The sequence below is a fragment of the Diospyros lotus genome, chromosome 11 (assembly GCF_014633365.1).
Source record: "Diospyros lotus cultivar Yz01 chromosome 11, ASM1463336v1, whole genome shotgun sequence".
NCBI lineage: Eukaryota > Viridiplantae > Streptophyta > Magnoliopsida > Ericales > Ebenaceae > Diospyros > Diospyros lotus.
Window position 1 is genome coordinate 31943882 of NC_068348.1, and position 72089 is coordinate 32015970.

Genomic DNA, 72089 nt, shown 5'->3' on the forward strand with positions numbered 1-72089 from the left:
TATATATATTGCTATTAATAATAATATAAAATATTAGTGTGATATACGTTTTTAAATAGTTTTGGGGCATTAAATGTGAATAAATGAATGAAAGCAGCATTATAGTAGAAGAATTTCAATTTGAACCGAGCATGAATCATGATCATCTCCACCTGTCCCTTTCTTTCTTTCTTTATGCATCTATAACCATGTGCCCGTATGTACGTACATTCCCATACTAAAAGGTTTATGCTTTCTGGAATTGAATATAAATTAGTGAAAACACTATTTTTTTATATTGCTGGCAGGTTTGAATTAGACATACTTATATACATATTTGATTCTTATTGATATATTAAAACTCATTATGTTTTTGTTTGATGTTGGAATTCTCAGTTTACTATCATTCTTTATATTTGCAATGGCACCCGATAAGCAGTGGATGAATCTTGTTAATGATTGACTAAGTGAAACATATCAGTTTGGCATTAAGGAATTTTTAAGATATGCTTCAAAAAAGTTGGGAGATCGTGAAATTCGATGTCCATGTGTCAAGTGTAATAACACTTATGAAAGAAGTCGTGAAGTGGTTGAAACCCATATAACAGTTTATGGCATAGTCCAAAATTATACATTTTGGTATCATTATGGAGAAAGGAAAGGTGAATTTGAATCTAAATCTGAATTCGAGGGTGAAGAAGATGAGGTATTAGAAACCATAGGAGATGAAGAGATTCATGGGATTATGAGGGACTTCTTTCCTACTTTAGATGCTTTCAACAAAAATAGAGCAGATTTTGGTGGCTCGAGCCATAATGTGCAAAAAGAGGATCCTAATGATGAAGCAAAGAAATTTTATAGGCTATTGACAGATTTGGAGCAACCATTATATGAAGGTTCTAAGAGTTCAAAATTATCTACTATAATCAAGCTATTACATATCAAGAGCCTTGGTCGCTGGAGTAATGAGTCATTTACTATGTTATTACAAATATTACAAGATGAATTACTCCCTGATGGTTCGACTTTGCCAAATTCATATTATGAGGCAAAGAAGATTATTCAAGATCTTGGACTCTCGTACAAAAAGATAGATGCATGTGTCAATAATTGTATGTTATATTGGAAGAAAGATGAGAAGTCTGACTTTTGTAGTATATGTGGAGCTTCGAGATGGAAAAATGATAACTGTAATGGAGAAATCAAAGTTGGAAGGAATGGAAAAAGAAAACCCGTAAAAATATTATGGTACTTCCCTTTAATGCCAAGGCTTCAAAGGCTATTCATGTCCAGTAAGATAGCGTCCTTTATGAGATGGCACCATGACAAAAGAGTAGATGATGGAGTAATGAGGCATCCAGCTGATTCTTTACAGTGGAAATCTTTTGATGAAATGCATGAAAATTTTGCTTCAAAGCCTCTTAATGTGAGACTTGGTCTTGCAAGTGATGGGTTCCAACCATTTGCACATTCCAAAACTTCATATAGTATTTGGCCAGTATTTCTTATTCCATACAATTTACCTCCTTGGATGTGCATGAAAGACTCTAATTTCATTCGGTCAATGATCATACTGGGTCCTGAGGGACCAGGGGATGCTATTGATGTCTATCTCCAACCTTTAATAGAAGAATTACAAGAGTTGTGGGAAGTAGGAGTTGAAACATTTGATGCATCAGTTCACCAGAATTTCAAAATGCATGCACACTACAAAAAAACTGGCATTTAGCGGCGGTTTTCAAAACCGCCGCTAAATCAGCCGTCGCGGAGCATTTAGCGATGGTTTTAAAACCGCCGCAAAATTAGTGACTTAGCGGCGGTTTTTAAAATATATAGCGATAATTTTTCAACTACCGCTAAAATTAAAAAAAATTAAAATTTTAAATTTTAGCGGCGATTTTTTTTAAAAACCACTTCTAAAATTAAAAAATTAAAACTGCCGCTAAAATTAAAACAAAATTAAAATTTTTAATTTCTCCCACCCGGTCGCGCCTGCCCATCCCGCCTGCCCGTGCCCACCCGTCTGTGCCCGCCCAGCCACGTGGCCGCATGTCCGCGCGCCACGTGGCGAGGCTGGAAATTCCCTTTCCCCAAGTTTCGAACCCACAACCTCCCTTGTGCACATGCATGCTTGTAACTGCCTGATCTGCCAACCTCCCTTGTTATATAACTGCATATATAAATTATATACCACTACTTTCCAGAATTATATTTTATATTTTTTAATATAGAAAGAAAAATATTAATTAATTTATTATTTTTTAAAAAGAGTAAAGGAATAAATTAAAAATAAATTAATTGAATTAAATTAACTAAATTAATTTATTAAAAATAAAAAAAATTATATATTTTTTAAAATTATTAAAATTTTGTTAATTTATTTTTATTTTTATTTTTTTAAATTAAATTTTTAGTTAACTAGTGGTGAACCCGTGTGATATATGGGAGAGTTTAATTTAAAAATAAAAAATAAATTTATTATTTTAAATAATTTTAACAAAATTAATAATTATAATTTTTTTAATCTTTAATCATGTTGAAAAAATTTAAGTTTACTTAATTATTCACTATTCAATATGCTAATGGAGAACATTTTTAATTCAAAAAATTTATAATTTTTTTTATTATATTATATTTATTTATAAATAAATATTATAAAATCTATAATATTTCAACCTAAAGACGTTCGTTATTTTCTATTTATTATATTATAATTATAAATATAAATTAAAACTCTTAAATATGAGTAAGAATAAGTTTTTTCAATAATAACAAAATTTTAAAAAAATAAATTTTGATTTCTTCCATAATCTTAAAAATGTGATACCTTAAATATTAATTAGCATTGAAAAACCCTAGTATTTGACAACCTTAAATAATTTTTTATGAATTTATTAAGACATCACATTTTTAAGACTATAATATAATTATTAAAGTAATTAATAATTAATTAATCACTACCTTTGATTTAATGTAAATTTTTTAGGGAAAAAATTCATCATTGATTGACACTTGACAAAATACTTTATTTGACTATCATATTTTAATATTATATAAATATACATAGAATCAAAATATAAAAATAATATTTTAAATAAATAGATAATTTTCTATGACTTAATTAATAGTTTAAGTTGTCTATTAATATTTCTCATAAAACTCATGCAAATTTAATACAAAACAATTAGCATTGAAAAACTCGTATATTTAAAATTTATTATTAATTTTACAATAATTAGTACATATTATTTCAAAACAATTGAAAGATTTAAATTATTAATGTAAATTACAAAATGTAAATTATTAATACAATAAGTATTAAATGCAAATCATTAATGCAAGTTTTGAGGAAATATTTTATTACTACTTATTATTTCAAAGCAATTGAAAGATTTAAATTATTAATGCAAATTACAAAATGCAAATTATTAATGCAATCAATATTAATTGTAAATCATTAATGCAAGTTTTGGAGAGAAATTTCTTTTTTCAAGATTATCTTACTTTTATATATATAAAAATATAAATTATAAAATGTAAATTATTAATGCAATAAGTACTAAACGCAAATCATTAATGCAAGTTTTGGGGGAAAATTTTATTACCACTTATTATTTCAAAGCAATTGAAAATTTTAAACTATTAATGCAAATTACAAAATGCAAATTATTAATGCAATAAATATTAATTGTAAATCATTAATGTAAGTTTTGGAGGGAAATTTCTTTTTTGAAGACTATCATACTTTTATATATATAAAGATGCAAATTACAAAATGTAAATTATTAATGCAATAAGTACTAAACGCAAATCATTAATTTGGCGAAAAATTTTATTACCACTTATTATTTCAAAGAAATTGAAAATTTTAAATTATTAATGCAAATTACAAAATGCAAATTATTAATGCAATAAATATTAATTGTAAATCATTAATGTAAGTTTTGGAGGGAAAATTTTTTTTTGAAGACTATCTTACTTTTATATATATAAAGATGCAAATTACAAAATATAAATTATTAATGCAATAAGTATTAAATGCAAATCATTAATGCAAGTTTTGGGGGAAAAATTTATTACTACTTATTATTTCAAAACAATTGAAAATTTTAAATTATTAATGCAATCAGTATTAATTGTAAATCATTAATGCAAGTTTTGGGGGGAAATTTCTTTTTTTTAAGACTATCCTACTTTTATATATATAAAGATGCAAATTACAAAATATAAATTATTAATGCAATAAGTATTAAATGCAAATCATTAATGTAAGTTTTGGGGGAAAATTTTATTACTACTTATTATTTCAAAGAAATTGAAAATTTTAAATTATTAATGCAAATTACAAAATACAAATTATTAATGCAATAAGTATTAATTGTAAATCATTAATGTAAGTTTTGGAGGGAAATTTTTTTTTTGAAGACTATCTTACTTTTGTATATATAAATATGCAAATTACAAAATATAAATTATTAATGCAATAAGTACTAAACGCAAATCATTAATTTGGGGGAAAAAATTATTACTACTTATTATTTCAAAGCAATTGAAAATTTTAAATTATTAATGCAAATTACAAAATGCAAATTATTAATGCAATTAGTATTAATTGTAAATCATTAATGCAAGTTTTGGGGGGAAATTTCTTTTTTCAAGACTATCCTACTTTTATATATATAAATATGCAAATTACAAAATATAAATTATTAATGCAATAAGTATTAAATATAAATCATTAATGCAAGTTTTGGGGCAAAATTTTATTACTACTTATTATTTCAAAGCAATTGAAAATTTTAAATTATTAATGTAAATTACAAGATATAAATTATTAATACAATAAGTATTAATTGCAAATTATTAATGCAAGTTTTGGGGAGCAATTTTTTTTTTCAAAACTATCCTACTTTTATATATATAAAGATTTTGTAATTAATTTAAATTAAATTTTAAATTTCTTTTAATATTTTATATTTCTTTTTGTTAATTTAATTCAATTTAATTTTAATTTTAAATTATTTTTTAATTTAGCTGTGATTTTTGAATTAAAATTTTTAATGAATTTTTTGGCGATTTTTAAAAGCCGCCGCAAATATTAATTTAATTTTAATTTTAAATTATTTAATTATTTTTTAATTTAGCGACGGTTTTTCAAAAACCGCTGCTAAATTAAATTTTTTAATGAATTTTACAGCGGTTTTTAAAAACTGTAGCAAATATTAATTTAATTTTAATTTTAAATTATTTAATTATTTTTTAATTTAGCGGCGATTTTGAAAAACCGCCGTTAAATTAAATTTTTTGATGAATTTTGCGGCGGTTTTTCAAAACTGTCGCAAATATTAATTTAATTTTAATTTTAAATTATTTAATTATTTTTTAATTTAGCGGCGGTTTTGAAAAAACTGTCGCTAAATTAAATTTTTTTAATGAATTTTGCAGCGATTTTGAAAACCACCGTAAATGTTAATTTAATTTTAATTTTAAATTATTTAATTATTTTTAATTTAGTGGCGATTTCTCAAATATCGCTGCTAAATTTAATTTAATTTTTTAATTATTTAATTATTTTCTAAATTTCTCAGCGATTTTTTGAAAATCGCCGCAAAATTAAATGTTTTAATGAATTTTGCGACGATTTTTCAAAACTGCCGCAAAATGTTAAAAAAATCGCTGCTAAAATAGTATTTTGCGACGGTTTGTAAACCGCCGCAAAATTTCATTTTTTGCGGCGGTTTTAGAAACCGTCGCAAAAAAACTACCGCTAAAAATTAATTTTTTTGTAGTGTAAACTTAACATTACACAACATTTCTCCATAACTCTTCATGTAAATAATGTCATGAACATCGTAATACCGCTCTCATTCTCATCTCTTATAAACACGGAAATGAACAACTTACTTTTCCAATTAAACTCTTTAACATAACCCCATAAATCATACCAACTCTTCTAAGAACCTAACCCATCAGGTTCGACATCATTCCCAAGGAAAGCGGAGCGATACGAGGCTCCGTTACGACCAAAATGAAAGACACCACGACATCATTGGTTAACTCATTCCATTAACAATAATCTCATCAATAAAATATAAGTCATAGGGTGGTTGCCACACAGATTATAACTATTAATGCGTGGAACCGAGTCACGGTGAGGGAGGGTTTAAAATACAAGAAACCTCGAGGACTTTCACGGAAAATAAATAACGCGAGGAGAGAGTTAGGAGCTTGTCTGAAACCAGCAGATAACACAACCGGGACTTAAATTAATTAATTTTAATCGCGTAAAATTTATAATTTAAATATATCACGCTTCTACTAATTTTTACCCACGTACCTAATCACTTTTCATGCCGAAAAATCTCAAAATTCCTTTATTTTTCCTTATTTCTTTTCTTTCTTTTTCTTTCCTTTCTTTTCATTTTCTTTTCTTTTCTTTTATTTCCTTCTTCCTCCTGTTCACTGTCTTCTCCCTGCCTCCCCTGTGCGCGCCAAGCTTCCTCTTTTCTTTTCCTTTCCTTTTTTTCTTTCTTCTTCTTCTTCTTCTTCTTCTTCTTCTTCTTCTTCTTCATCCCACGCACAGCTGCCTCGGCACACCAGCACTGCCGCTACTCTTCCTCGTCGGCCATGGCAGTGGCTGCCATGGTCGATTGGCCTTCGAGCTCTCGAGCTCTCTCTTTCTCTCTATCTCTCTCTCTCTCTCGCATCAACTCTCGGCTCACTGCTCTCTCTCTCGCAAGCTCTCCTTCTCTCTCTCTCTCTTTCTCTGTTTTTATTTCTAGCGAAATTGGCCCCCTATAGCATGCTTGGGGGCCACACACATTACATATAAGTATATATGTATATATGTATTTATATATATATATTTATATAGTAGTTTATTAATTTAAGTTAAGTTAATTTAATTTAATTTACACATTTTTATTATTATTAGCATTATCCCTATTATTGTTATTATTATTATTATTATTAATTCATTTCATTATTTTCATAAACACTCTCAATTAAACTAATTAATTACCTTAATTTTCTATTTCCTCAAAATAACATATATAAGTATTTTTTTTCAAGAATCTCCAAATACTCTAAAATATCCCCAAACACCCAAATTTAATTTATTTATTTACTTGTCTCTAAATTTTTTGGGATGCTACACTTCATTTTTGTCTCTTCAAGGCTTTAATCTTTATTTTTATCAATTCATTTAAGCCTTGTTTAAGTTTTGAGAGATATTATAACTAAGAGATTTATCTATTAGATAATTTCTTTATTATATTTCTTGTATTTCCTAGCTTGTGTAGCTAAAGGTTTTGTAATTTTCCTAGTCACGGACTAGAGGACCTACTTGGTTTAAGTAGGGGGTTTTAGTGCATTGTTTGGAAAATCCTTAGTGAAGAGCTAAGGTAGTGGATTAGGTTTGGGTTAAGCCGAACCACTATATATCTTGGTGTTCTTGTGTGCTTGTGTTCTTTAACTTCTCTTTATTGTCAAGCACCTATCCAATCCTCACTTGCATTGAATAATTATTTTCCATCAAAAGGATTTCAAGTTATATCAAGTTTTTAAAATAACCAATTCACCCCCCTCTTGGTGTGTGCCATAGCACCTCTCGTTCAACATAATACTGTCTGGATTTGACTTCCTTAATTCCCTGACATAACCTAAAGATTACGAAACTCTTCAACATAACAACCTATTACTTCCTTCAACACAACAGCCTTAGCATTCCTACAGACACTAGTATTCACTTCAACTTTCAGCTGAGTTTTACATAAAGATTTAAGGGTCCTAATTTTAGTATCAGGATCAGTCAATATTCTAGTCCTAAAATGTTGTGCAATGAAGAAAGACATCGCTAACTTGTTTCTATTATCCCCCCTACTACATTCATGGTGTGGATAATAAGTTTTCACCACAAAGCTACCATCATTCCTCTCATTCGATGCATATATGACAAATTTACAATCTTCAACACAAGTGTGCCTAACCCTAAGCTTGTCATTTTTTACACACCTAAGTTGTTTTCCTTTCAAAATTGCATATCTAGATACAACAACTTTAAACTCAGTAGAGCTAGCAAATGCCATACCAAAGTTAAATTGAGGAATTTCACTACTACCATCAAACCTTTGATGACTACTAGGACGAACCTTAAACTCATCTTCAAATCCTGAGTTACTACTTCTGTTATTGTAGCTGCCTGGGTCATCACTTGGTATGTAATGTGAGGAGTTACTCTCTCCATTTGAACTACTTTCATCACTTACCAAATCAACATGTGGCTATTCTTTTTCTACTACAAGTACATTTGGATATGGATTTGCATTTTCATTAGCAGCATCATTTGCAACTGCAAGTTCATTTACACCTACAAAACATTGGTAATGTGGAAAGAAACTAGTGAGAAATGTTCTCTAATACTCTAGAATAATTTCTACCAAACATGTTAAAAGACAATAACTATATCAAAGTAATGCATTAAGCCATGAAAATAAAATAGTAAACAACATATTTACCTCGTTCACCATTGGTTTCAATAGTTGCAACTGCATTTGCTTCTTCCTTATCCCTTTGTCTTATTTTTCTCTTAGCTTTTATAACCTTTTGCCTAGCTTATCAAAGTTCATCGTCCTCGTTGTCACTAAAATTAGTCCCCACATTATAGATTTCATCAAAAGAAATAAACTCATTTAGATTTACACCATCCAATTCCTTTTCTACTAACTCCTCATCAAATGCCTCTTCTATGTGAACATGGCCCTGCCTTCCCATATCTACGTCCTCACCCTTGTCTTGCCTTTCTTTCCCCTCCTCATTCAGTAAAGCCTTAGCCATAGATAAAGCTTCACCCACATTGCCTTCCTTTTGATGCACACTAGTTTAACCACTAGTACTTGTCCCTTCCCCAATAACTTCACTTTTTTCAATGAGCACATGGGGTTGGTGAGCATTACTTGGTGGCACACTCTATATTTTATCCCCACCAACTAAATAAATGACAAAGATATCCCCATCCTTTAACTTGTTACAAACCCCACTCATTGACTGGTCATCACAAATAGAAAAGAAAACATCATTTTCCTTGTAGAATATCCCCTGCACTCTATTAATTCATAACACATTTGCTATATACCAACACATTGCAGCAAAAGACAACGTGTCCATATCAAATCGCCCTAGTTCCCTTCACTCCCCACCAAGATACTCGGACCTTTCCAAGCTTCTCACAATACTCCCACCAAAATGAATACCAAGTTTGACAGTCGCATCATCGGCCATCCTATATCATAATTACTCCAGGTTAACATAGACAAACCTTCAAATTTGAAAGCATCTGATAAAATGGGTGAGCAAAACCCTAACTCACATTGACAGTCTGTGCAATGCTAAAATAACTCAAAATATGTGTGATTGTTAATGGGATATGTGGGTGTGCGACCTATTACCTACATCGAATGTGGATGACCATGGTCTGACTGACGATGGTCTGTGTGACCTATTACCTGCAATGAACGGTGGTTGTTGTGACGATAGTCTGAGCGACGATGACGAGTGTGACAACGGTGGTTGATTGCAGAGACGTCGGCGGCGGTGGATGTTTCAATGGTTGTTGATTGATGGGTTCCTCTGGTGAGATCGACGTGGGGTAAGGGTGGGTTAAGAGTGTGGGGACGTGTTAGTTCATTAGGGTTTGTTGTTTTCTTTTATTTTAATAAAAAATGCATTAAGATGTGGATATAATTATGAGTGATGTGGTTGTAACGGCCCACCTCCCGGAGCCCTCGCTAACATAGAGGATCCGTGAGAGGGTCATTACTAAAATGATACTGAACAATAACACAACTATACTTACACACAACCCTTATTTCGGTCATAATCTTTCTTTAATTATAACATCTCATAATCGTCTTTACAAAACCATTCATCACTTGGGCCTATCTAGGCTTACATAACATACGTCAAACTCAAAAACGTAAACATTAACCTTAACAAATGCACAGCGATACCCAGGATCTAGTTTCGGGAGAGCTCTGCACCTGCTATCCTGACTCGACGATCTGGACCCAACTCTACTGTATGTACCTGCGATTTCGGGACACTTTTACCTGGAATGATGTAAAGCAAACGTGAGTCGCGAGACTTAGCAAGCTCATGAAAGAAAGGCTAAAGGGCATAGACAAGACTCTTTCCATAACACCCCATGCAATTCATGCCAATGCAACATCATGTCATGCCATGCCCAATACTTACCTTATTTTCATATGCATAAACATATAATAAACTTCACATAAACGGTCCTTGGGGCCCACATAAAACACACACTGTCACCCAAGTCCAACATACATACCTGTTGGCAGCCTTCTATAGGCTACCATTCCATTTCCCTTACACGTCCATTTCCCTATCACTAACGTCTTATCCTGCCATTGCCGTGGGACTTTAACCCCCGGTCTTGTTGTTGCCGTGGGATCCTAACCACCGGTCCCGTTGTTGCCGTGGGACCCTAACCCCCGGTCCTGTTGTTGCCATAGGACTCTAACCTCCGGTCTTGTTGTTGCCGTGGGACCCTAACCCCCGGTCCTGTTGTTGCCATAGGACTCTAACCTCCGGTCTTGTTGTTGCCGTAGGACTCTAACCCCCGGTCTTTCCATGGACCACGCCGCCGTTGGACTCTAACCCCCGGTCTTACCGTGGCCACATCCACCACCCATACTCAACATTTAAAACTGCACATTCTCACCATGCAGTGCAACAAATAAGAAATGCAATGGCTTTTGTAGCATAAGCGTGATGACAAGGCCCCCATAAACCAAACATCAGGCCATGCTACGCCCACATAAGAATTCACACATGCGGAATGCCTCTAAATGCACCGGCTCACCTAAAGAACCAGGTTAGCTCTTAGACCAACCAAGTCATGTAGATGCTCACACATCCCATCACACACAAAGCATGTTCCCAAGTGAATGAAACCCAATCCCTATGCAGCACACACATCATGATATGCACAAGCCAATGCGGGAATCTGGCAGTACCAGCTCTTCTGGCCCGTCTAGCGCTTATTGTAACAGTCGATGACTGGCGCCCATACATCCGGCCATCCACTGCCACGACCAACGATCAACAGTTAGTGGCTTTGTACCCCATACCCTTAAGACACACATAGATAACATTAAACTTAATCACTTAAACTCCTCATTTCGCTCACTTTATCCATAACAACATAGACACCATTATGTCATTCATGTCCTCGTCTCTTCTCATACACAGAAAACCATCTCCACATTCATATCAATTTATTAACATAACCCCATTAAACCATAATCAACTCTTCTAAGAACCTAGCCCCAATGGGTTCGGCATCATTCCCAAGGGAAGCGGAGCGATACCAGGCTCCGTGACTGTCGAAATGAACGACACCAAGATATATTTGCTTAACTCATTCCATCAACAATAACCTCATTGATAAAATATAAATCATAAGGTGGTTGCCACGCGGAATATTATTATTAATGGGTGGAACCGAGTCACAGTGAGGGAGGGTTTAAAATATGAGAAATAACGAAGCCTCTTGCAGGAAATGAAGAACATGAGGAGAGGGTTAGGAGCTTACCTAAAATCGGCTGCTTTCGGTCTCTCTTATGCTCCCATTGCCAAGTAAACGTTTTTCCTAACAGTTAACACAACCGTAACTTAGATTAATTAATTTTAACTGCGTAAATTGTATAATTTAACCCTATAAAAGCTGTAATTTGAACATATAACACTAATATTAATTTTACCCACTTACCTTGAAAATTTTAGACACCAATTACTCCCAAAATTCCCTTGATTTTCCTCATTTCTTCCCTTTTCTTCATTGTCGCGCGTCTTCTTTTCCTCTTCAATTCTTCTCTCCTTTCTATCTCTCTTTTCCTCTCTGTTTAGGCTCCAAAATGGCCAAAATTGGCCTTATATACGCAGCATAATGGCTGCTTGAAATGCAAGCAAAATGGGCGCCCCACAGCCACGTAAGGCTGCCACCGCCCCAGCCCGAAACGACGTCATTTCGGGCTGGCCTTGCTGATTAAAATCAGCAATTCTCTTCCAGCGTGCATGCCCTCCCGCGGAATCAAACTCGCGTCCGCTGCCTGGCCGCCTTGCGCACGACCGCACTCACCTTCAACATATATATACCGCGCATTAAATTTAACGTAATCCCAGCCCACTTCCGTAAATTATACTTTAAACCCCCTGACTTTCAAAAATGTCACATACACCCCCAAACTCCAATTCCTCTTATTACACTTATACCCCAAATTTTCAGAAAATCCACTAATTTAATTTATTTCACTATTTTCATAATTACTCCCAATTAACTTAATTAAATACCTAAATTTCCTTATTTTCCTCAAAACCACATAAATAAATATTTCCTTTTAAATTCCCAAATATTCAAATAATGTCCTCAACCACCGGTTTGAATAATTATTATTTATTTTCAAATTTCAGGATATTACAGTGGTAGTGACGTGTCAGTGACGTGGTAGCGTGACGAGGCAAAGTTAATGCCTCAGTTAATGTCGGTTAAGCCAGGGAGTAAAAGTGTATAAAATTATTTTGTTCAGAAATAAATAATGAGCATAATTTAGTTGATATCCTTAAAGCTATTTTTTTATGAGTCTAGAGACTAAAAAATGCATTAAGCTATATATTTAATGAGAAATATATAACTCTCATGCTCTTTGACAATGCAAACAAATTACCAATAATGGAGTGAACACTACTATTGTAGTACTAAAAAAGATGATCGTTTTGGATCCCACCAAACTATGATAAAAGTTTCAAAATCAGTCTCCCAAAATTAGTTTCTGGCTCACTAGTTATTACATGCATTTGATTGACCACATTTTTTTTTATATAAAAAATGATCATTTTTCACCTAAATTTTAATTTTTGAGGTATTTAATTGGCTAAATTTTTCAAACAAATTATTTTTTCACTTTTAGTCACGTGATGTCATTTTTCCACTTTAGTTAGAAAAGATTTTCTCATGGGGGGTTAGATCAAATTTTCTAGAGAATTAGAAGGCAGTCCATGTTGAACCCGCCGAATTGTTCCTACTTTGTAGTGGCCATTGTTCGCCTTCGACAGAGCGACCGCCGCCACTGCAACATTCGTCGCGTCGCAAAGAAACTCCATCGTAGCCTCTATCACGTCGGAGGTGAATAACGATCACTACAAACCAACTCCCAGAATCACTGATGGCGGCGACTTCAAATGTGGCGCGTGTGTGTCGACGGTGAACGGCCGCAGGTGCAATGGTGGTGAATGACAGATTTGCTACCGTGGACGAAACCTAGAGACAAGAGATAGATAGAGAGAGAGAGAGAGAGAGATATGGGGGAGGCAAGGAGAAGGAGGTGGGTTTGGGGGGTAATTCCATGAAAAATAGTGGTAATCAAACACTAAAAATTTGAAAAGTACAACAATATCTTGATTGAAAATTAAGCCAATAAAATACCCTTAATTGAGAATTTTCATGCAAATGATTTTTATACAATTCAATTGTTTAGAACTTATTTTCTTTCCATTCAAGTTCCATACTTGCAATCAAATGCACTCTTACTTCTTTTATCTTTCTAAGTGCAAGAGTTTGCCAATCAAATTCCAAACTTTTTAGGATTATTATTAAATATGATTTCATCGTGTTATTTAAAACCCTAAATCTTATACGTGATACTTTAATTTCTTTTGAATAATAAAGAAAAAAAATTATAAAGCGTGTTTCCCTTTAACACAACTAGGCAACTAATTTATTCATATAAAAGAGTTCTAAAGTGTGTGCCTAAACTATTAAACCATTTAAGGGTTATTTCGTGCCTCAAAATCCATCAAAATATAAGGTTGTGTTTTTTTTGTTATTTTCAGTCTATTTCTAATTCTTAATTTTCTAAAATAATAAAAACGCGTTCTTTTTGCTATTTTTAAAAATGTATTTTTCAAAACACAAAAAATGATTACACACAAAATTTAAAATGCTATATTTTCGTTTTGGCCGTTTGCAGCCAAAACAAACCCTTACTTCCAGGACCAGAAAAACAAGAACCCACCATCGTCATCACACCTTTCTCTCTTCTTTCTTCTTTTCACTCTTCTTCTTTCTCTCTTTTTTCTCTCGATCATTACCACCACCACCACTGTCTTCCTTTTTTGCAAGATCCACCATCGACTACCCCTTACTGGGTGTGTGTGTGTGTGTGTGTGTATACATAATATTTGTATTGAAGCTTATATATATATATATATGCATAATATTTATGTTGAAATTTAGCAGTTGTGGTCGGAGATGGTTGTCGGTGATTGTGGCTGGTTGCTAGTTAGCATTTTATTTTATTGTTTTAATTTTTGAACTATGTTTATTTTTTATATTTGTATAGAAGCTTGTAATTGAATTTCACTTGATATTGAATTATTTAGTGTAATCTTATCATTCACAATTATTTATTAGTCAAGGTCTTTAATTTTTATTTTTATGCTTCTTATTTTTTTGTCAAGACAATTTATTATTCATTCATATTTTATTGGAAAAAAATGTTATAAGTTTTACTAATTTTATTTATTATTCATTCATATTTTATTGGGAAAAAATGTTATAAGTTTTACTAATTTTAAAAAATATATTTTAATAATATATTAATATTAAATAGTTTTAATTTACATAATAATCAATTTTATTGAATAAAATGCCATTAAAAATTATTCTCAAAATTTCAAAGAGAATGTAGTTTTTAAATTTCTGTTTTGAGAAACAGTTTTTTAGAATGATAAAGAGAACACGTTTTTAATTTTTTAAAATAAACTCTCAAAACAGAAAATTAAAAATGAATTCAAAACTTAAAATTAAAAATTAAAATCCAAAGAGAACGCAACCTAAGATTCTATTCTCTTTACTGTTTTCAGGTTATTTTCATTTTTTTAGTTTTCTAAAACATTTAAAACGTATTTATTTTCCCATTTACAAAAATACATTTTCCAAAATACAAAAAAAAAAAATTCTACACAAAACTCAAAATGCTGAAATGTCGTTTTAGCGATTTTCAGCTAAAACAAGCTTTTCAACTCCAAAATGCGAAAAATACTCTCCATCCTTACATCCAATTCGACTCTTCCTTCTTTTGTCTTTTCTTTGCTCTTCAAGGCTTGACCACGCCCACCACCATCATCATAGCCGTGAACTATCGTTGACTGCCATATCTCTTATTGCAGCGGTCAGCAATAAGAGGCGAGGTGGCAGTGAGAAGTAAGGCAGCTGTGAGATGCGAGGTAGTGATGTTGGAGAAAGAAAGGTGGCAAAAGGAAGAAGGTTGGAGAAGAAGAGGTGGCGGCAAGAGGCGAGACAACGATAACGACAAACGAAAAGGGGCTGGAGAAGAAAATACGACAGTGAAAGACGAGGTGACGGTGAGAGGAATGCGATGAATAGAAGAGAACTAGAGAAAGAAAGCAACGTGTGACCAAGGAATGGAAGAAAAGAAAAGAGAGATGAAGAGAACAAGTGGGTGGTTTTCTTGGGGGGAAGGAATGGGTTTTTGCAGGATCAGAGAAGAGAAAAATAGGGAAAAATTAATAATAGTATGTATAATATATAATTTAAAAAATGATATAATAATAATAGGTATGTATAAATATGTATGTATGTTAAATAATATATTTATAAAATATAGATCTAATATATTATACAAACTATATTATTAGAGGTTTGTGAGCAAGCCCGATAAGAAGTTCATGATATATCTATTGGCTATTGCAAGTTTGACAATCCGGTTGCTTTCTTGCACCAGTCATCTTCCCCTAAGACCGAGATCCTCAATTGAGATTTTCAAATTTTGAGAGAATTCTTTTAATGATGAACCTTATCGCTAGTCAGTAGGGGTGTGCAAAAATTTGATTTAATCGAAATAACCAAACTAAACAGACTAAAATTGTTGATATAGTTGGGTTTCAGCTAAGGTTTGGTTCGATTCAATTATCAAATTTGACAATTTCGATTATTTCAATTCAATTTTTGTATTAAAAAAAATCAAACTAATCAAAAAGATCGAAATTTTTTATTTTTTGAGGTTTTTTCAGTTTGTTCAGTTATTTTTTTTTTTCAATTTTTTGATTTTTTTTATTTTTCAATTGGTTTGGTTGTTTTGTATTTGTCTAGTTTTTTCAATTTTTTGGTTTGTTCGATTGGTTTGGTTTGATAATTTACACAACTTTAATATATTCAATCTTAGCATTTCGGTCAATTCAGATACTACTTGGTGAAGGAATTGGCACACATATGTTATTCCCTAATTAGCAAGACGTGTTATGTTTTGATTGATAAAATACGTGGCATATCATAATAATTTTTTTTTAAAACAATAAACATAATTAGGGCAGACCCCATCAACGCCTCAGTCAAGCAACCTAATAGTTGGGTCATATTGTTTGTTTGGAAGTGGCACCCTAATAGTTGGGGCATATTGTTTGTTTAGAAGTGTGGAAAGTGATTTGGGGTTGGGGGGAGAAACCACTATTGGTCTCTCTCACTCTCTCTCGTCCACCAAGCTTTCTTCCACACCACCCACTACATGGACTTGTATGATATGGTGGGATTGTCCTACAAAAATCAATTCTATTTTAAATAAAAATATTTTTTATTATATATATTAAATTTATTTTTAAAAAAGTCATATAACTTTTTATTTTAAATTTTTCAGATAAATTTATCTTCCTCTTTTTAGATAAGTTATTTTGAACCTTACAGATAAATTATATTGACATAATTTTATTTTACTCATTTTAATAAATGCTACCTTAACAGTTACAATTTATCTTTTAATTTTTTTAAGAAAAAATTTAAATAAAATAATTTTTAATATAAGGATAAAATTGTTACTTACTTTAAATCTTGTTAATATAATTAATTTTTATTTTTTAACAAAATACATAAAAAAATATTTTTAAGAAACACAAGATTAGATAACAGTATAAGTGGATAAAATATACTATTTTAAATAAATGAAAAACATATGCATATATATATATATATATAGGCTAGATTAAATATCTAAAGTTATAGGACAAAAGGGGAAGGGTTAGTTCGGAGACAAAACCAACTTCTCATTTCACGATTTAATTAATAATTAGATTGTCGTTTGAATTTATATTCATTGTCTCTTGTCATTATTGTACGAAGTAAGAAACAAATCTAATTTCTGTGAACCTCGTAATTTATTTTAAGGGATTGATACTAAAAGATTATTGTTTTTGAAATTTTTAAACTTGATTATCTTCTATTAGTGGTCAATCCTTGAACCCAATGGAGATAACATCGAGCTTAAATTTTTTAGAGATGAATTACGTTAGGATATTTGAAATTATTTTTGATATTCTTGTACTTTATTATTGTAAATTGGAGAAGAATTTATTAGATAAAATAAACTTAAAACTAGTAAAAAATTCTTGTCAAACTAGATGGAGATAGTTATCTTTCTCAGGACATGCCCATAAAAACTGGGTTGTACGAAATTAAGGTCTGAAAATTAAATTTTATAATGTTATCTTTTATATTTGAGTGGACGAGAGCACACTTATCAATTAGGTAAGCGCGACGTCATTACGTAAGTGAGCGGAAGATTCCAAACATTCTTAATTAAATCAAATGAAAATGAAATGTGGTGTGGGTGGGGCCCACAAACAGGCACACAAGATTCCGTGCATTATAACAAGTTAATTAAGAGCTCAATATAATAAAGAAATAATAATAATAACAATAATTAAGAGCTAAATAAGGCCTATGATACATGTTAAATAGTTGGGTCACAATAAATTGAAATTCGTATAAGTAGATCGTGGGTTCGACTCATTGCCTTGCGTAATAAGACAAAATTTCTACTTACAATTTACTTTCTATACTGAAATCAAAAACACAAGTTGCGAGAGATTACACAAAGACGATAATCTCATAAGCTAAATAAGGCCCCAACCACCAATCCACTTGCCCGATGTAGATCCTGTTGATCGAGTCGTCGCCGTCATTTTCTTTCTTTTTTATTAGCATCCATTCATATACAATAACCCCTTAAATCTTAAATTCTCAGTTAGAAGGCATCTGTGTTGGCTAAATTTATATTTATATTTTTATATGTTTTGTGTAATAATTTAATTTTTTTATTATTTCAATTACACATTTATAGTTATTTTTTTTAGTTAATTTAATGCATATATTTTTATGTATAAATAAAAAGATAAAGTAAGATGACAAAATATATATTATACTTTATTTATTTCAAAATATAAAAATTAAATTAACTCGAAAATACAAGTTGATTGGTGTAATCAAAACAACGAATAGTTTGACTTATCATATAAAAAGAATTAAAGTACAGAGAGTTAAATTAACTCAAAAATATAGTTTTATGAGTATAATTGAAACAACAAAGAATTGAAATAGACATAGAAAAAAATAAAAATATAAGGATAAAAATATAGATTTGACATATTCACATTATTACTAATAAAAAAATTATAGCAATGAATTGCCATCTTAAATTCAATTTAAGTTGGAGGTGAGTTTGGTTTGATTTTTAAATTTAATTATTTTAATTTAATTTGACTTTTATATTATAAAAATAGAATTAATGGAATTGACTAAAATATAAAAAATGACGGAGTTTTAACACTTTGTTATTTCAGTTTTTTATTAAATTTTTTAATTTAAAAATTTATTCGATCGATTCGATTTAATTTTTAATAAATATTTAATTTATTTAATTTAAATAATTTAATCAATTCAATAATACGAATTGTTAAATTCTCACCGTTTTTCTCAAACCTATCAATTTATGATTAAAAAACAATCGCAATCAATATCTCAATCTTATAGTTTTTACCACTTAAAAGTTGATCGTCGTTCTTAACCGAAAAAATAATTTGGGCATCTCAGTGGAGGCCACTGCCCCACGCATGACTTAGCTATTATATTTAGGATAATATTTCTTGTTTAATTTTTCTATATATTACAATAAATATACAATCCTAACCCGTATGAATACATCGATCATGTTCCAAAAAATTAGAATAAAAAACTCGAAATAATGGTGTTCAAATTTTGGTCTATGTTAGATCGGACTGAAAAATCTAATTTAGTTCAAGACTAAATAAGTTTGATTTAGTCTTGGGTTCAAAAAATTTTAAAAATTGGTGTTTGATTCGATCCCAATTTTAAATTGAAGACTAAATAAATATAGTTTTATATACACAATATACATACGTTGTTATATACTAATTGGATTTGTTTGGACAGAACAAAATTAGTCTTGTCCTACCCTTATTTGATTTGGCCTTTAATTTAAAATTTTGACCAATTCTAATTTTATCCGATCCGATGTAGAGTTCATTTAAATCAAACTCCAAACACAATATCAGATTTGTTTAGTTTAATATGGTGAAACATCTATGGCAATACTTTGTGTGAATAAAATTCTCTCAAAGACTTTGTTGCCTCTCTTTTTGGCCAAGCAACCAAACTAGAGTGGCACTTGGTGGTGTCAACTAGATAAATTACAAGAACAAACAAAGAAAAAGAAAATAAATAATAGAGTTTGTTGATGATTGCGAAATCATAATTGTGTTTAAGTTTGAATTCTTTTATTGTAAGTTAACATTCGAGAAAGAGTGAAATAATTAAATAGCAATAAACATTTTAGTGTGAGAGGTTCTTATTATCTATCAAGATTTTATATCTTATATATATAAAGTCGAGCTTATAATAGTTAAGCGAGATCTTTTAATTTTAGACAAAAAAATTTAATGCGAATCTTTTTATTAGTTAACAAAGAAGTTGACAAGGCATGTGTCACGTCTTAATCACTAAAATAAATGTCACAATTTGACTTATAAAGTACGTAATCTATCTCAATACGCTTTCCTTTCAAATAAAAATATAATTTGAAGATGTGACTTCCCCCACATTAAGTAACAATCCTAATGGAGATAATAAATTAGAAGCTTCTCTCTTTAAGAGGATAAGAAGAAAACATAATTAAAATTACAAGTAGGCTTAAATTGTTATACGTATAAAGGGTCACATTGGGTTACACGTATGAACCTTGTTAGGATGAGATTCTGTTTAAATATTTTAAAAAATATGGTTTAATTTTAATATTTATATTATTATCTTATAATGATAGGATTATTCATTTAATTTGTAGCCATCTTGTATAGATAAAAGTGAAAATTATCTTAAGCATGATTACTCCAAATAATTAATCAGACATTTTTTTTAAAATAAGAATTCCAATAAAAAAAAAAACACCTACAGTTTTATATTAGGACATATGTCAAGAAATAAGACTATACTACCAAATAAAGAATATTTCTATTAATTAATGTGCAAGCTCAATTTATATAAAGAGTAAGATCTTAATAAATAATCAGATCTAATACTTAAAGATTCAATATTATTCATTTTGCTCTTTCTCAAATATTAACTTGGTCGTTGAAGGTTAGATTAGGGATAGAGCGGTGCTTTTGCAAGAAAGTTAGGATTCAAGTGTAAATCTTTTTTGGATGGTGTGATAATTCAAATTAATTATGTGCATTAAATAAGTATACAAAAATATGTGTGATCCTCTAAAAAAAATTTTGAATCTTGATAACAAAAAATATTAATGATGATTGAGATTGATCATCGGCTCTACCTCACTGTTAGCGCCCACGGGAAGAGACAAGATGTTGAACCCACAATTTAACTTTTGATGCTCAACTCTATAAAGTGATATAGAGAGTAATATATAGTGTACAAAAATGAGTTTGGACTCAAATGCTCAACGGACCTGAGTGCTTGATATAATCTTCGAGATTTTTGAGTTCAATAGTTATGAGCTGACAGAGAATTTTTTAGAGCGAATTCGAATATCTACAAATCTAATGAATTTGTTTGAAATCTTTTGAGATTTATCTCGGAGTTGAATCTATTGACATTTTTTTTTTTAAATCTGGACTAGATATAAAAACACATTTCATTGCTCTATTACTTACTAATAAGAACACATGATAATATAAAATTTATTACTTTTTAGAAATAACTTAATAATTTCACCTTCCCTTAAATATTGTCTCCTCAAATATTTTTATGACTCTTTCCTACCAAACTAAATTAAAAAATACGGTGCCTTCAACAAGCAACTCAAGAGCCTAGAAGTAGGTACAATATACAATATATCAAAGATAAGGGGTAAGCTTTTGGGCATGCATCTGCTCAATTATCAAACCCAATAACCCGAGGAATTAAATGAACAAATCTAGGTAGCTAGCTTGAGTTAGTCGCAGTTCACATGTCTTGAGAAATCCAAGTTCCAAAACACAAACTTAATTCAGAGTCTTTGTTAAACATTATGAGATTATTCACTTCAATGGAAAAGGGTAACAGGAAACCTATATTTTTTTCTCCATATTTTCACATTTTTTTTACATGATTATTTGAATTTTTTCTTATTTCGATTACACCCTTAAATTTATATATTTTTCTAAACCTTTATATTTTCATCTTTTTTTCATGTGGTAAACTAAATTTTTTATTATTTCAATTACATTCCTAGACATGTATTGTATTTTCAAGTCAATTTAATTTATGTAATTTGATATAAATAGAATGCGAAGTGTATTTTATTATTTCAATTACCTTAAAATAATCGGCTGAGCACCCTCAAATGGCCGATTACAACCTCGGTTCCCACGACTTGGCCGATTCTCCAGTGAACCCTATAACTCACTGAAAATGACACCAAAATGCTCCAAGATTTCTAGAAATCATCCTTGACCTAAGGAACAAAAACCCTTTATTCTTTTATCTCGTTCTTCCCAAAACCATCAATCTAAAAACCCAACAGTTGTTTAACAAAACTCGACCATACTCGGTTATTTATAGTCGTTTTCAGTTGATTTTTCAACCAATTAGGTTGCCCCATGTCGCCGAACCTACTCCTAGGGTCATGATGGCCAACCCACTCCCCAAATCGACGATGGGACTCCAAATGCCCGGCAGTCGATCGACTTTCCTGATTTTCTAGCATATTTTCATGCCCAAATTACAGTTTGGTCCTTCCTTTTCACCCCTGATCACTTTTGGCCCATTGCCCTCAAGTCCTTTAAGTTTTTTTAAAAATTATCCTTAGTCCCATGACTATGAAAAATTACACTTTACCCCAAAATAATTACACTTAAACCCCCAAATTTATATTTAATCACAAATTCTTTTGTTTTTTCCCGAAACCATTTAAAGGGTTGTTCCTCACATAAAACTGAAATCCCTTCAAACTTTTGTTGATTTTCCAGAAATCTCTTACGATAATTCAATTTTTCCAGCCTGAAACTCAACTATACCAAAAACTGTCTCTGATTTGATTTCTTTCAGTGTCAAAAATCCTACTTTAAATCACTTGCCATAGATATGCCTTTCTTTTTGGGTGTTTATATTCTGGGTATTTCTCTCCATTGATTTGGCTGATCAAAGTTGACAATTTGTCTTCTAAATCTTTAAATACGATTATTCTAAAGTTATTTTCAAAAAAAGAAAGACTATTCTAACGTTATGAAATAATAAAACATATTATATATATTATTCATTTCAAATATGTGATCTTACAGACAAGGACGAGCCACTGGAAAACTGTTAAAGTCAGCTCTCTGTTATTAGCCACTGTATCAGTGAGAGTCACCTTCTACTAAGGAATGTAAATTACAAGAAATCATAATCAGACCTTAATTTCAATTCCTTCAAATACTAATGGTTGGGCGTTTTCCCTCTTCGTCGTCCAGTCTGTTCTATCATGGGAGATAGGGATGTGGGCTGGATCCATGAGGTTCTCAAGAAGAATGGAGTGGTCATAAGGAAGTTCATGTGTGGTTGAAGTGTCAACGAAGCCTGGCTTTGCAAAGTTTTCAAACCAAGGCAATTTACTAGGATCCGGTGACATTACAAGAAAAATACTATTTAGCAACGGAATTAGCAGCGAGAAAAAATCCATCAATAATTAACGACGGGCCAGCGATGAATTTACTGTTGCAAAAATTTAGCGACGAAAATTTTGCGACGGAATTAACGATGGAAAGACCCGTCACTAAATAATTTTTAATATTTTTTATATTTTTTATATTAAGCAACAAAATTAGTGATAGAAAAAATCTTGTCACTAAAATAAAGAAAATTAAAAATTAATATACAAATCTTTTAGCGACGGATTAGTTCCATCGCTAAAAGACATTAAAATTATTTTATAATTTATTTATATATTATTTTATATTTATTTCTTATTATAAAATATATTTTTCTCTATATATTATTATTTATATTTTATGATATTTTTAAAAAATATTTAAAATATTTTTTTTAATTATTCAAAAATTTTTTAAACCCTTTTTCATTTAGCAACAAGAAGAGGCTTTAACAACGGGAAGATGCCAATCGCTGTTTAAAGACGATCATCTTCCCGTTGCTAAATGGGTAGAGAAGGTCTAGTTAAGAGAAATAGAAACCGAAGATGTTTGATTTTGCTGTCAGTTGTCAAAAAATGAAAAAAAAAAAAAAACTTAAAACAGTGTTTAATCTTTAGACTCTGTGCTCAATTTTTTCTCAAAAAACATTATAAATTTAAATTTTTTATTTTCTTTAGACATACAAAATGCATCAAAAATAATATAAAAATCCAAAAAAATCAGGAAAAAAATAATTTCAGCAATAATATCATCCAACGCAGTCAAAAAGGCACTTTGACATTATTTTGTTTAGAGCCAAAAAATTCTTAGTATAAAATTCAGCGAAAACAAGAATTCCAGCAAATGCATAAAAAATCAGCAAAGTTTCAGTTTTTCTCAGAAAAGTTAAGAAAAAATCAGCAAAAACACCTGATTTTCTCCTTTGTTTTGCTGTGTCTATACACGTGTATATATATATATACAGAGATAGAGAGAGCCCAGATCTGGTCTTCTTCTTCATCAGTTTTCAGTACATTTATCTTTTTTTTTTTTTTCTGGGAGTATATTCATATTCTTTTGCATATTCTCCATCTTCTTTTCAATTTCACACACACACACGTCTATATGTATAGAGAGATGTATCAGCAAAAACACCTGATCTTCTCCTTTGTTTTGATGTGTATATATATATAAATGGATAGGGAAGATTTAGCGATGGGAATATCGTCGCAAAACAGCGATAGGCATCTTCTAGTTGCTAAATTCTCCCCTTTTCTGTTTAGCGACAGGCATCTTCCCATTTTTAAATAACGACGAGAAGATATCCATCGCTAAACCTCCCTTCCCACACACCCACGCAGTCACCCCTTTGAATTTCCCCATGGCCGCCCCCATTTGAATTTCCCCCCTCCCCTCCCTCCTCTTCACTCTTTCTCCCCTCTCAAACCCTTTCTTTGTCCCTTCTGCACTCCACTCTCTTCACTTTTAATGTTTTGTTTAATTTTTGGCTTTTTAGTCTTCATTTAGAAGATATGAGCATCGCCAAAATTTATAAGGTATTATTTTTTCTCTATGCATTATATTTTTAGTATTTTGTTATTTTAACTTTTAAATGCATTTTTGAATATTTTTTGGATGAAAAATATCCATGTTAGTTTAGATGAAAAATATCCATTTTATTCATATTTATTGCATGTATATTATTATTTATTTTACATTTATATAGTTGCATATTATGTATATATATTATTGTGTATAATGTATATATTATTGATGATTTAAACAAGATAAAAAAAATTGGAAATAAAAAATTATTATGTCAATTTTTTTTCAATGAAATATTAATTATACATAAAAAAATAAAATGGATATACAATTTATTTGTAAAAATTGTTTTTAAGTAGTTATTTATTAAATATATTATAATAATTTAAATAAAAAGCTTAATATCTGTATTTTAATTAGTTCTTATTTGTATTTTAAAATAAGAAGTACAAATATAATGCTATAAATATTGTTAGTGAGTAAGTTATTTTAATTAATTAATTAAAATAAATTATTAATTATCATAAATTTATTTTTATATATTCATATTAAATAAATATAAAAATTGATGTTCAAATTTTAATTTATATAATTTATATTTTTAAATATTTTATTATTATTACTTTATTTATGTCACTGATTTAGCGACGAGAATAATCTCGTCGCTAATTTAGCGATGGGATTATGCCCATCATTAATTAAAAAAAATAAAAGAAGAAATTTTATACATAAGCTAAATCAGCGACGGGTATAATCTCGTCGCTAAAAAAATTCGTCGCTAAATTTAAGCGACGGATAGGTGCCCGTTACTAAATCCGTCACTAAAAAATTTAGAGAATAATTTTGATGTTTTATTCACGAAATTTTCCCTCACTAAAACATTGATTTTTTTGTAGTGTGGTGTCTTTTGGAACATCCATACCCACACGACTCCTTGGGAATCCTTCACCTCATATGTTCTGAGACAAGCCGATTGGGGTTGCATTGGCCGGAAGCTGTAACATAAATAGAGGACAACTAGTGTAAAACTTGTTGGATCAAATAACACATTGCTGCAAAAGATCGTTGAATATACAAGGACCCAAAGCATTTATGCTAACCTGAGGTATTGTTGCACATTTACCCTCTCCTTCAAATTGCCAAACCATGTCCATGATACAGGCATTCCAGCCTTCCATCAACCAGCTGACCTTCTGATAGTGTTGCTAACCTAAATTAAATCAAGAGGTTCAATGGACAAGCTTAGTATGATAATTGGGCTGGGATTATAAAAAGTTGTAATATTCATGTCAAGACAAAAGACAGGTACTACAACATGTAAAGTGCAAATGCAAGAGCAGTGTCTATCACCGAACCAATCCCACAAGAGTAATTTATAGGGTACTTTACTTGATCATACGAACTAATAGTCGCCTTGAATTAGCATTTTTGGGTGAGGACCGAAGTGAGTTTCTCGGTTCTAAGTTTTCATACAAATATAATCTTCAGGAATTGGATAAATTTCAGCAAAATAGTAAGGTGATACTAGCAAGATGCAAACAAGCAAGTACAAAGAGGGATCAATCACCCCAATCAAACCCACCCAATTATTGAAAGCCAAACTCAGACAATCCGACCCACAACAATCAGGCACAGGCTCTCACAAAATTATTTGTGAATTCACTTCAATCCCCACAGACCAGCAACTTGGAACCATATAATTGAACCACTAGTTACATACTTGAACAACAATGAAAGAGCCTCACAAGGTTAGGTTCCATGCTACAGGGTGTCCATTTGAAACCATATAATACAAGTTGCGAGGTCACTAAGCAAGAACTTGTAAAAGATGAAATAAGAATCCAAAGCATCAATACCCAAATTATATCAGATTCAGACCCAGAAAACAAAATCAAAGAGATTAGGTTACCCGTGGGGGCACCGATCCTCGTGACACCGAAGCACGCCATTGCCATTGCGATACAGAGATTGAGTTTTGGGTTTTGGGTTTTTTATTTTTTTATTTTTTTATTTTTTTTTTGTAATGCCCTATCACGAGTGTCCTCATTTATTGGTCTCAAAATACGATGAAAGAAGTAAATCAGGAAAGTGAGTGACCCTAAGTTTTGATCTCAACAAGTATTGGGTTTGGATCAAAGAGAGAAAAGCTTTATACATTTAAAATTTGAACATATAAAAAAGCGATGATGTATAAAATTTAATGAGTTGTTAAAATTTAATTGGCTGAGACAGCCTCTTGCGACAGCAGATCCAGACTCCCAACCACCAAACCCCATAAATTCAGTTTTAAATACACAGATTCAACATTGTGGCAATGCTCCCTGGCTTCAGCTCTCTCTCTCTCTCTCTAAGTGTTAGATTTGAACCAATAAACACTCATGGAAACACCTCATTTTCAAAGCCTAATTCTTATTCTAATTGCTATCTTCTGCACAAAGGCAGCTTCTGATTCTCCTCCTTCAGCCCTCTCATTCGACTTCTACGCAGTTTCAGGCCCATCTGCCGAGCTCATATGGTTAAGACCACAGACCGAGCAGCTTCTTCCCTCGACCCCTCTATTAATGTTATCTATGAACCAATCACACAATCACACGATCAAGACTAAGAGAAGTACCAAGACTAACAGAAAATAAAGAACATCTAACATCACAATACACACACACAGAGAGTACATCGCGTATACGTGTTCGGATTCAAAAGAATCCTACTCACGGCAGAGATTTCGCCTCTAGTCAATCCACTAAAAATATATATACATATTTACATAGAGTTTACAAAGATAATTACGACAACAGAAGACAAGAACTCTCTCTCGATCTCATGGTCACTCAAGAACAATACATCAATCAGAATACAACGCTCACAATACACTAAACAATCTCACTAATTCAACTTTACCAAATGACGTGTCTCAGATCTGGTTCGATTGCCACGATCTTCTTCATCGATCGACCGCCTTCATGCATTCAGTTCTCCTCCCATGTTGAGTGCATCAAGTTCTTTGTTCTTGCTCTCTCTCTCTTTCGAGGGTTTCTGCTTGTGAGTTGGTGTGCAAGAGAAAAGCCACCCTTCTACAGATTTCTACCCAATTCATAGGTTTATATACATGGGCCAAGGACATTGATAGCATTAATGGATTTGACATAAAACACTGGCTTGGGCTTGTTGGGCTACAAACACTAACAACCTAACCCAGCTTCTGCATACACAACCCAAATAACAAATCCACATGCAAATGAAATTAAGGCCTAATGTAATGCAAACATTTATCAGTATATTTTGAATCACAAATCCTAACACCCTCCCTTCCCAGAAAGCTCCTTTGTTTGCTCTTCCATGACTGCTTCGTCGAGGTAACTTTGAAGTTTTCACTAATAGTTTGTCACAAATAGGAAACACCATAACAGTCGAAAGGTATATTAAGTCAGTGATTTTGTGGCCTAAGAAATTTTACATCTCCTTACAGAGTATGTAATCAATTTTATAGTTGCAACGAAACCTAATATTTCATCGCTAAAGGCTCTTTAGTGACAAAATATTAGCTTTTGTTGCAAAAGGGTTTCTTTTCCGGCGACACTGACAATTTTGTTGCTAAAAGCATTCTCTAGAGACGAATTTCACTGATCCTCTAATACATTTCTTGTAGAGAATATATGTGTGTGTATATGTATATATATGTCATTTTGGGTATTTTGCTCTGGGCTTTGTCATGTTTATACATAGGGCTGTGATGCGTCTGTACTTGTACAAGGAAATGGCACAGAGAGAAGCGACCCAGCGAACGCATCTCTTGGAGGATTCTCAGTGATAGATTCAGCAAAGAGAGTGCTCAAGATCTTTTGTCCAGGGACTGTTTCTTGTGCTGATGTTCTTGCTTTGGCAGCCAGAGATGCTGTAGAAATTGTAATATATATATATATATATATAATATAGATATCATCTTAGTTCCTCGTCTAAATTTCCTATCTTAATTGGGTTTAACTGAAAATTGATATACAGAGTGGTGGACCAGGCGTTGTGATACCTACGGGAAGAAGAGATGGGAGGGTTTCTGCAGTTTCACGTGTGCGACCAAACATGATAGACACAAGCTTCTCAGTGGATCAAATGGCTACCGTCTTCTCCTCCAAAGGCTGGTCTTTGGATGACCTTGTAACCCTCTCAGGTACAAGCATCGATCGTTACTGCTTGATATGTATAGTCATTATCATTATCATCGATGAGAATTGATCTGTAATCACTGCTCTTTGAATATGTAGGAGCCCACACCATTGGGTCGGCGCATTGCAGCTCGTTCAGCGACCGGTTCCGAGTCGACTCCGAGGGCCGTCCCAGCCTCCTCGATGCATCTCTAGACAAAGCATACGCATCCCAGCTCATGAAACAGTGTCCACCAGCAGGAGCAAACCCGGCCATTACTGTCAACAACGACCCTGAAACGCCTCTCCTATTCGACAACCAATACTTCAAGGAGCTTCTCTCCCACAAGGGCCTCTTCCAGTCGGATTCTCTTCTGCTAAACGATGAGAGAACCAAGAAGAAAGTTGTGGAGTTCGCCAATGATGAAGCCAGCTTCTTTGATAGCTGGGCTCAGGCGTTCTTGAAGCTCACCACCATATTGGAGTTAAAGCAGATGGTGATGGGGAGATCAGACGGACTTGCTCTTCCATAAATGGTTGAATTAGATTACCAGCTGTGGCACAAAGGATTAATTCTTGATTTTTTTATAGAGTATGATCTTGTGATTTTGATTGTATAAAAGGGAACCCATATCAGATCTCATGAATGCATGACGAGTGGTGCCTGTGTGTAGCTTTGCTATGCTTAGGCAGTTTCTGTTTGGTTGTTCGGAAAGTAGTCATGGCAGTTCCTGTTTGGTTGTTCGGAAAGTAGTCATGGCAATAAGAATAAATGGAGCCATAATGAGAGTAGACTCACTCCAATTGATCAAAATTATATAATTGGATGAGTTTAGTACTAGTTTTTTCCCTTTTTTTTTCCAGAATTTAATTCAACTTATTTGGACTAGATTGGTATCGAGTTTAGGCTAAATTAGATATTGAGTTTGTCGTGAACTTATATCGACAATATGAATGTTATTTACAGAAAAAAAAAAATAATATGAAAGTGTTGTAATTTATTAATATGATATTCGTGTTCTTTTGTTTTATTTATGTTTACTTTTCTTTTCGTTTAGAAGAGATCAAAATTGATGTTCTATTTATGTTTACTTTGCTTTTCGTTTAGATCGGAATTGATATATTGCCCGTGTTCAACAACGTTATTCGACACGACCCCTCTTCAACCCTTGTTGCTTGCTTTGCCCCACCCTCTACAACCATTCTCTTTTGGGGTTCACATTGAGTAATATAATGTTGTTCGACGATAGTAACATATCAATCTTTTAAAAAAATTTATAAATATTAATATTGGAGTGTGTAAATTTTAATTAATATAATTATTTATCATAAAAGGATTCATCATTTTTTACTCTACTTCACCTTAATTGTTATTTGAAAATATATTTTTTATAAGATTTTAAAAATATATATATATATAATTTAGTGCCAATGTATTAATTCTTTTGAGTTAATTCTATTATTGATTATAATTAATTTATCGTATTAATTAATATTATTATAAGCATTAGCTTTAAATACTAATAGTAACAATAATAATAAAATTAAAATAAGATAAAAAGTCCTAAGCATGCCAAATAGGATACGGGTCGGGTAATGCCTTTTCGTGTGTACCCGTTTTATTCAGAAAGCCCCAAACGCTTCTTCGGCGGCTCGCTCCGTCACCGTCGTCGTCGTCCAGCACAACCTTCGGCGATCATGTAAACCGGAGTTGCAAAAAGTTAACGTTGTTAGCTTTGTCCAACGAGAAGCAACTTTGGAGGAAATGGGTTATCATCTAATTGGCAAGAATACATGATTTTTTTAAGTGGGTCTTGATGGAGAATATGCGTTCTCTCGTTGAAAGCTCTGTGGCCTCTTTGTACAAGGTTTCAGTAAGCCACGGTTGGGCAATCAAACGAGGAACCTTTGCTGATACTTATGCTGCAAATATTATATTAAGCGGATACACAAAATGCAGAGATGTGGGTGTTGCACGCAAGTTGTTCGATGAACTTCCCAACAGAGATACTGTCACATGGAACTCAATGATCACTGGGTATGTAAGTTATAGAAATTTATGGAGTGCTTGGGAGCTTCTGAAAAGTATGAGAAGATGCGGGTTTATGGTTGATGGGTATACATTTGGAAGCCTACTTAAGGGCGTTGCTTGTGAGGGCTGCATTGATCTGGGGCTGCAAGCACATTCGCTCGTTCTGAAGACAGGCCATGGGGAAAATGTTTATTCGGCAAGTGCTCTTTTGGACATGTATGCAAAGTGTGACAGAGTTCAAGATGCTTATATAGTGTTCCAGGGCATGTCAGAACGTAACTCTGTCTCTTGGAATGCCTTGATTGCAGGGTTTGCAAAGGTGGGGGATCGCGAGACTGCATTTTTGTTACTGGACACTATGGAGCGAGAGGGAGTGAACCTTGATGATGGCACCTTTGCTCCCCTTTTAACATTGCTTGATGACGCTGAGTTTTGCAATCTAAATAAGCTTATCCATGCTAAAATCATAAAGCATGGGCTCGCATTTGATAACACCTTATGCAATGCCTTAATTACTTCCCATTCAGACTGTGGATCCATTGAAGATGCCAAGCAAGTGTTTGAGAGTGCTACTGGCAACCAAGATTTAGTCACATGGAATTCCATGCTAGCAGCCTACCTAGCACATAACCGAGGAGGACGTGCATTAGAAATCTTCCTAGAGATGCGAATACTTGGGTTTGAACCAGATATCTATACATATACTACTATGATAGGTGCTTGTTTTGAAGATGTGCATCAAAACCAAGGAAAATCGTTGCACGCTTTGGTAATTAAGAGGGGTTTGGAACAGTCAATACCAATCTCTAATTCGTTGATAGCTGTGTATCTTAAGTCAAGTAGGAAATATTTGAATCTATGAATGCAAAGGATAGCGTTTCCTGGAATTCAATTTTGACAGGCTTCTCACAATATGGGTTGAGTGAACACACCTTGAAGTTCTTTCGTCGAATGCAATTTGGCACCTTGCATCTTGACCATTTTGCCTTTTCTGCTGTCCTTAGATCTTGCTCAGATTTGGCAACTCTCCAATTGGGTCAACAAGTCCATGCCTTAGCCCTAAAGTTAGGCTTCGAATCTAATGATTTTGTAGCTAGCTCCTTGATATGTATGTATTCCAAGTGTGGGATAGCTGAGGATGCTGCAAAGTCCTTTGAAGCGACCACTAAAGATAGTTCAATCACTTGGAACTCGATGATATTTGCGTATGCTCAACATGGGCAGGGTAAAGCTGCATTGGACCTGTTCTTCTTAATGAGGGATAGCAGAGTCAAACTGGATCATATAACTTTTGTTGCAGTTTTAACTGCATGTAGCCACATTGGTTTGGTGGAAGAGGTTACAATATTCTAAAATCAATGGAATCTGTTTACGGAATTCCTCCCAGAATGGAGCATTATGCCTGTGGGGTTGATCTTTTCGGGAGGGCTAGACGATTGGAGGAAGCAAAAGCCTTGATTGAAGCAATGCCATTTGAACCAGATGCAACTGTCCGGAGAACTGTACTTGGTGCTTGTAGGATTTGTGGTGATATTGATATGGCAGCTCAAGCAGCAAGCTATTTGCTGGAATTAGAGCCCAAAGAGCATTGTACTTATGTTCTCCTCTCTGACATGTATGGCAAATTTAATAGGTGGAATGAGAGAGCTGGTATAAAGAGGATGATGAGGGAGAGAGGAATCAAGAAGCTACCCGGTTGGAGTTGGATAGAAGTTAAGAACAAGGTGCATGCTTTTAATGCTGAGGATCATTCCCATCCCCATTGCAAGCAAATATATCAGGTGTTGGAAGAATTGGTGATTGAAATCAAGAATTTGGAGGATAATGTTTATGGAAAACATACTTGGGATTTGGATATTGTGTGGGGTGAAGCTGTAATTCAAGATGTTCATGGACTGGTTTCAACATCTTATATGTTTTGATGAATGATTTTCATGCAAGAGACTGTTATTGGTAGCAATGGCAAGGGCGTTCCTTTCTGACCGAGAGGTTATAGGGGTCTGAGTTCTGAAAACGATTTTTTTGTTAAAAAAAAAAAATAGCAAAAGAGTTACTATTAGCACGAAAAATTCAAATATTTTTACATTTTTGAGATTTTATTCAGAAATTTCAAATTTAGTAATAAAGTTTCGATTTGATCAATTAATTATAATTTTATCCACCACCCGAATTCGATTTGTCAGTGTCCAAGAGCCACTCTTAGTGCTCTTAGTGCTCGTTTTGTATTGTTATGAAAATTTTGTTGTCATGAAAATCATATCTTTAACAAATAACTTGCTAAAATTATTGATGGTGGCAATTAGCAAACCAACTTTTTTAATTTTGATAAATACGTCCATATCCCCTTCCCTTTCAAACAAATTCATATTTAAAGATTGGCTTATAAGACTCAAATTTATAAACCAATATATTTAACGAGAAATATATAACTCTCATGCGGTTTGACAATGCAAGAAAATTACCAATAATGGAGTGAACAACCATTGTAGTACTGAAAAAGTTAATCATTTTGGATCCCACCAAACTATGACAAAAGTTTCAAATCAATCTCCCAAAATTATGGCTCACTAACCCCCCCCCCCCCCCCCAACTTATTACACATAGTATGCGTTTGATTAGTCATATTTTTGGTAAAAAAATGGCCATTTTTTACTCAAATTATAGCTTTTGAAGTGTTTGATTTACTAAATTTTTCAGGCAAATTATTTTTTCACTTTTAGTCTTGTGATGCCATTTTCCTACTTTAGCTAGAAAAGATTTTTTTGGGGGAGGTTAGATCAAATTTTCTGGAGAATTAGAAACTAGTCCACGTTAAACTCGCTGAATTGTTCTTGCTTTGCAACGGCCGTCGTTCACCTCTGACGGAGCCGTCATCACCACTACAGCCTCCATTCGTCCATCTTGTCGCAAACAAACTCCATCGTAGCCTCCATCGCGTCCAAGACAATTGGCGGTCGTTGCAAACTAACTCCAAGAATTGTTGATGGCGGTGGCTTCAACAGCGGTGTGTGCATTGACGGCGAATGTCGACATGTGCAACGGTGGCAAATGACGGATCTACTACTGTGGACAAAACCTAAAGGTGAGAGAGAGAGAGAGAGATGACGGAAGGTAGGGAGAAGGAGGTGGGTTTGGGGGGGGGGGTAATTCCATGGAAAATGGTGGTAATCAAATACTAGAAATTAGAAAAGTACAACAATTTTTAAGTTAAAAATTAAGTCAATCAAACACTCTTAATTGATAATTTTCATGCAAATAATTTCTAGACAATTTAATTGCGTAGAACTTATTTTCTTTCCATGCAAGTTCCATACTTGCAATTACTTCTTTTATCTTTCTAAGTGCAAGAGTTTGCCAATCAAATCCCAAACTTTTTAGGATTATTACTAAATATGATTTCATCATGTTATTTTAATCCATGTTATTTTAATCCCTAAACCTTATACATGATGCTTTAATTTCTTTTGAATAAAAAAGAAAAAAAAATATAAAGTGTGATGCCTTTAACTCAATTAGGTAGCTAATTTATTCATATAAAAAAGTTCTAAAGTGTGTGCCTAAACTATTAAACCATTTAAGGGTTATTTTGAGGCTCAAAATCTATTAAAATATAAGATTCTATTTTCTTTGTTGTTTTCATTTTTAATTTTCAGTTTTCTAAAATACTTAAAACACATTTATTTACCCATTTTTAAAAATACAAAAAAAATTTTGTACACAAAAAACTCAAAACGATAAAATGTCGTTTTGGCTGTTTTAAGCCAAAACAAGTTCTTTAGGTCCAAAACGCGAAAAACACTCTCCATCCTCACATCCAGGTTAGACTCTTCCTTCTCTTCCTTCTTTTATCTCTTATTTCTTCTATTGTCTTCAAGGCTCGACCACGCCATCCACCTCCATCATAGCCACGAGCTGTCATTGACCGCCATATCTCTTCTTGTAGCAGTTGACAGTAAGAGGCGAGGCTGAGAAAGGCAAGGCCGCAGCAAGAAGAGGGGCGACGAGAAGAAAGGCAGCAGCAAAATGCGAGGCGGGGCAGCAACAACGACGAGAGGAATGCGACAAACAGAAGAGGGTTGGAGAAGAAGAGACAGTAGTGAAATGTGAGGTGATGGCGAGAGGAATGCTGCAACGGGAAGATGACTGGGGAAAGAGAGTAACGGGAAACCAAGGAATGGAAGAAGAGATGAGAGAGAGGAAAAGAACAAGTGGGTGGGTTTCTTGGGGGGAGGGAATGGGTTTTTGTAGAGGATCAAAGAGGGAGAGAAAAATGGGGGAAAACTAATAATAATAAGTATAATATATAATTTAATAAATGATATAATAATAATAGGTATGTATAAATATGTATGTATGTTAAATAATATATTTATAAAATATATATCTAATATATTATGCATACATATATTTTTATATCTAATCGTGAATTTCTTATCAGGTCTATTCACGAATCTCTAATCAAGTCAGCTCGTGAGCTAACGAGACAAACTTTATTGAGGTCAAACCCAAGTATGTTTACAAATCGAGTTTTGAGCTTCAAAGTTTATTTTTTTGCCAAGTCATATTATTTATTTATTCATATTTTATTCTTGTAACGGGAATAAATGTTGCAAGATTCACCAACTTTAAAATGTATATATTTTTTAATAATATATTAATATTAAATAGTTTTAATTTACTGAATAATCAAATTCATTAAATAAAATATCATTAAAAAATTATTCTCAAAATTTTAAACAGAACGTGTTTTCTAATTTTCTATTTTGAGAAATAGTTTTCAAAATGATAAACAAAACGTGTTTTCAGTTTTCTAAAAACAAACCACCAAAACAAAAAACTAAAAATGAATTCAAAAATCAAAACTAAAAATTGAAATGCAAAGAGAATGGGCCCTACGTTTCAACCCCTTTTTTCTATTTTCATGTTATTTTTTTTAGTATTTATTTTTTATTTTATTATTTTTTCGATATTGGGGTTTTTTGGCTTCTATTTAAAGGCTTTTAAACCTTTTGCTGTGAGAATTCATCATTAATCAAGTTTCAAAAATGCAAACAAAGCTTGAGAGTTGATTTACTTCCATTAGGGATTAGTCCTTTTTTTTTTTTGCAAATTAATTGAGCAATCCATTTAATTTGTTTTTCTAAGCCATATTATTGGAGCAATATTATCCCTTTAATATTGGTGTGTTTGAAAGACGCATGACTGTAATACCCAAAAAAATTTATACTTAGGAGTAATTTTTTTAGGAAAAAAGTATAATTTTTCAAAGTTATGAGAACTAAGTGTAATTTTTTGAAACCTAAGCACTTGAGGGCAATGGGGCAAAGTGAAAGAGGGAAAAAGCAAAGGGGCTAAATTGTAAAAAAAAAATAGTTTGAACACTGCAACCTGTCGACGATAACATTGTGGCCGCCGGCAAATGTTTAATTGATGTCCAGGGAAAGGGGTTGGGCCATCAAAGCCTAGGGGAAGATGATTGGTGCAAGAAAGCAATCGGATTGGCTAGAAAAATAGTTGGAATGCCTATAAATAATTGAATTTTGGCTAAGGGTTTCATCAAATTTTCATTCAAGAAATCCAAGCATTCGAGGAAAAATTGAAAAAAAATAAATAAAGGGCTTTTGTTCTCCATGTGAGAGAGAAGATTTCTGAAAGAATTGAAGGATTTTGGTGATGATTTGAAGTGGTTTTGAAGCTTTGCTAGAAAGTTGAGTATTGCTGGAGCTGAGGATTAATTGGTCAAATCAAAGGTGTTTTGGCCAGATTTTCGACCCACAAGTAATTCCATCATGTGTTATGCTTGGTAGAGGGGTTAAGTTATAATAAAATTTCTTTCGAATAAAATTTTTGCTTAGAATGTGATTTCATTTTTCTTCCTTTACAGATGGTTACCATTAGGCAAGGAGGAAACATGGCTTCTGACACCCCTAATCGAAGAGACGAAGACGACAGTGATAATGAGATATGTCACTGCAATCACCACAATAGCAGTAATGTAAGGAGTGAGGGGGTGAGCAATGGAATACACTATCCAGGAAGGACGACTGGATAGGATAGAGAGAGTCTTGAAAAACCTCCTAACTTATGTGGCTAGGGAAGAACTAACTGGGTGTATGGAGAACATGTTGGAATAATACTGAAGACAACGATCGTTTGTATTTAAAGGAAGGCTAAATGAGGACCCTAGCATAACCGAATATTAGTTAGAGCAGACGGAGAAATTACTCCGACACTTGCGATGAAGTGATGCAGAAAAAGTAAATTACGCTACTTTTATGTTAGAAGAAGAAGTAGGGAGATGATGGCAAACCATGGGACAAGCCCTACAGTAAGTCCATTCCAATTCAGGACAAGGGTTAGGGTTTAGCCAAGCTCAAACGGTGACGTGGGAAACATTCAAGAAAGCCTTTAATGGCAAATATTTTCCTCAAAGTTGGAGACATGAAAAGAGTTGGGAGTTTATGAATTTGAGGCAAACTGGGGAGATAACAGTAACCCAGTATGATACAAAATTTACCCAACTCATAAAATACGTACCAATGTACCAGGCGGACGAATGGAAAAAAAACACAAAAGTTCTTGTCCGAACAACGGATGGAATTACAACAAGCTCTGAGTTCTTGGTCCATTGATACGTATAAGAAAGCTTTGAACCGAGCTTTAACCACATAAAGAAATCTCATGTGGATAAAATTGATAAAGTCTAAGGAGGCAAAAGGGAATATAAAGCTTAGACTGTGGAATAAAAATTTTTAGAACAGCAAGTGGTGCCCTTGATGCAAAATGAACCACCCAGGGAGGAAATGCTTGGTAAGGCCGATTCATTGCTTTGTGTGTGGGGAAAAAAGGGCACATGGGAAGAGACTGTCCCAAGAAGAAGGAAATGCCTCATGTGGGAAACCTAGGGAGAATCATATGTTTCAAGTGCGAGCAGTCGGGGCACATTGCATGGTACTATCTGAAGAGACTGAAAGTCGGATAGATCCTATAGTCATACAGGGTACACTCGTTATACTGAAAACCTCTGTGCATGCATTAATAGGTCCAGAGTCTACGCATTCATTCATTTTGGATGCATTGGTTAAGGGTTTGAGGTGAAACTAAACCTTTAGGTTGTTTGATGATTATGTCAACCCCCTAGGGGAAAAACTATAGAGATATCGAAACTAATTGAAGATTGCAAGGACAACATAAGCAGCAATGAATTTCAAGCTGATCTAATATTGCTAGATGTAAACGACTTCGATGCCATCCTAGGGATGGATTTTCTATCCAAAACGATACCAATGTGGATTACCGAAGAAAAATGGTGACCATAAGAAAGCCTGGGGAAGAACTGGTCAAATTTCAGGGACAGAATAAACCCGAGAAGAAGAATAATTTCAGCACATAAAGCGATAAGACTAATGAACTAAGGGGCGATACTGATATGTCAATTTTGTTTTAATATCTCTATTATTTATATTTATTACATGTATGTTATTGTTTTTAGTGTAAATCAGAAATAAAAAATTATTATGCCAATCAACATTTGTAAATGAAATATTAATTATATATAAACAATTTAATAAATATACAATATTTTTGTAAAAATGTTTTAAGTAGTTATTTATTAAATATATTATAATAATTTAAATAAAAAAGCTTAATAATTATATTTTAATTAGTTCTTATTTGTAATTTAAAATTAAAAATACAAATATTTGTTGTAAATATTGTTAGTTAGTTAGGTATTTATTAAATACAAGTTTTAAAATTAGAAATATATAATGTTATAAATTTCAATAAAAAATTTAAAATGTTAATTTTTTTAAATGAAATACTAATTATATGTAAAAAATAAAATGAATACACAATTCTTTTTGTAAGAACAATATTTTTATTTTTCATATAATTCTTGAAATAGATGTTAGGACATTCATCACCCAGACCAATTAGAAATAATTAGATTTAATGTTATACGAATTTAAAAATGTTAAAATAATAATTAAATTGATGTTATAAAAATAATTACATTTAATGTTATAAAAATGTAATGTTTTAGAAATATTTAGATTTAATGTAATAAAAATTTAAATTTGTTAAAATATTGTTATAACATTAAATAGAATTGATGTTATAAAAACATTTAGATTTAATGTTATAATTAAGAACATTAAAATTTTAAAGTAATGTTACAATAATTACATTTAATGTTATGAAAATAATTAGATTGATCTAATGTTGTTATAAAAATTTAAATTAATGTTATAATAATCACATTTAATGTTATAATTATTTAGTGTAAGCACTCCGCCCGGATATCCCCAACCACCCGGACTACTCAAACAGGAGCGCCTACGGAAGGAAAAAGAATGAGGCACAAAACCAAAAACCACCCTGGCATGCATACATGAAAATAAGAACAACGGAAACAAAGCTAAACACATGCATGCACTACGGGCACCCCGCTGACACAGCGGTCACAAGATAAATAAATGAATATAGACTCCTGTGCCGACATACACGGACTCGAGGAATGACCTGGCACAGTCGAAAATAATAGAGTAAATTCTACTCAGACATTAGAGTTGACAGGGATTGACGGGACTGCCTGTACACCATACCGACTCTGTCGCTAAAAGATGACTCCCTTGCCATGGCTCACGCTGCTACTACCTGGAATGATGAAAAGTAAAGTGAGTCGAGAGACTCAGCAAGCATAAGGAAAGAAAGGCTGAAGGCTACGCAAAACCAGAAATCTCTCCCCAGAATAAACCCCCAAGTACACACAAACTATGAGACGTTACAACACAATAACATAGCATAATAAAAACACATATCGGTCCTTGGGGCCCACAGAAGACACACGGCACCCAAGTCCCATACCAACTTGCCACTGCCCTGAAAGGCAACATGAATCTCCAACAAACCTGCGGGCGCTGACCCGGGTCGGTACTCCCGTCACCCGTCCATGTCGGTACTCCCGACACCCGAGCCAGAGGCTCCCTCGGAACGGTACTCCCTTTCGAGAACTAAATACTACCAGTAGCCATGCAATGCACATAGAAATGCAATGGCGTAATGAGCATCAACGTGATACACCGGTGCCCATACATCCAGGCATCAGGCCATGCTCCGCCCACATAGTAAACCACACGCGATGCATATGCTCGTGCCGGATGCAACCTAACCAAACTAGAATGTCCGTGTCCAAGCATACTCAATAAATGAATATCTCAACATGCAACCCGTACCCATGTGCATACCATAAACAGTAATATAATAAATCTAAACGTGCAATAAATCACAAACTGGTAGAGCTAGTCAGCAGTGCCCGGCACCAGTCAATGGCCAGTGACTAGGAGTGTCCACCTAACAGTCCACTTCAGGGCCGTACAATAGTTTACCCAAATATCACCAACAACAGACCCATGCTTTACTGCTCGATTGCTCTAACCGAACCATAAATAAATCCGAGAAAATCATAAATAACCCGCACATCTAGGAACCTAATTCCCAAGCTAGATTCAACATCATTCCCAAGAGGAGTGGGGGCGGTACAAACCCCCGTAGGCTCACAACAAATAAAATTCTAGAAGCCTCGGATTTAATTTAAATTAAAACAAATGAGTAATGATTCAACAAATAAGGCTAGGTGCCGAGTGAAAGTAAGGGAGATGATAAAATACGAGAAATCACGGGGTCTTTCACGGGAATTGAAGAACATGAGGAGAGGGTTAGGAGCTTGCCTTTACACGGCTGTTCCTTGCCTTTCTTGCACTCCCGTTGTGAAGTAAAATGTTTAATAACTATTAATAAAACCATGACTCGCATTAATTAAATCTAACCATGTAATATAATTAATTTAACCGTCTAAAATCCCACGTAGGCGCACCGTAAATAAAATCTCAATAAATCTCATATTTATTTTAAATTAAATAACGCCAATAACATCCTCAATTATATATATAATTAATACGCGATACTGAAACGAATTAAAGGAAGGCGAGGGGTTCACAAAATGGAAAGAAATCGTAAGGGTAGAGGGAAGCTTGCCTCGTTTAAGTTGATTACAACGTTCCCACGGTTGAACACCACCAAATTAATACACGCTATAAATTAATATATACTCCCAAAGTTAACAAAATTGGACTCAAAATAAAATTCTAACAGTACAGAATGTTTAATACACATTTTTTTACTTACCTGGCTAATTAAAATCCATTTAAACCAAGTTTAATCTTTGTTTTCTCCTCAAAAATGGCCTTGCGCGCACTGTTCTTTTTCCCCCAAATTTCCTCGCTGCTTTCTACTTCTAAAATGGCCGAATTCGGCCTTAAATCATAGCAGAACGAAGGCTGCTCGCGTAAAGTAATTGGGCAGCCGCTGAAGGCTTCACTGCCTCCCCGAAACAATGCCGTTTTGGGCGCCTGAGGTTTAATAAAAATCAGCAAAACCCCCTACCCGCGCACACGGCCTCAGCCTCGAACCCGCGACCCCGCCTAAGCTGCTGCCACCTTTGATTATATATGCGCCCCAATTACTTTTAAAGTGATCACAGCCCAATTTCGCAAATCACCTTTTAACCCCCACTGTTTCCTTTAATCACACACACCCCACGTTTCTTTTATTCTTTATTTCACTTATACCCCCAGGTTTTTAACAATTAATTTCCCACTTCTCAAATACAAATAATTTAATAATCACCTTAGTTACAATAATTAATAATAATTAATCATTCCCAAATAATTTAATTAATTACCTTTAATTCTTTATTTTCGTCAAAACCACATAAATAAATATTTCCACTTAAATTCCCAATATCCTCAAACTCCAATATTTATAATCATTATTTATTTTCAAATTTCGGGATATTACAATTCTCCTCTCCTTAATAGAATTTCGTCCTCGAAATTCGCATTTAGTCATGACCTCAAGATATGCTCACATCTCTCATGACATTACCCAACATCACCTCTGAGACACTCCATATCATCATTTTCCAGTTCTCACAAATCTGAGTCTACTACGTATCTTACTTGACTCAACACACTAGCACATCTCCCCAATCCGGCACCTCTATTCGACCACATATCAATCTCAATAATAAATTGATTCACAGTACAAAGCTCAAATGCAACTAACTTCAAATGCTATTGGTAACAACAGGGGTAGGGCCACACTCTTGCATGACGAGAGGCTAATACTCGATAACGTGACTGAGACCTGCCACGTACCTACGAGACATAAAAAACATGGAAATGACACGACATACTCAATCAAAAATTCAACAGCAATATCCTTTAGTCTGACTTTTTCAACTGATTCTTAACCAGATACACAACATTTTCTCGGTAGTACTTTCTCCCACAATTTGCCACGAATGCTCAGGGTCCCGTCAATAAATATGGGTAGCTATTCAATCAGGACTATTGAGGAATAAACGTTATCCACTCAATATATCTTGAGATCCGAATGTCACCAGATCTCCCATCTTTAAAGGAATCGACATACCTACGATGACTTATTCAGTGACCACAGTCTTGACTTGATGCTAATCTTAACTCCAAATAGCTAAATGGACATACCTTCTCTTGATCATTAAATACTAATCCTGACCTCCACAAGACCTCATATGGTAGCTGGGACTCGATCTTTAGAACCGGTGTTATCTGCTATGTAGCCTGTGTGACAAAAGCACCTCACCGTATCAGCAACTGTTCTAATCCCCACGGCATCTCATAGGTCTCGCTTTTGGGGAGAAGTAACTTAAAAATGTGGGTTAAGCATTCTTCTTACTGGCATAACAGGCCATCTTATGCTTCTGTCGATGTACCACTTGACCAGCACCCAGAGGAGTCTCATCTCCTCACTCGGTCAATAACCGACCCTAGGGCATGCGGTCTGTGGTTAGTACCAAGCATACTCATAGCAACCACTATCCTTACAGCAGAACCCAATGGCTACTTAGGCATACAACCAACTTCGATCCTGGCTATACACCCAGGTATCTTCTGCAATCTCAGAGAGGTTTTCTTATTTATAATTCACTTTATCTCGGATGTTCCACGATGACCCAAAACATTTGCTATCACCTTTGCTTAATCCTATTTATTACAGAACCTCACAGCCTTAGTCATTTGTCACGCCAACCACTGCGTCGCCTGTACTCCGCTCCTTCTGTGAGAACTAAACACCTGCACCCTATCTAAGTAGTGATGCTAAATCTCCAAGCAGCATAACCACTATAGACTCCAAGGTCACAATTCTGTAATAGTCCTTCAGTCAATTCCCATCACAGATATCTCTTGGGATAAGCTCAGACCCAGGCTTATAGTAAATACATTTACACCAGGCACACATCTCGATACCTACGGATCTACCATTAACCATCAAACTCTTATAGCACATTCTATAGCACATTCCCATATGGTGGGACCTTTCCATACCTCTCTTGGCAAAATCCAATCATGGATCTCCAACTCACATGCTACCACGACCTCATCTCTCATGAGATTGACGCAAGCCTTTTGTAGGACGTCGGCAACGCCTGGCGAAACTAAGGAAACTCCAAACCTCTATCTCTATTGCCGGTCCCGATCAATCCATAAATACTGCGAAGGCATCGGTCAGTCCCAAATGGCATGGCCACGAACTCAAAGCGGTCGTACGAGTACGACAAGCAATCGTTAGAAAACACCTCGAAGTTAGCTCGACGAATCATCTGCTCGGGATGAAAAACATTTATACCTCAAGGCTACCCGGCTCAATTGCAGGGTCAATCCCTTACTAGAACAACCTCCTTGGTAAATCTCCAAGAAAATCCAGAGTATCTCTCACTCATTCACAACCAAGAAAGGAATCTAGCAATACACGCCCTTATCATGAACAACGTACACTCTAAATGAAACTTTAAAAGCTCCCTTAAATGAGGTACATGTTATCTCTAATCCACATCACCAATAGACAATGATCCACATATTTACATTACAGTCCTCTAGTACTCATACTAACTAGAGCTTCTCTGGTCACCCCTGACAACCGATGTAGCTTCATCTGCCAGGTAAGCTAAGTGCTCATTGCTAGTTACACTGGAGCTGGGTCTAACAGGTCTCTCTAGTGGCTGTGACGGTACCCTTATGGTGGCTTGGAAGGACTGAGTGTCTGGTAGTGCTCCAATCTTGAGCACATCCTATACCAGTCCCTGGAAAACTCCCAAATGGCAGCTTGTTGCCTCACAGCTCCGACAAAAGCATCACAATGGGAATGAAGGCTCGCATCATTCATCGTTACTTCAGTCAGCCGCTCCCACACGTCATTCATGTGCTCACGAGAAAATAGGACTTGTCTCTCTGACAATCCCCAAAAGATCTCATGGATCGTCTCTTGAAATAGCTCGTCAAGTTGATACGTATAACTCACTAGGTATTCCTCTTCATCTTGCTCGCCTCTTAATCCAGAAGCGAACTCCTATTCCCACCGACATCATAAATGATCCAATGTTGGAAGGTCATTCGGATTAGATAGGGGTACATCGGGATCTGGGCCTCTGGGTTCCATTGGGAATACTCAAATGCTACATACAACATCAAATATCAGGTAAACATATTAAGACTAAACCAACCTCTTACCCAAACACCTAGGGGCAAGCACAAGTCCTAAATAAATCCCATTCATACCACTTCACAGTCCCATCCTAACGTGCACTTATCACCCTTGCACGAACATAAATTGGGACACAGTCGAACACACAAATCAATAACTCAACTTGACGCAGCCTGACCCTACTCGATTCACCTAGACCTCCATAACTCTACCGACAACCTTGGTGTACAGGAACTCGTCCCTCAATACTGACTCAAACTACGCTCTGATACCAACATTGTAAGCACCCCCGCCCGGATATCCCCAACCACCCGGACTACCCAAATGGGAGCACCTATGGAAGGAAAAAGAATGAGGCACAAGACCAAAAACCACCCTAGCATGCATACACGAAAATAAGAATAACGGAAGCAAAGCTAAACACATGCATGCACTACGGGCACCCCGCTGACACAGCGGTCACAAGATAAATAAATGAATATAGACTCCTGTGCCAACATACACGGACTCGAGGAATGACCTGGCACAGTCGAAAATAATAGAGTAAATCCTACTCAGACATCAAAGTTGACAGAGATTGATGGGACTGCCTGTACACCATACCGACTCTGCCGCTAAAAGATGACTCCCTTGCCATGGCCCACGCTGCTACTACCTGGAATGATGAAAACAAAGTGAGTGAAGAGACTCAGCAAGCATAAGGAAAGAAAGGCTGAAGGCTACACAAAACCAAAAATCTCTACCCAGAATAAACCCCCAGTACACATAAGCCATGAGACGTTACAACACAATAGCATAGCATAATAAAAACACATACCGGTCCTTGGGGCTCACAGAAGACACACGGCACCCAAGTCTCATACCAACCTGCCACTGCCTTGAGAGGCAACATGAATCTCCAACAAACCTGCGTGCGCTAACCAGGGTCGGTACTCCCGTCACCCGTCCATATTGGTACTCCCAACACCCGAGCCAGAGGCTCCCTCGAAACGGTACTCCCGTCCGAGAACTAAATACTACCAGTAGCCATGCAATGCACATAGAAATGCAATGGCGTAATGAGCATCAACGTGATACCCCGGCGCCCATACATCCAGGCATTAGGCCATGCTCCGCCCATATAGTAAACCACACACGATGCATATGCCCGTGCCGGATGCAACCTGACCAAGCTAGAATGTCCGTGTCCAAGCATACTCAATAAATGAATATCCCAACATGCAAGTTGTAGCAGCCCTTTCCCAGATAATCCCACTAGCAAAGGAAATCTGAAAGGAGGTCGTCACAAAATGAATACAAGAACAATAACTCAAAATAAACACCATCTAATTTTTTTTTTCTTTTATTTGCTCACTAATCATCAAGAGCCAAAATAAAACATCTTCACATTTGCGCACTATCAATAGGAGCTCAAAATAAATATTACACACTTTTTACATTATCATCTGGGGCTTACCGCCCATACATTTTTTAAATAAAAGGGCACTAAGGTTCTAACAACACATCAAACCCTCTATTTTCTGCCCTCAACATTACACCCATAGATCTTGAGGCTGGGACACTCCTGTACACAACTAAACCCGGGCTCTAGCCTCATTGGACTCGCCCTTAGCAATAGCTTATCCTTTACCTAGAATGACAGGAATAAGCAAGGTGAGCCACAAGGCTCAGCAAGTATATATATATTGCAACAAATAAAGGCAATAGAGTCAAGGCATGGATAAACCCAAAATGGAATAAACCCGACTCCCCAAGTGCGAGTAACGTTTCCCATTAGATCCCATTATTTTTATCATTCCCATGCCATTGTCATTATGCATTTTATGCATCATTTCATTTCTCAATCATTATGACCATTTCCATATCATTAGCATTATGGAATTCATGCATCATTTCATTTCTCATTCATTATGCTCATTCCCATGCCATGGTCATTATGCATTTTATGCATCATTTCATTTCTCATAAATATATGATCATTTCCATGCCATTGGCATTATGCATTTTATGCATCACATCGGCCCTCAAGGCCTTTCATTCACATGCATGCATACATATACATAGAAAAATCATTTAGCCATTCACTTGGCTTGAGTATTGCCGACCGGGTCTGTGGCCACCTTTCCCGCGTCAGGCGCTCTTTAGGATATCCTTTTCTCAACCCGCGGTACGTAACCGTCGCGCAAAATAATATGTGCGCAAATAATAATACCATGCAATGCTCATATTGGTTTCAAGTAAGCATATCAAACATGCTACATTATTAGCAATGTTCTCATCATGATCATCATGCACACTTAAACATTTCAAGAATATATCTTCACATGAGCTAATGGTATTTTCATCACATGATTTCGCATCATTATTTGAGATTCATTTCCATACCACAAATGATAGTATTATGCAATACTCATGAAGGTTTTCAAGTACACATATCGACATGCTTCATTATTAGAAATGTTCTTATCATGATCATCGTGTGCCTTTAGACACTTCAAGATTATATCATCGTATGAGCTAATGGTATTTTCACCACGAGATTTAGCATTATTCATTGGGATTCATTTTCATACTATTTCTTAAGATTAAACAAGTTGATTACATGAATTCACCATTTAAAAACTCATGATTTTCATCTTTAATTCCCACCATTAATTAACTTCCCCATTTTTGGAACACTTACATGTCGACGAGATGATTTTTGAGGCCAACTAGAACATCACAAGAGTTTTGGGGAAATATTGTAAGCATTAGAGAAGAATCGAACCAAAAAGAAAGAATTAATAAATTCTGTTAGTTGACGAAATAAAAGAGTTAGTCAACCGATGAAGAAGAGTTAGTCGACTAAATAGGGACTTGGTCGACCGACTAAAAACATTTGGTCGACTAACAGAAGCTTAAATTATCGCTTGGTCGATCGACTGAAACACTTGGTCGACTAACAGAGGCTTATAATATCACTTGGTCGACCGACTGAAATCACTTTGTCGACTAATAGCCCACTTGGTCAACCGACTAAAACACTTGGTCAACCGACTGAAATACTTGGTCGACTGACTAAAACACTTGGTCGACCAATCAGAGAACAAAACACTTACTTGGTCGACCGATAGAAATGCTTGGTCGACCAACTGAAGAACAAAACACATACTTGGTCGACCGACAGAAAAACTTGGTCGACCAACAGAGGTCTGAAACTTAAAAATCACTACGACAACCCACAAAAATCGACATCCCAAGCAAGATACACCAAATCTTGCTCCTCTAACATTCCTAATCAATCAAGTGTCATTCCTTTAAGAATTTAGGGTGAACTAAACCCTAATGAAAACTCACAAAAAGAACCATTGATGACAAAACACAAGATTTTAAACGGAATGGGAAAATAATCCACCCATCAATATAAACTCATGATTTGATCTCCTAACAAAATAGAAGATTCGAAAACAAGGAAACCAAGAAGGAAACCAACTTGACCCAAGAGAAAAAGGGCCCAAGGCTTTATTAACAAGGAAGATCAACATGATCTTGCAACGAAACAAACATAGAAGAAATAATAACTTGCATAACCAAAAAGAAATGCAAGAAAAACTTGCCTTTGATGAAGAGAAACCCAAGGAGAAGAATGCACCCAGTGACAACTTCACTTCAAGCTTCCTTGGATATCAAAAATGGAGAAGAAGAAGAAGAAGAAAAAGAAGAAGGCCGATCGGGAGAATAGAGAAGGAAGAAAAGAAGAAGACAAGAAAAGAAGAAGGCATGGAGGAAGGGATGGCCGCCCACCAACCTTCCAACTACTCCCTTGGCAAATTTACCATTTTGCCCATCTCTTTTAAACACAAACCACAAGTCATTAAACCCCTTTTAGTCATTTGCCTCTTTTTCTTTTCTTTTTCATTTTTCTTTCTACTCCATAATACTCATAATTTCATTTTTTAATAATACCCATTTATGAAATTCCCTAATTGCCCTCACATTTTTCAATAAAGAAATGACCATTTGGTCACTTTGCATTTTATAATTATTTTCTTCTTTTCTTTTAGTCCCCAAAATACAAATATATATATAATTTCATTTATTAAATTCCATCTCTCACATTTTACACATGGGCCTAAGCCCAATTCAAAAATCCATTTGTACACTTACATAGGCCCAAGCCCAATTCATTGGCTCAATTAATTATAATGGCCCATTTTCATTAGCCCACTAAAAGTCCTCAACATAACATTAAGCCCTCATTAGACTTTTCATAATTTATTCATTTTGATTAATTTAAAATACACAAATCTTTATGCTCATGAGCCCAATGCCCAACACAATAGCCCCAATCTATACATATATTCTTAGGCCCAAAGGCTTCACAACCTCATTCTTAATTAAAACACAACCCAAAATAAATGGTTTCAACCCAAGTTTTCTTTAAAAGCCCAATCCCTTAAATTAGGCACCTCACAATATTTATAACATCTAATTCTTGAGGCTAATTTATCACACATAGAAAATCATAATCTCCATAAAACTCTAGACCCACTAACGGGTCGTTACACAATCCGTACCCATGTGCATATCAAACAATGAACAGTAATATAATGAATCTAAACGTGCAATAAATCACAAACTAGTAGAGCTAGTCAGCAGTGCCCGGCACCAGTCAACGGCCAGTAACTAGGAGTATCCACCCGACGGTCCACTTTAGGGGCATACAATAGTCTACCCCAACGTCACCAACAACTGACCCATGCCCTACTGCTCGATAGCTCTAATCGAACCATAAATAAATCCGAGAAAATCATAAATAACCCGCACGTCTAGGAACCTAGTTCCCAAGCTGGGTTCAACATCATTCCCAAGAGGAGTGGGGGCGGTACAAACCCCCGTAGGCTCACAACAAATAAAATTCTAGAAGCCTCAGATTTAATTTAAATTAAAACAAATGAGTAATGATTCAACAAATAAGGCTAGGCGCCGAGTTAAAGTAAGGGAGATGATAAAATACGAGAAATCACGGGGTCTTTCACAGGAATTGAAGAACACGAGGAGAGGGTTAGGAGCTTGCCTTTACACGGCTGTTCCTTACCTTTCTTGCACTCCCGCTGTGAAGTAAAATGTTTAATAACTATTAATAAAATCATAGCTCACATTAATTAAATCTAACCGTGTAATATAATTAATTTAACCGTCTAAAATCCCACGTAGGCGCACCGTAAATAAAATCCCAATAAATCTCATATTTATTTTAAATTAAATAACGCCAATAACATCCTCAATTATATATATAATTAATGCGCGATACCGTTTAATTAAGGGAAGGCGAGGGGTTCACAAAATGGAAAGAAATTGTAAGGGCAGAGGGAAGCTTGCCTTGTTTAAGCTGATTATAGCGTTCCCACGGTTGAACACCACCAAATTAATACACGCTGTAAATTAATATATACTCCCAAAGTTAACAAAATTGGACTCAAAATAAAATTTTAACCGTACAGAATGTTTAATACACATTTCTTTACTTACCTGGCTAATTAAAATCCATTTAAACCAAGTTTAATCTTGGTTTTCTCCTCAAAAATGGCCTTGCGCGCACTGTTCTTTTTCCCCCAAATTTCCTCGCTGCTTTCTGCTTCTAAAATGGCCAAATTCGGCCTTAAATCATAGCAGAACGAAGGCTGCTCGCATAAAATAATTGGGCGGCTGGGAGCGCGCCACGTGGCGGCTGCTGGGGCAGCCGCTGAAGGCTTCATCGCCTCCCCGAAACGAGGCCGTTTTGGGTGCCTGAGGTTTAATAAAATCAGCAAAACCCCCTACCCGCGCGCACGGCCTCAGCTTCTAACCCGCGACCCCGCCTTCGTCCGTGCGCCGCGTACCCCCTGAGCTGCTGCCACCTTTGATTATATATGCGCCCCAATTACTTTTAAAGTGATCCCAGCCCAATTTCGCAAATCACCTTTTAACCCCGACTGTTTCCTTTAATCACACACACACCCCACGTTTCTTTTATTCTTTATTTCACTTATACCCCTAGGTTTCCAACAATTAATTTCCCACTTCTCAAATACAAATAATTTAATAATCACCTTAGTTACAATAATTAATAATAATTAATCATTCCCAAATAATTTAATTAATTACCTTTAATTCCTTATTTTCGTCAAAACCACATAAATAAATATTTCCACTTAAATTCCCAATATCCTCAAACTCCAATATTTATAATCATTATTTATTTTCAAATTTCGGGATATTACATTTAGTGTTTTAAATTTAATGTTACTGGCTAATGATCTGGATATTAATGATGTAATTAATGGTTATGGTCTATAATACTCAAAAGATCCAAATGTATTAACGATCAAATTAATGACTTTGTAGGTTTTTAGGATACTTTTATTAGTCATATTATTATTAAATTTAAAATAAAAATTTTGCTGCATCGTAAGTGGATTGATAATAGATGTAATCTAAGAAAGGGTGGAATTACTCGAGAATTTTATAATGGTGTCGATGAGTGTATTCAATTTGCATCTACCAAAGAAAGTTTCATAAGATTAAAAGGAAAGTTAAGGTGTCCGTATATAAAATGCGAGTGTTTGAGGTTTAAATCTGTCAATGAGGTCAAAAGGGATATTTGTAAAGATGGGTTCACGAAGGATTATTATTACTGGACACATCAGGGTGAAGAAGTGCCCGTAGTATCTCCATCGATTGTTGAAAATGAATATTATAGAGAAGATAATTTTAGAAATCGATTCAGTCCATATAAACAAATGGTAATGGATGCGGGAGGGCCATCGAGTGAGCCATATATAATGCAAGATATTGGAAGTGGAGCTGGAAGTGAGAGTGGTTATCAAACTTACATTATAGATGAAGTACTGAATGAAAATACATAAGCATTTTATGAAATGTTAATTGCTGCACAAGCCCCATTGTATTCGAATTATGAAGTAAAAAGTGAACTTTCTACTACAATTAGAATGCTGAGTATTAAGTCTTACTATAATATACCTGAAGGTTGTTATAATGAAGTCATGCAGTTTAAGCATGAAACTATGCCAACTGGTAATCGTGTGTCAATTAAGCTTTATCATACCAAGAAGTTTGTTTCTTAGCTTGAGCTTGATTGTAAGAAGATTGATTGTTGTTCAAATGGGTATACATTGTATTATAAGGATGACGAATTCGAGATAAGTTGTAAATTTTGCGATCATCCTCGTTTCAAACATGTAAGAAGTGGAAAAGATAAATTTAAACAAATTTGTTATAAGAAAATGTAGTATTTGCCTCTCATTCCACGGTTGCAGAGAATATATACTTCAAAATTACCATTACAAGAAAAATCAAATTTAGTGACAGAAAAATTCATCACTAAAAGTGGCGTCGCAAAAATTTAGTCACGAATTTAGTGACAGACGATTTTTGTCACGGAATTAGCGACGGGATATTCCCGTCACATATTAGCGACGGGTAGCCCCAGCCTCACATCAGTGACGGCCTTTTCGTCACTAAAATATTTTTTAAATAAAAAATATAAATCATATATTAAAATATAAATAAAATTAAATTAAAATAAAATTATTTTTATCGTTAATCTGTGACAGGGACTACCCATCGACGGAATTCCTGTCACTAAAATATTTTGTAAAATAAACTATAAAAATTATATATTAAAATTAAAATAAAATAAAAATAAAAATAAAATTAAAATTAAATTATTTTAATCCTAAGCTGATTAGTGACAGGAACCCCGTCACAAATTAGTGACGGGAATCACCCCGTCACAGATCAGCGATAGGGCTTCCCATCACTAAATTATTTTAATCCTAAACTGATTAGTGATGGGAACCTCGTCACAGATTAGTGACGGGAATTACCCCGTCACAGATTAGTGACGGGTATTACCCCGTCACAAATCAGCGACGGGGCTTCTCATCACTAAATTATTTTTTTAAAATAAAAAATAAAATATATATATTATTTTTTAAATAAAATTATATTAAAATTAAATTATTTTAATCCCTGTGCGGTTGATTAGCGACAGGAAACCCATCACAGATCAATGACGGGTTTCCCGACACTAAATTATTTTTAAAAATAAAAAAAATAATATATTATAATTTCAATAAAATTAAATTATTTTAAATCAAGTAAGAATCTAAAAATTAAAAAATAATCATAAAAAAATTAAAATTAGATATTAAAATTAAATTAAATTTAAAAAATAATAATAATATTTAAAATTATATATTAAAATTTCAATAAAATTAAATTATTTTAAATCATGCAAGAAAGAAAAAATTAAAAAAAATAATTTCATTAATTAAGTTTAATTAAATAAAAATATAAACATAAATATAATTATATAAATTAATTATTATATAAAAATAAATATTTTCATAATTATTACTATTTACGAAAGTTCACATTTAAAATTTTTAATTTATATATTTTTATAATTTATATAATTATATTGAGAAATATTTTATTTAAAAATACAAATTAAAATTTTGATATTTATATTTATATATAAATACAAAATTTGATAATTAAAAATTTAATAAATTAATTGAATAGAAAAAAAAGCAAATATTAAGCTTTTCATTTAAAATTATTATAATATATTTAATAAATAACTACTTAAAACACTGTTTTTACAAAAAAAAATTGAATATTTATTAAATTTTTGTATATAATTAATAATTCTTTTAAAAAATTATATTTTAATTTTTATTAAATTTTATAATAATATATTTGTATTTTTAATTTTAAAATATAAATAAAAATTCATTCAAGTACAAATATTAAGCTTTTATTTAAAATTATTATAATATATTTAATAAATAACTACAAACACTGCTTTTACAAAAAAACAAAGTATATTTATTAAATTTTTTATATAAATTAATATTTCTTTTATTAAAAAAAATATTTTTAAAATTTTTATTAAATTTTATAACATTATATTTTTATTTCCAATTTTAAAGCTTGTATTTAATAAATACCTAACTAACTAACAATATTTATAAAAACTAATTAAAATATAAATATTAAGCTTTTTATTTTAAATTATTATAATATATTTAATAAATAACTACATAAAACACTGTTTTAAAAAAATTGTATATTCATTTTATTTTTTATAACCACTTAATATTTCATTTACAAATGTTAATTGACATAATAATTTTTTTACACATTTGTTAATGATTTTTTGTAAAAATCATTAATAATATATACACAATACATAATAAGATATATATATATATAAAATATACAACTATATAGATGTAAAATAAACAATAACATACATGAGATAAATATAAATAAAAAAATATTAAAATAAAATTAACATATCAGTTAAAAAAAAACAATCTATAACTAACAAACATACAAAATATATCTAACAGTTAAAATGATAAAATAATAAAAATAAAAAATACCTTATAAGATGGAGTGATGCCGAACTGAATGAGGGAGGGAGAGACGCAGAAATGAACGCAGGGGGGATATTTAAATAGGGGGGAGGTGGGCAGGAAATTAAAATAATTGGGCGAGGGCCGGGATTTCAATTTCACGAGTGCAATTTTGTTCACCCTCAAAAACGGGGTGACCATCACCCCTAGTGTTTTTGAGAGTAAAAATAACAGAACGGTCCGTTCCGTTATTTTTATTCTTGGACCGTTCCGTTATTTTTATTTTATTTTTATTTTTTAAATTATTTAGCAACAGTCTCTAAATAAATTTTATTTTATTTTTTAAATATTTAGCGATGGGTAATGTCATTGCTAAATAAATTTCATTTTATTTTTTAATTTTTTTAATTATCACTAAATAAATTTTATTTTATTTTTATTTTCTTAAATATTTAGCTACAGGTAATTTTGTCGCTAAATAATTTTATTTTATTTTTTAAATTTTTTAATTATCATTAAATAAATTTTATTTTATTTTTTATTTTATTTAATTAATTAGCGACGGGTAATGTCGTCACTAAATAATTTTTTATTTTTTAAATTATTTAGCGACGAGCAAACCCGTCGCTAAATAAATTTCATTTTATTTTTTATTTTTTTTAATTTTTACCAAATATATTTTATTTTATTTTTATTTTTTTAAATATTTAGCGATGGGTAATTCTGTCGCTAAATTATTTTATTTTATTTTTTAATTTTTTTAATTATCGTTAAATAAATTTTATTTTATTTTTTATTTTGTTTAATTATTTAGCAACGGGTAATGCCGTTACTAAATAATTTTTTACTTTTTAAATTATTTAGCGATGGGCAAACCCGTCACTAAATAAATTTTATTTTATTTTTTAATTTTTTAAATTTTTGCTAAATATATTTTATTTTATTTTTATTTTTTAAAATATTTAGTGATGGGTAATCCCGTCGCTAAATAATTTTATTTTATTTTTTTTAATTTTTTAATTATCATTAAATAAATTTTATTTTATTTTTTATTTTATTTAATTATTTAGTCACGGGGTAATGCCGTCGCGAAATAATTTTTTATTCTTTAAATTATTTAGTGATGGGTTTGCCTGTAGCTAAATAAATTTTTTTTTTAATTTTTTAAATTTTTGCTAAATAAATTTTATTTTTTAAATATTTAGCGACAGGTAATCCCGTTGCTAAATAATTTTATTTTATTTTTTATTTTTTAAATTATTTTGTGATGGATTTTCCCATTACTAATTAAATTTTATTTTATTTTTTATTTTTTAAATTAGTTAGTGACGGGTTGTCGATCACTAATTAAATTTCGTTTTATTTTTTAATTTTTTTAAGTATCACTAAATAAATTTTATTTTATTTTTTAAATTAGTTAGTGACAGGGTTACCCGTCGCTAAATAAATTTTATTATTTTTTATTTTATTTAATTATTTAGCGACGGGTAATTCTGTCGCTAAATTTTCAAAATTTAATAAAAAATATTAAAAAATCTAGTGACAGAATATTCCGTTGCTAATTCTATCGCTATATATAAAAAAAATTAAAAATTTTGCAACGGAATTTCCGGTGCTAATTCGTCTCTAAATAGTGACGAAAAATTTTCGTCACTAAATCAGTCACTAATTAATAGATTTTTTGTAGCATGAGATGCCATCATGAAAGTCGGAGGGAGCCTGACGTATTGTCCCACCCGTCCGACAGGGAAGTATGGAAACATTTTCATAAGAAATATCCTAATTTCGTTGTTAATCTTAGAAATGTGAGGCTTGGTCTTTATGTAGATGGGTTTACTCCGTATAGTCAATCGGGTTGCCCGTATTCTTGTTGGCCAATCATTCTGACCTCATATAACTTGTCTCCTGGAATGTGTTTGAAAAGAATTTCTACAAATCCAAAAAATAAGATAGATGTGTTTTTACAACCTCTAATTAATTAACTTAAATTATTATGGAATGAATGAGTTTTGACTTTTGATATATCTACAAAAACCAATTTCATGATGAATGTTGCTTTATTGTGGACTGTCAATGATTTTCCTGCATATGGAATGTTATCTAGTTGGATGACATTTGGTAGATTAGCATATTAAATTTGTATGGAAAAAACTAAAGCTTTTACTCTCAACTGTGGCGGAAAGACGTCATATTTTGATTGTCACGGGCAATTCTTACCAATGGATCATGTATTTCGATGAAATACAAGTGTATTTCGAAAAAATAGAGTTGATAATTCTCTTCCACCACCTTGATTAGTTGGAGTTAATATCTTTCAAAGAGTTTGTAATTTTCTATCTATTTCATATGTATTTGTCATACAGGTAAAGAAAATAAACAACGAGCCTAACGAATTTGAGGTTTTTAGGAATACCCACACTTAAAAAAATAATCAAGAATAAAAAGTGTGGGTTGATCATAGATCACAAACTGTCACGGTAATTACATTTACCTATATTATGTATGTTATTTGATGAATTTTTTATTAATTATAAATGCTAATATTAATTTTAATTTATATAGGAGGTGTTCGAGAGATTAAATGCCAAGGCATCTTCACAATCATCTGAGAGTGATTCGTCCTCTTCACTTACAGTTAATGAGCACCACATCTTTTATTAGGCTGTCTCTGGTAGGAATAAGAAGGGTCATATCTACGGGCTCAAGTCTCAAGGGAATCAATCTTACCCATCTCTATTCGGTAGCTCCTCCAATAGTTCATGTGAATCTGTGACACAAGATTTTGAACAAATGAAACTGCAATTCACTTAGATAAACGAGGAGAATCAACAAATGAGATAGACGGTGGCCTTAAAGAATGCTTAGAATGTACAGCTACGACAACAGATGCAATATATGATGACATAGACGGATCAGAAGAATCAAATGATATCCAGAGTATTAAGTAAATCAACACCTCCTGGACCATCGAGAAACTCACCAGTGGAGATCTATGTTATAATGACAAGGGTAATGAGGGTGAAGAGGAAGAAAATGAGAATGACGAAAATAATGATGATGATTGTTAATTCTATTGTGGACTATTTATGATTGTAGTAATGGAATTTATGGATTTAAATTTTGTGTCTATATTTGTTATCTCACATATTTTTTTCTATTCAATTAATTAATTAAAATTTTAATTATCAAATTTTGTATAAAACTTAAAATTTTAATTTTGTATTTTTAATTAAAATATTTCTTAATATAATTATATAAATTATAAAAAATATATAAATTAAAAATTTTAAATGTGAACATTAGTAAATATTAATATTTATGAAATTTTTTTATTTTTATGTAAAAATTAATTTATATAATTTTATTTATATTTTCACATTTGTATTTATTTTATATGATTTAATTTAATTTAATTAATGAAAATATTTTATTTTTTAATTTCGACATTCTTCCATGATTTAAAATAATCTAATTTAAATTTTAATATATAATTTTTATTTTTTTATTTTAAAAATATATTTTAGTGACTAGTTCCCGTCGCTGATCTGTGACGGGGACGAAAACCTCATTGTTGATCTATGACGATAGACCCTATCGCAGATCAGTGATGGGGTTTCCGTCACTAATTTCGTCATTAAAATCACTCTTCACTAAAATCACCCGTCACTAAATTTCGTGACTAAATTTAGCGACGCCAGTTTTAGTGATATGTTTTTTTCATCACTAAAGTTTTTAGTGACGAATTTTCTTGTTTTAACGATAGATTCTCCCGTCACTAAGTTACGAATTTTTTGTAATGATAGGAGATCATATGTACCTAAAGGTGTCATCTCAACACTTGGCAACACAAAGGGGAAAGAAAGGGAAATTGGAACTCGATATATGGGACTCTATCTGATCCTAGGAAGAGTAAGGCCTTTGGTATACCGTTTGAAACTTCTACCCAGCTTGTCCAATATTCATAATGTCTTCCATGTGTCCCAAATTTGGAAACATATACCCAATCCAATGCAGGAAATTTGGATGGAGACAATTGAGCTGACAGATAATTTGACCTATCTCTGGAATCACCTGAACGAATTTTGGATCGTCGTGATCAAGTCCTAAGGAATAAGGTAATTCCCTTAGTAAATATTCAATCGAGAAATCACATGAAAGAAGAAGCAACATAAGAGCTCGAGGATACTATTAAGTACAATTCCCTACTTGTTCTGAGAAATGGAGATAGAATAGGAAATTTTGACCACTTTTATTGGAATTGTAATAAAGATTCTTGTGAATAAAGAGATATTTTAGACAATATGACCAGATTTTGCAAAAATCTCAAGTATTTGGCCAAGAAAAATTTCAAAAATGAAATTTCTTTAAGGAGTACTTAAGTGTAATTTTCATTGGGGTAAAAAATGTAAATTTTTAAAGTTATGAGGATTAAGTGTAATTTTTTGAAATCTAAGGACTTGAGGGCAAGGGGCCAAAGTGAATGAAGGCAAAAGATGAGGGGTTGAATTGTAAAAAAATAGTGTGAACATTGCAACTTGTCGATGACCACTAGTAAACGTCGAATTGACGTTTGGGAGAGGGGGCTAAGCCATTAAAGCCTAGGGAAAGATGACCAATGCGAGAAAGCAAGTGGATTGGCCAAAAAACTACCGAAATACGTATAAATAGCCGAATTTTGGTCAAAGGTTTCATCAAATTTTCATTCAAAAAATTCGAGCATTCAAGGAAAAATTGAAAAAAATAGATAAAGGGCTTTTGTTCTCCATGTAAGGGAGAAGATTTCTTGAAAAATTGAGGTATTTTGGTGATGATTTGAAGTGGTTTTGTAATGCCCCGCTTTCTCGGACGTGTTATAATTTGAGACAATTCTGGGATAATAAATTTTTTCTTCCAAACACTAAAGCTAAATCACATCATTTTTCGAATCTGTCCCAGAATTCCCAATCATTTTTCTCGAAAGAGAATCATTATACACACATCGTATGAGGAAGCAAGGATCGAACCTGATGCTTTAACATTAATCGAAATTCAATTCTTACATCATCGTTCCACAACATAACTTAATACAAAATATAAGTTCTCAACTAACATTAACCTTAATAGGGTTATACATCCTCATGCTTTCAAAATGTCCATAATTCAAAGTAGCATAACTTAAATATATAAACTACATTACATACATTTCATTCATCATGCATTTTGCTAAGTACTATTTTATGCCTTATTCATCCTCGTATCTGCTACAATCTCCATCTAGAACATTTGAATATTCCAGGGGCAAAGCCCAAGTTAGATGATGAATCATCTAAGTAAGGGTACAGAAAACATATTTCGTGCATGAATGCAATGTCTTACTTATCGTAAGTGTTAACTGCACCCTTCATGCTACCTACCATTTTTACGGCCACCTCTTTCGAAGTTGGGGTGTATGGGGGCACCCTTGGTAAAGTAGCGGTGCTAGTTCGTACTCCCTACAGCCACGATGTGCGTGATCAATGATATCAACGTGTACATATGCATTTTATAGTCATGTCATGTATGTCGTCTACGTGATGGATACATATCAGGGTATGTCAATATGATGAAAACATTCCCGAGAATCGGGTTTTTTAAACATAAATTACTTACAAACCAACATTTTTTCATAAAACTAAGTCCATTTGGGAAGTACCACTTACCTTCTCAAGCTTATAAGACTACCACAATATTCGTGCTTGTCTCGAAATTCGTGCATTGCCTCGATTTGCGTGTCAACCTCAAAATTTGTACGAGTCTCTTCAACTTTAGCCTCAAAGTATCCTAATCACCATATTTATTTAAATAAGTATTAAAATATATTTTTTCATAATTTCTTGTATTATCTTATTTTTCTCTCTATTTCTTCCTATTTTTCCTCAATAAATCCAAACTAAATATTTCTAAAATATTTTTACAAATATTTCACTACGAAAATTCATAAAATAATATTCCTGAATTTCTAAAAAATTTTAGGAAATTTTACTTACCTTAACTTAGCTTCTCCGACTTCATTGGTATGCGTGCCATATCCTCGAAACGCGTGCCTGAACCGTTTTTTTGCCCAAAATCTCCAGAATATTAATAAATCTTTATTTCCCATTTTTCAAAATTTATTCTAGGATTTTTCCTATTTTCTTTTCTTTTCTTTCTTCTTCTTCTCTTCTCTTCTCCTCCTCCTTCTTCCTCTGCACCGCGCCTACAACTCCTCTGCTTCTTTTTTCTTTCTTTTCTTTCTTTCTTCTTTCTTTTCTTCTTCTTTTTCTTTCTTTCTTCTTCTTCTTCTTCTTCTTCTTCCTTCTATTCTCTTCTTCTTCTCCTTTCTTCTTCTTCCATTGCCACGCACCAGCGCGCACAGTGCGCCTACATGCATGGCTACCTCATGGCCTTCGCCACCTGCCGGCCTCGCCGCCGCTTGCCCGCGCCTCCGCTGGTTGTTGCTCCTCCGCCATCGCCAACCACCTTCTGTCGTGGCAGCTGCTGCGGCACTCGCAGTTGTTTGCAGCTCGTTGGCCATTGCTGCCGAACAGCAGCTTTGCTGCTGCTGCAATGGCCGATTTCGGCCATTCCAAGCAGCCCTCTCGGCTTCCAGCACTCTCTTTCTCTCTCTCTTGATCTCCTACTTGCTTGCTACTCTCAATCGGCCAAAATGCATTTCAATTTATAGGCATTGCTACTGCTGTCCACGGCTGTATATACATATATATATATATTATACATCATTAATTACTCAATCCCTTAAATCTTGCTGCGATATCTTCCTTAAATGCAGCTGCAATTATCTTCCTCAAATCCTACTGTAATAATCTCCCAATTTTGCAGCTAAAATCTCGGCCATTAAAGCTTCACATAAGCTAACCATGACCACTCACGCCCACACGCACATGCCTCTCTCTCTCTCTATATATAATTATATATTATATTATCATAATAAAAAAATTACACATTAAACCTCAATTTTATCATAATATCACTTGGGTAATTTTCTTATTACAACCATGCCCTCAAACATCGATTAAATTTGCATTTTAATACTGAAAATCCATAATTAATAAAATAAATTTTACTCGATATAGACAATTTCGCCTTTGCATTCTCTTAGGACCTTTGTTTCATCTCGAAACCACTGAAGGGTTGCTCATTACGCAAAATCGAAGCCCCCTTAGGGTTCCGTTGATTTTTCAGGAGTTTCCTACAACAATTCGATTTTATAGCCTAAATGACAGCTGTATTTTAGTTGTACCGAAAATCGTTCCCGATCCGATTTCTTTGGATACCATAAATCATATCTTGGAACGCTCATTGAGACCATATCATTTTCCTTAGACAATTTCACCCCGAGGCATTCCCTGCAGTCGATTCGATACTTATAACTGTTATCAAACCAATTTTCGATATTCTAAACTTGCCTAAATTACGCGACAATGTTACGAAAATATGAGTTCTTATAGGTTTCGAGTATCATTGGAGTCGAGGATTAATCGGCCAAATCAAAGGTGTTTTGGCTGGATTTTTGAATCACAAGTGATTCCATTATGGTCGGAAGGAAAAATAAAGTAAGAAATAGGAAGAAAAACAAACAAAACAAGCAAAACCAATGGTCGACCGGCAAGAAGAAGGTCGGAGAAGGCACATAAAGGTAAGAAAAAAAGAAAAAATAGAGAAAAAAATTAAAGATTTTTTAAAAAAATTCTAAAAAATTAGGGAATTTAATTTTATTATTTTTTTCAAAATTTTGGTCAAGAAAAATATCAGGGCACATGTTTTGGGATAAGACACATGTTTCGAGAAAGTTTAAACAATTAGATCAATGTGAGTGGTTTATCCCAAAAATTTACATGTGAAATGATTTATTTAAGTTGAGTGTGAATTTCACGAGGGTTGCCAAATTATATGCGATTTATGTTCATGTTGTCGTAATTGTGCATGTTATATTGCCTCAATAATCGTGATATTGTATTTGGCTTAAAATTATTGACATCCATGTTGTCTATGGTGGGATGGGATATTGTCCTAGTAGCGTAACCTGCATTTTCCCCAAGTGAGTTTTGCCAGAATGATTGTAGAAGTTGTAATGCCCCGCTTTTCAAATACACATTGATACTAAATATAAGCTAATATCACATATGGGTGTTATGGAAATCTTTACTAATATAAGCAAATGATCAAACTTGATAGCTAGCTAAAGCTAGATAATATAAGTACAATTATAACATACGTCACAAAAAATGAACAAATAAACCTTTATCATCATGGCAGTTTTTTTATACAACATCTATAGTGCATCATTCAAGATATACACATGGTGAACCCCTACGCACATCTTTAACACAAGGGTCATGACTACAAACAACAGTACAACACATCCTATGTACGCAGTCCATCAAACCCACTATCTACGGGATTACAATGGCATCACTTGTAGTACAATTATAGGACACCCACACACACCTCTCACAATCTTGAGTATCATATCTGCTATTTACAATACATTATTTGGATTACATGGGTACACATTAAAATAAAAAACTCAAAGCTAGCCAAACACCACCTTTTTACCCTTGCTTGAACTGGAACCTAGGGTACTTGGCACATTTGAATATGCCGATATGAGATATGAAACATCTCAGTGAGTGGTTCAGAGAAAGAAAATCAATGCGTGCAAATGCAATATGCAATAAGTTATGGAAATTTCCCTGTCTCCATCATCCTTACCAGTCATCATATTCAAACTCCAATTTTACTGCACGGACATGTGATCGCTTCCCACCGTACGAACACAATCACATATGATGACCCACTAACTAACCTCTCCATCATCCCCACCAGTCATCATGTTTAAACTTCAGTCCCACCACATAGACACGTGATCGCTTCCCACTGCACAAACACGATCACACATGATGACCCACCAACTAACCTCAACCACAAATGCTGAGATGCATGCAAAAATAGAAAGAATATGCTTGGAATAGAGGAAACATGAGATGTAAGCCACAAACCACACACAAATGAAATCAAGAATGATCAATATGAAGCAAGAACTATGCAAGAACCATTCATCTTGCTATCTTACCTTTGAAAGTACTGTTTACAAAGGGCGAGATTGGATTTTCTGCAGAAAATACGAGTTTTCGTAAACCAAAAATCAAATATTTTTACATAACATTGTTCTATATGTTTTAACTTACTTGTGCGAGAAATTGCATGGAAAATCAAGGCCATATGCGTCCTCACGTGCTCCGAGAAGTGGGCTCACGCGCCCACACGTGTAGGATAGACTGGCACGTGTGATTGTCTTCTCTGACGACGACGAACACAAACTTATTGCAGCCTCAGTTTTTTCGCAATTTCTTTCTCGTTCTAACTCTGATTCGACCCCCATTTGTTTCTACGACTTTCTCTTTCTCTTCCCTACCCGATTATAAGCTTAAATCGAACTTACCTTACTGTTTTTTGGCAATTTGGGCCCAAATTTCAACGAAGCTTCAAATTTTCCAATGAAACCCGTTTCTTCCTCGTTTCTCCTTCGATTTCACTCATTCTTTTTGTAGAATTTCTCCTCTCTTTTAAATTTTGAGAGAGTTCTTTTAACAATGGACCTTTTCGCTAATCAGTAGGGGTGTACAAAAGTTCAATTTAACTAAAATAACCAAACAGAACAGACTAAAATTGCCGATTTGGTTCGATTTTAACTAAGGTTTGGTTCAGTTCAATTATTAAATTTGACAATTTCAGTTATTTCGATTCAATTTAGTTTTTGTATTGAAAAAAACTAAACTAATCAAACCACCAATTTTTTTTATTTTTTGAGGTTTTTTCAGTTTGTTTGGTTTTTTTTTTTTTTAGTTTTTTTTTATTTGTCTAGTTTTTTAATTTTTTGGTTTGTTCAGTTTTATAATTTACACAACTTCAATCTATTTCATCTTAGTATTTTGGTCAATTCATATACTAAGTGAAGGAATTGACAACACATGTTACTCCTTAATTAGCGAGGCGTGCTAGGTTTTGAATGATAAAATATGTGACATATTGTAATAAGTTTTTTTAAGAAATAAACATAATTAAGATAGACCCGTTGACTCAATGTGGCAATCTAGTAGTTGGGGCATATTGTTTGTTTGGAAGTGTGGAAAGTGATTTGGGTTGGGGGGAGAATGAAACCACTATTGGTCTTGCTCTTGAATCCAGTAAGATTCCAGCTTTCTTCCACACCACCCACTACTTGGACCTGTATAATATCGTGGGGGTTATTTTACAAAAATCAATTGGCTTAATACATCTTAAAGTCCTTGAACTATTACAAAATATGACATTGAGTCCCTCATCTAAAAAACTTCAAGATTCGGTCTTTAAATAATTAAAAAGATACCTTCTTAGTCTTTGCCGTTTACATCTGTCTGTGTGTGATATCATGCACCATTTAAAGGGCGTGACATAATAAATTCATGTATATAATATTATTAATATTTTGTGTGATTTAAAATAATTTTACATTATTTTAATTGCTATTACTATATTCTTGCATTTAATTATAACAGCACAGACCTATCCCCCTCCCATGGCCGCGACCATCACCCCTCTCCCATGGCTGTGGCTCTCACTCTCTCTCTCTCTCTATATATATATATATATATATATTGCAAAGACCCACCCCCTTCCATGGCCTTGGCCATCACCCCCCATGGCCGTTGCCCTCACTCTTTCTCTTTCTCTCTCTCTCTATCTATATATATATATACACTACACCCACCCCCCCTCCCATGGCCGCGACTCTCTCTCTCTCTCTCTCTATATATATATATATATTGCACCCACCCCCCTCCCATGGCCGCAACCCTCTCTCTCTCTCTCTCTCTCTATATATATATATATAGTGCCCCAACCCAGATATGAACATTACAGATATTGATCAAACCCCATGGAAACAAAGTGAGACTCTACTCTCTTCCCCTTTGAAAAATTGATATCTATTTCTTTATTTTTGTTGTTGAGTTGTCAATCTTGATGCGTGTGATAAAGATGAGAACTTTTGTAAATGCCGAATAAATGCTATTCTGTAGTGTTCAATCAAATAATTATAAGAAATTGGAGAAAATGGTATTGGGTAATTTTGAGTCTCTGAAAATACTTGCTCTGTGTGCGGGGTGCTATTTTAAGGATTGCATCAATATTTGCACTCAATTCATCACTTTTGGCTTGTTATGCTTTTGTAGATTACCAAATGCACTCGACATGGAGATTTTCTCTATGTATGGAGTTAGAATCCCTACTGAAAGGGCATATGTCTATAAGTTAAGTTCTGGTGTTGAGTGTTACATTCCATTTTATATTGATACCTCTGCCGACTGTGGGCACGACTACACTTGCCTAAAGGGTGGGGTTTTTTCTGTTGATGGAGATGAAACAGTTCCCATCCTGAGCGCAGGTTTTATGGCTGCAAAAGACTAGCGGGGGAAAACCCGATTCAATCCCTCAGGCATTCATACTTACATAAGGGAATATAATCACGCCCTCCAGCAAATCTCTTGGAAGGCCGTGGAACCCAAAGTAGGGCTCATGTTGATATAATGTGAAACTTTGCCCTGATTGAAGATATCATCAGGGTGGCAGTGGGAGCTACAGGGTTGGGGGGTGGGTGATGGCTGTGACCATGGTTGGGGGGATGGGTGATGACCGCGGCCATGGCGGCTGGCGGTGATTGCCATGGTCGTGGCCCAATGTATGTTTGTGTATATGTATATATATGTATATGTAGACAGAGCCGGGTATATATGTATATATATATATGTGTGTGTGTATATATAGATTTGGGACAAACATAACGAAACCATTTACACGCATTGACAACAATGACTAAAAAGATATCTTTTTAATTGTTTAAAGACCGAATCTTAAGGTTTTTTAGGTGAGGAACTCAATGTCATATTTTGTAATAGTTGAGGGACTTTAAGATGTATTAAGCCAAATCAATTCTATTTCAACTAAAAATATTTTTTGTTATGTATATTAAATTTATTTAAAAAAATCATATAACTTCTTATTTTAAAATTTTCGGATAAATTTATCTTCCTTGTAACACCTCACTTTTCCCAAATGTGGCATTCACCTGAGATTTCAAGAATATTTTTTTTCATACACTTAACATAAATTATTTCCCGACAATCTTGTTCTATCTTTTCAGCATATCAAACTTAATAATCAATAAATTAAGACAGGTAATATCATCACATATGCAGAAGCAAAATCAAAACCTCAATGATATATAACCGTTAATTCCTTGTTTATGGCCAAGTAACTGCATTGATGTTCAACATAACGTCATCAAAATAATATACATAACAACTGAAGGTCTTGCACATAGTCAAAGACCTACTAAAGATCTAATATAACGGCTACATCTCGATCACCTCTTTTCCCTTGGCGCCATTACTTTTACCTGAAACGTTTGAATATTTTAGGGACATAGTCCAAATTAGATGCTGAATCATCTAAGTGAGAGTTTAAAATATTTTCATGAATATATGCAAAACTATGATCAAACTGACATATCTCGACATATCCCAACTCAAAAGAATCCCATACAACGCTTAACCTATACTATAGGGAAAGAGCAATCTCTCTAAAGACAACATATTCACATCGACACATTGGTAGAACACTGTACTAGCTTAAGAAGGGCAACATCAACACACTTCCCTAACACCTCGGGAACAATCATTATCACTTTCGTCACTGAAAGGTTAACATCAACGTAGGAATCCGACACACCACAATCACGTCAGGGATTACGTTCCCACTCAAAACTAACCCGAAAACATTACCCATTTTTAGCACACATGTCGATGCATTACATAAAATGACATTTCAATACACGTATTTCAATAAACATGTAAATAGACATTTTGGATGAACCATCCACATGAAATCAAACCTATTACAAGTCAAGCCATTTGTATAAAACAAACTAAGTTTTGATAGTACAACCACTCACAATAAATGAAGTTTAAAATAAGAATTCTTACTTTAAATGTAACTTAGAATACCTCGATTCTCGTGCCCAACCTCAATTTCATGCTAGGCCTCAATAATCGTATTATTACTCAACCTCGACCCACAACGATCCCTAGACATCATATTTATTCAAAAGAATATCAACATCTATTTTCTCATAAGTTCACTTTATTTTTCTCCTATTTTTCCCTCAATAATTCTAAAATAAATACATCCACAAGGTTTTTTTTTCAAATTTTTTTCCATCATAAATCATAAAATATTTTTCTAAAAATATTAAAAATAATTTCGAGAAAATACATCATTCAACGCCCTCTCACGCGCTAGCCACGCATCCTATGCGTGCATTGCACTCGCCGGTTGCCTTCTCAGGCAAGCCTTTCATCGTCGGCAACCGAAAATTTTCCCCAATCACACCACCTTACAGATCTCTTCAAGACGATTCAAGTGGTACCCTTATTTGCTTGAAAAAATCACTGGAAAGCCCTTGATCAAATGGCTAAATCCTCAGCTCAGGTGCCAGTCGCGATTCTGGCCAAGCTTAAAAACACCTTCAAATCAACTCCAAAATTCACCAAATGCACTAGAAATTCTCCCCACACACTAAGGAGCAAAAACCCTCTATCCAAAAGCTCAAAAACACTCTCAAACTCGAGCAATTTGATGCTCAATATTCGATCAAAACCCTCACTATTTATAGGTAAAATCCAGCCATCCCTCGGCTAACCACGGGCCATTGCTTCATCCTTAAGCTTCCTAGTCCAATGATGGCCATATCCTTGGCAAGATCCGGTTGTCCCATCTCCAGATTAGGGCTCCATGTGCGGCGACAGGTAGGCGGCCACTTGTTGCTGCGTTCACACTATAAGTTTGAAAAATTGCACTTTCAAGCCAAGCTTCTTCCAAATGCCAGTTTGGCCCTCATTTCAAGTCCTCAAGTTTTGATATTTTCCCATTTAAACCCCTTAAGTCCCATGCTTCTCAATTGGCTCAAAAAATCTGAAAAAATATTATTTTTAGCTCCTTTTCAACTAGAATTAAAATTATACTTAAACCCGAATACATGTTTTGATTGTAAACCCTTTTTGTTTCATCTCGAAACCACTTAAGGGTTATTCTTTATGTAAAATATGAACCTTCTTAGGGTCCTGTTGACTTTTTGGAAGTTCCTTACCATAATTTAGTCTTTCAGGTTATAACTTAGCTGTATCAGAAATTGTCCCTGTTCTGATTTCTTTCAATACCTTAAATCTTGTTTCGAGACACTCGTCGACCACATAACATTTTCTATAGATATCTAAGCTCTTGGGTACTCCTTAGAGTTGATTCAGTCACTTATTCAGGGTATTTTAATATCAATTTCTATGAAATTTCATATTTCCATCAAATCACTTATTTACCAAAATATCACAAAATTTTCGGGTATAGCATTCCTACTTTTGGATAAATTATATTAGATTTTACCGATAAATTATCTTGATATAATTTTATTTTACTAATTTTAATAAATACTACCTTAACAATTATCGTTTATCTTTTAATTTTTTAAGAAAAATTTTAAATAAAATAATTTTTTATATAAGGATAAAATTGTTACTGACTTTAAATCTTGTTAATATAATTAATTTTTATTTTTTTAAAAAATACATAAAAAAATATTTTAAAAAACACAAGATTAGATAACAGTATAAGTGGATAAAATATACTATTTTAAATAAATGAAAAACATATACATACATATATATATATTTCTTGTTTTTACCACTTAAAAGTTGATGGTCCTTCTAAACCGAAAAAATAATTTGGGCATCTCAGTGGAGGCCACTGCCCCACGCATGACTTAGCCATTTTATTTAGGATAATATTTCTTGTTTAATTTTTCTATATTATACAATAAATATACAATCCTAACTCGTATGCATACATCGATCATATTTCAAGTTTATGCAAGAAGGTAAGTTTCAAAATTAAAGACTAAATAAATATAGTTGTATATACACAACATACATACGTTATTATATACTAATTGGATTTGTTTGGACCAAACCAAACTAGTCTGTGCTACCCTTATTTGATTTGGCCTTTAATATAAATTTTTAGCCAATTATAATTTTGATCCAATCTGGTTTAGAGTCTATTTAAATCAAACTCCGAACACAATATTAGATTTGTTTAGTTTAATATGGTGAAACATCTATGGCAATACTTTGTGTGAATAAAACTCTTTCAAAGACTTGCTTCTCTTTTCGGCCAAGCAACCAAACTAGAGTGCCACTTCATGGTGTCAATTAGATAGATTACAAGAAGAAAGAAAGAAAGAATAAATAAATAAATAAATAAATAATAGAGTTTGTTGATGATTGTGACATGTTTAAATTTGAATTCTTTTATTATATGTTAACATTTGAGAAAGTGTGAAATAAAAAATAGTAAACATTTTAGTGTGAGAGATTTTTGTGTATCAAGATCTTATATCTTATATAAAGTCGGGTTTGAAATAGTCAGGCGAGATCTTCTAATTTTAGACAAAAAAATTTAATGCAAATCTTTTTATTAGTTAATAAAGAAGTTGACAAGACACATATCATGTCTTCATCACTAAAATAAATGTCATAATTTGACTTATAAAATAAGTAATATATCTCAATTCGCTTTCCTTTCAAATAAAAATATAATTTGAAGACGTGATTTCCCCACACTAACTAACAATCCCAATGGAGATAATAAATTAGAAGCTTCTCTTTAAGAGAATAAGAAGAAAACATAATTAAAATTAGAAGTAGGCCTCAATTGTTATACGTATGAGGGGTCACATTGGGATACACGTATGAACCTTGTTAGGATGAGATTCTGATTAAATATTTTAAAAAATATGGTTTAATTTTAATATTTATATTATTATCTCATAATAATAGGATTATTCATTTAATTTGTAGCCATATAAAAGTAAAAATTATCTTAAGCATGATTACTCCAAATAATTAATCAAACTTTTTTTTAAATAAGAATTCCAGTAAAAAAAATAAAAAAACACCCACAGCTTTATATTAGGACACAAGTCAAGAAATAAGACTATACTAGTAAATAAAAAACATTCATATTAATTAATATGCAAGCTCAATTTATATAAAGAGTAAGATCTTAATAAATAATCAGATCTGATACCTAATGTAACGCCCCGTAAATGAAAAATTAATTTAATTTTGGGGTTATTTGACTTAAAAGAAATATTAAAATAATTTATGGTGATTAAATAAAAATTAAATTATGTGATTTTAAGGAAATAAGAAATTAAGATAATTAATTAATTAATTTTAGGAATTTCTGGAATTTAAAAAAATTAAAATAAATTTAATTGTGGGATTTTCAGAAGTTTTGGGCATTACTGTAATTAATATAGGGGGTGAAAGTGTGATTTATGGAAGTTAGGGGTGACTGGCGCGAGTTGCGGAAAGGGCCAAAAGTCACCTTAAATATAACTTAAAACATATATAGGTTGAAGAGGCATGCGGGTGCGAGCGGTCGCATGCGAGGCAGGCGAGGTCGAGGGATCGAATTCGGGGGGGTTGCGCGCGAGGGCTGATTTTTGGGCCCAAGGACGTCGAAACGACGTCGTTTCGAAAGAGGTGGTGGCTTCTCCAGCGGCTAGCCGCGCGCTGCCACGTGGCGCCCCCTTGCTCATTTTGGCCGCAATTAAAGCTTGATTTCGGGCATGTTTTGTGCAGAAAAACAGTAAGAAAAATTACAGAAAAAAAAACAGCAGCGTGCGCGAGAGAATTTGAGAGACTTTGGGGGCCAAAAATCGGATTTAATCCAGTTTAATTCGAGGTTTAATTTATCAAGTATGTACCTAAGCTAGTAATTAATATTTTGTGTGGTCGAAATTTTGTTTAGGGTCAAATTTTATTAATTTTGGCGAATAACTGGGATATTGCAGTTTGTATAACTTTGACCGTGTTTGATCAAATTGAACCTAAGGTTATCTTCGGAAATGTAAGTTCTTTATACCCTCATTGTCGATTCTTTCGTTATTAATTTATTTGACCTCCATTCGTTGGTTTCGGCTATTAATAAATTATGGAATTTAAAACGATTTGTTTTAAAATTTAATTTATTAAACTGGTCTCGAGGGTTTTATTCGTTGGTTGCCTACGGGGGTTTGTGCCACCCCCAAGCCTATGGGAATGATGTCGTACTCGCCCGGGGCTAGATTCTTAGCTGTCGGGTACTATTATTGAATTTTTGGTTATTTATCGGTTAGAGCGGTTGGGCAGTGGGGGCAAGGATCGACTGTTTGGTGATGGAGTGACTGTCGCGCGGTCTATCTTAGGCCGTCGACAGGTCTCTCTTATCCCCTGACCGTTGACTGGTGCCAAACATTGCTGACTAGCTCTGCTGTTATGTGATTATAGCATGCCTGGTTATGTTTTATTCTTGTTGCATGGTTTGGTTTGCACATGGGTACGGGTTGCATGTTGGGATTATCATGATTTGGTTATGTTTGATCATGAACATTCTAGATTGGTCAGGTTGCATCCAGTACGGGCATATGCATCGCGTGTGGTTTACTATATGGGTGGAGCATGGCCTGATGCCTGGATGTATGGGCGCCTTGTATCACGTTGATGCTCATTACGCCTTTGCATTTTATATGCATTGCATGGTTACTGGTAGTATTTAGTTCTCGGACGGGAGTACCGTTCCGAGGGAGCCTTTGGCTCGGGTGTCGAGAGGACCGACCTAGGACAGTGCACACAGGTTTGTTGGGGATCTATGTTGCCTTTCAGGGCAGCGGCAGATTGGTATGAAACTTGGGTACCAGGTGTTTTATGTGGGCCCCAAGGACCGGTATGTGTTTTTATTATGCGATAGTGTTGCGTTGTTGCGTCACATGGCTTGTGTGTACATGTGGATTTATATTTGGAGTGATCTCCTCTTCTGTTTCATTTATAGCCTTCCTTTTCATATAAACTTGCTGAGTCTTGCAACTCACCTTGCTTTCCATCATTCCAGGTAAGGGTAAAGCAAAAGTCGAGGGCGAGGACCGCGCCACCTAGCAGCCAGCCGTGTCGGTAGGATGTACAGTTAGCTGCCCCCGTCTTCTCTGATGTTTTGTTAGGAGTTCTGACTCTCATTTTTTACTGTGCTCGGTTGTTCTTTGTATCTTTTATTTGTTGGCACAGGTGTCTGTATATTTTTATATACTCATCAACTGCTGTTCCAACAGGGTGCTTGTGGGCATGCATGTCTATTGTTTTGTTTCCGCTGTTATATTTTTCGTATGTATGCATGCTAGGGTATTTTTGTCTTATGTTTATCTCCCTTTCCTCTATGTAAGCGCTTTCGTTCGGATAGACCGGGTGGTTGGGATATTCGGGC

General features: G+C 33.6%; 2 pseudogenes; both read left to right on the plus strand.

The window, feature by feature from the left end:
* The first annotated feature begins 9524 nt into the window (after positions 1-9524).
* LOC127812848 (peroxidase 18-like) lies at positions 9525-29415 on the plus strand (annotated as a pseudogene).
* Positions 29416-30277: 862 nt separating this feature from the next.
* LOC127812849 (putative pentatricopeptide repeat-containing protein At3g25970) lies at positions 30278-32609 on the plus strand (annotated as a pseudogene).
* Positions 32610-72089: the final 39480 nt, after the last annotated feature.